The sequence below is a fragment of the Crassostrea angulata genome, chromosome 1 (genome assembly GCF_025612915.1).
Source record: "Crassostrea angulata isolate pt1a10 chromosome 1, ASM2561291v2, whole genome shotgun sequence".
Taxonomy (NCBI): domain Eukaryota; kingdom Metazoa; phylum Mollusca; class Bivalvia; order Ostreida; family Ostreidae; genus Magallana; species Magallana angulata.
This window is the reverse complement of record NC_069111.1, coordinates 18,341,352-18,399,194: the sequence shown is the minus strand read 5'-3', so window position 1 is coordinate 18,399,194 and position 57,843 is coordinate 18,341,352. Positions and strand designations below refer to the sequence as shown.

At 32.8% G+C, this 57,843-nt stretch overlaps 3 protein-coding genes across 7 annotated transcripts; 1 reads left to right on the top strand and 2 right to left on the bottom strand.

Annotated features, from left to right (window-relative positions):
- The first annotated feature begins 7,472 nt into the window (after positions 1-7,472).
- Positions 7,473-22,082, top strand: LOC128166867 (uncharacterized). Of its 4 annotated transcripts, none has more exons than XR_008241183.1 (3): positions 7,473-7,638; positions 21,125-21,182; positions 21,345-22,082. XR_008241183.1 is itself a non-coding variant. In XM_052832305.1 (2 exons), exon 2 carries the CDS (start codon positions 21,345-21,347, stop codon positions 21,843-21,845), a length of 501 nt encoding a protein of 166 aa, XP_052688265.1. In that variant the 5' UTR covers positions 21,125-21,182; the 3' UTR covers positions 21,846-22,082. The 4 variants fall into 4 exon arrangements, 1 of the variants encoding a protein (XP_052688265.1); XR_008241184.1 differs by lacking the exon at positions 7,473-7,638 and adding an exon at positions 14,417-14,464; XR_008241189.1 differs by lacking the exon at positions 7,473-7,638 and adding an exon at positions 18,575-18,643.
- Positions 22,083-24,748: 2,666 nt separating this feature from the next.
- On the bottom strand, positions 24,749-32,594 carry LOC128170008 (uncharacterized). 2 transcript variants are annotated; one of them, XM_052836006.1, is made up of 4 exons: positions 32,452-32,594; positions 29,546-29,721; positions 28,207-28,597; positions 24,749-27,232 (listed from the first exon to the last, which is right to left on the bottom strand). In XM_052836006.1, the coding sequence occupies exons 1-4, from the start codon at positions 32,456-32,458 to the stop codon at positions 25,446-25,448; spliced, it is 2,361 nt and encodes a 786-aa protein (XP_052691966.1). In that variant the 5' UTR covers positions 32,459-32,594; the 3' UTR covers positions 24,749-25,445. The 2 variants fall into 2 exon arrangements, with proteins under 2 accessions (XP_052691966.1, XP_052691971.1); XM_052836011.1 differs by having other exon boundaries at positions 29,546-29,702; positions 32,452-32,567.
- Positions 32,595-38,833: 6,239 nt separating this feature from the next.
- Positions 38,834-54,174, bottom strand: LOC128180082 (uncharacterized). Its single transcript, XM_052847953.1, has 4 exons — positions 54,027-54,174; positions 48,210-48,395; positions 44,132-44,531; positions 38,834-44,005 (listed from the first exon to the last, which is right to left on the bottom strand). The coding sequence occupies exons 1-4, from the start codon at positions 54,069-54,071 to the stop codon at positions 39,474-39,476; spliced, it is 5,163 nt and encodes a 1,720-aa protein (XP_052703913.1). The 5' UTR covers positions 54,072-54,174; the 3' UTR covers positions 38,834-39,473.
- Positions 54,175-57,843: the final 3,669 nt, after the last annotated feature.

The window sequence follows — 57,843 nt, the reverse complement described above, 5'->3', positions numbered from 1 at the left end:
TATTATCGAATTTATATGCATTTGTAAACTGACTTGTGGTCTCCATTATGCAAATCTTATTGATTTGCTTTGTTTTTAGTGATTTGTGCAGTATAAGGGGAAATAAAGACAAAAGCAGAATAGTCGAAATTATATTGCATATATACCTATATATAATTATAATAAACAAGAGGCCCATGGGGCCACATCGCTCACCTGAGCAACAATTGGCGTTCAAAAGATATTGTGCCATATGGTCCCTCGGTAGAATAACAAAAAATAAATATTGTCAAGTATTCGAATTTTACAATTATTTTTGCATACACGTAATCTTTGACATTGTACCTTCATGAAATACTATTTTTTACCAGAATAAGAAAATCCTACGCAAGATATAAAACTAAACATTTGGTAGGGGTACACTGTTAAGTTGTTAACTTCCAATTCCCTATATTTTCGTTCTGCCCCCCCCCCCCACACACACACTTTGTAAAGCGATCAAAATATATGAGAGCATATAGGTACATTTGTTTCATCAACTACTTACTTGTTATTGTATTTAAAAAAAATATATAATAGTTATTGTATTTTATTTAAAAAATCCTTCATGTATAGATGTGAAGAAGAAAATTGTACCTCAATGTGCTCAATTCCTCAAATTAAAACATTCAAAAATTTAATTTGTTTTCCATTATAATTAAATGACTGTTATTTACCTCGCGTACAAACCAGGATAATTTTCCGCTGTGATATTTTCTTAGGAATAGCGATAATTATTTTATCCCCATAACAGAAATGTGTCAAAACTATGGAAACTGTTTTAAAGATGTCGTTTTTATTTACTCGTGTCTGAAAAACTATCAAAATTGATGTAGATTTCACATTATTTATTGTATAATGAGGGGACCCCAGAGAGTAGGTATATACAGAATATCATTCTTTTATTTTTTTTGTACAAGTATTTAACATACTCTAATTCATATAGAATTTCTAATGTTCAACCAAAATTTCAGCGTCAATCGTAGAATTATAAGCAAGATACAGAGCTCACAGTTTCCCTAGGTTTGAGTCATATTTTGTTGACATGACTTTATTACATTCAGCTTAAGATTTTTAACTTGGTATTTCCTATTCAGTATTTAAAATGGAAAAAAAGAATGGCCTAAGATTTTCAATTCTTTTATTCACTCAAGACCAGTTCATTGGTATTTAAGGTTCAAAATCAGTTTATACAAATGTACACAAACACAGTCAAGGATCACATGTACAGTAGGAGTAATAATGACGAAAAAAGGTAAAGTTTACAATACAATAAGTTGTTAAAATTGGTTTCTGGAAGAACAGACTTTGAAAATTTTTCTTAATAAATATTGACAAATTTTTTACTTTTTTAATCTTTAGTTTTTAAGATCTGTGTACAAACATAGAATTGTGAGCAAATCTCTGTATCTTAATTGCTTATAATTCGAAGCTTAACACTCAAATATGGTTAGTAAATAGAAATTGTAAACAATTAAACACAAGAAACATGCATGCACTATAACAAATAAAGAACACAATTTATTTTTTCGAAATGAATCATATATACATGTATATATACCTACATATTTCCTTCAGCGATATCAAACTCTATTTAAACTGAATAAACTCGAGAAAATGCCGAGCATCGATCTCAACAAAACCTATTGCATTAATCTACCATTACGAAAAAGATAATGCCGAATTACCGATAGAATGAATTGTATTTCAGTACTTTTTTGATACATCAGATTTTGCTTAATTTGCGCAGGTAAAGAGTTAACTGTTTGATCTACCGAAGTCTCTGTTTGAATTGATACGTAAAAATCACGAAATACGAGAGTTCCCAGGTTAAATTACAAAGCATAAATAATGAATACGAAACGAAAATCAGTACAAGCTAACACCAACGTCATGTGTGAAATCTGTCAACGCATTGAAATATTTAGCCTCAATTTACTTCACAAAATCGGCACCAATATATTTTGCATGTTTCAAAAATTTCCCTTCATACACGAACTGTTGCATAAACAAGCAAATTCATCATAATCAGATCGACCCTTTTTCGTATAATGGCATGGCTGCTTTAAACAAAGAACCTCGTTTTAGAAGTATGGAATACGAGTCTTGGTAAAATGGGTATGCAAACCCGGGCCGTGGCAAAATAAAAGCCGGGGTAGATCGGCAATCGTCAATTCCAAATACGCATTATTTTGCGGCAATATTTACAGCGAATACAAATATAACTGGTCCATCAAATATCCTGAAATTTTAATGAGATTGGCAGATTAATAACTGCCAATCTTTTGTTTTGACCAGGCCAAGTCTTGCTTACCCATTTTACCGGATGCCGAACCGAACCGAAGCTGAAACACGCCTTTCCTTTATCATTATTATCGTAATAACTCAGATTTGAAACTGAATTAGACCTTAATTTTTGCAATTTATATTTTCCTTCCCATAAGGATAATTTATGGTAAACTACGTTGAATTTGCCTCGGTAGTTCTTGAGAAGAAGATTTTTAAAAATGCACCCCCCTTTTTCTACAGTTTCAAGGTTTTCTCCGCTTTGAATACAGATCGTACTTTTATTTCTGCAATTTATATTCGCCATCCCATAAGGATGCTTTGTGCCAAATTTGGTTGAAATTGGATAAGCGGTTTTAGAGAAGAAGTTCAAAATGTAAAAAGTTTACAGACGGACGGACGGACGGACGGACGGACGGACGGACGGACAGACAGACGGACAGACGGACGACGGACAAAATGTGATCAGAATAGCTCACTTGAGCTTTCAGCTCAGGTGAGCTAAAAAGTATATCCTTGAAATACTTACACTACTCATTTACATGTTTGTAAAGAATGTACAAAGCTACGGCATTCAAAATTTAAGACAGGGGAGTAGGTTAAAGGACAAGTTATAATAGTGGCAACGTACGCTACTCAATTTGTATGCGTGCGCCGTTGCAGTTATGAGAGTACACAACTTTTAAAAAACAATAATTAATTCTTAAATAAATACAGTTGTAGTCATGACACAAAATAAATTATTCATAATTTTCCATACAAAAATTTCCTTGATATATAGCTATTTTTAATGCACTCTATTATATATTGGGATTTCCGTGCGAATGCATTTTTAAATTTTCACTTCCCTGACATGCCGATTTGGTCATAGAACTAAAGATTATCATCTTAAATTTTCAAGGCTTATGATGTTGTCATATCATCTCCCTGAAGCAAAGGACTTCATCTTTTTAAAGAATTATTTAGGCCCTTTGGTTTTTGTAGACGTATTAACATATAACACTAATTTGAATCCCTTTGATCATTTATCATGTTTTTGCTCATATATGTAGTACTTGACATCAGAACTGACGATATTCTGGTGTTCTAATTAAAATGAGTCAAAATATTAATTTCCAGTTATGTTCTATTCATGAGAATAATAGAGTCCAACAACTAGATATTTTGCAAACATTTTCTGTTAAACTTTATTAATTTTAAAATATATATCAATAGTTTCTGAAATTTTTTTTCAATGTGAATCAAGATATTTGTTAACTTTAGAAATATATAGCAAATATTTTCTGTTTACATTTAGTCTTTGATTAGATACACTTTTTAGCTCACATGAGCTGAAAGCCCAAGTGAGCTTTTCTGATTACATTTGCTCTATCGTCCGTCTGTCTGTCTGTAAACTGTTCACATTATCAATATCTTCTCCAAAACCACCTGGCCAATTTCAACCAAACTTGGCACAGAACACCCTTAGGCAAAGGTAATTCAAAGTTGTGAAAATGAAGGACCACACCCTTTTTCGAAACGAGATAATTAGAGGTTAATGAAAATTTACAAAAATCTTCTTCTCCAGAACCATTTGGCATATAAAGCTAAAACTTATGTGGAAGAATCCTCAGGTAGTGTAAATTCAAAGTTGTGAAAATCGTGATCCCTCGGGTAGGGTGAGAATACATTTGGGGGTTGGTCAAATTTATACACAGGAATATAAAGAGTAAATCTTTAAAAATCTTCTCAGAAACCAATGCATACAGCCAGGAAAGTTGAATCTTATGTTGAAGCATTCTCAGGTAGTGTAGATTTGAACACCGAGGGTAGGGTGTGGCCACAATAAGGGTCCAACTTTTTACATAAGATTATATAGATTAAATTTTTTAAAAATCTTCTCCTCAGAAACCAATAGGCCAGGAAAGCTGAAACTTATGTGGAAGCATCCTTGTTTAGACTCTGGTCCCAGGACGATTCTTGGACCTCACAAGGGGTTCAGAGTTTAATAAGTGTTTGTATCCCATATATAAACAATTGTTTCGGATCTTTTTTAGAACTTCAAAGCTCAAAATGAGATATGGCTTTAAAATCACCTGTTAGAAAAGGGACTAGATTATAAACATAAAAATATCCGGGGAGGGGGGGCATTAAGCTGATTTCACCATGCCTATTATTGCTCAAATGAGCGATGTGGCCTATGGGCCTCTTGTTAGGATTTTTTGTTGATTAGCGTTTCTATGACGTTTATGTTTACTGTACGTTGGATAAAAACCTTCAAGACGTATCGGTCTAAAAGATGTCTGTATATTTGCTGGTATACATTATAAGACATGGAATGGAAAAAGAATTAAGAATATAATTCGATCCTTTTTTGGAAACGTCTGTATAACAGATCGCCATTACATAAATTAGCCGATGAAAAAAGATCAATGTACTTTTCAGAAAAAGTTGTGTGTTGATACTACTTTGGTTTTTAAATACTTTGCTATGAAACTCTGATTTCAAACGTATACTTTAATTTTAATGCTCGCTGTTGCAATAGTGAGACTAAACATTTTTCAAAAAAAAATAAATGATTGATTCAATGCTTTAAAAAATACAGTTGTATGAATAAGTAATCAACATACAAAATAAATTATTAATAATTTTCCACAATATATATTTTTAATGCACTCTATTATGTTGCAGGATTTACGTTCAAATGACTTTTTTAGGATGTCACTTCTTTGACACCCATAGAACTGAACTTTATAATGTTAAACTTGAGCAAAAGACTTTATATATTTACATTAAGAATTATTTTAGCTCCATTAATTCAAATACCTTTTCAAAAGTTTTTAAAGAGGTTTATAGAATTTTGTTATTTTGTAGACGTGTTGACATACGTAACACTATCTTTAAAATCCATTTATCAAATATTTGCTTATATATGCAGTATATGTCGTCAGAAATGACAATATTCCTGTTTTCCAATTAAAATGATTCAAATGACAATTTTTACGCACGTTTTTTACTGGGAATTATATAGTTCAACTTTAAAATATGTAGCAAATATTTTTTGTTTGTAGTTAGTCTTTGGTTAGATACATTTAAAATGATTTTTTTTTTCAATTTGTATTTGCATAGAAATCGCGGTCATTTTATGGTGGTTAAACATTTCCCAGATGCGTTGGTCTGAAATATGGCTGTATAATGGTATACAACACTAGCTTTTCCCTTTTTTATTCCAGGGCGTGATCAACTAATTACATATCTTTTTGTGTTTTGTGTGGATGCCTTCTATTATTTCCCTTATATATTAATTACGTAATGGTTGTTAATTGATGACAGGCTATTGGAAAAGTTTTCGTACTTTTGTAATGCATTAGTCAGTTTCTGTAGAAAAAAACCTTCATAAACTAGCCAGTGGGTGTCAGTTAACAAGAAATATAATGTTATAACAAAACGAATTACGTTGATAAATTGGATTGATGAAAACGTATTTGATTGCTACGTATCGTATTGAGCAAACACCAATAGAGGTTCTCGCGGGTATAATAAATAAACGATTTTTGACAAACTACAGCTGTATTTATCAACTTCGGTACGAAGCAATTTTACGTGAATTCTCAGATTTATGCAAATATATACAATATTGATTAACCGTGTTGATGTACACGGGAAGGATTTATTCAATTTATTGCGGAGGGAGTGCGGTTACATACAGAATCCGCATTGGTTTTTGGGGTTTAAACTACCACCCGCAAAAAATTATAACATTTTTGATAGTTAACAAACTTTTTTAAACATGGTCTGCCATTTTTTTTTTAGAAAAGTAAAGAATACTAGCTTTGTCATATGATTTATAAGATTAACATTTCTTTAAGCGTGACAGCGGTGAATGTTAAAGATATTTGTTAAAAGTTACAAAATGATGTATGCCATGGGTTTTTCATACAATGACTTTTTAATTCAACTATTATACATCTACAAGTGTTTATATTGGTGGGTCATGAAGACACAACTGCACCATTGCGGGTTGTGCATTGCTTCTGCAATGGTAGCCACCTTCAAACCTCGTCTGAACCACCAAAGATATTATTTTATTATTTTGTAAAATGCTTATCAGTTTTCTTACATGTGTAATATTCCACAGTTCTTTTATGTACGTCAATTTTCATTTCGGTTTTACTAGAACATATATGCGCATTAGTCGAAACTATAAGATGTATGGGAGTACACCGCCTTTGAGTGTTTTTGTACCAGTATATATCCACTCACAATCTCAAATAACAAAAACGATAGAGATATATTTCTTTGTCGGGTGCGAGCTTATACGGGATCTGCGATCTTTGCTGCAGAGATAGAAGGGCGCTACATTAAAACTGCTGTTAGAGAGAGAAACATGAGCGCTTTAGAGCCTAGGTGCTAATTAATTTGAACGCATGAAACGTTTCAAGACAGGAATCTAACAATGTACAAAATGTGTCCCCTAAAGCGTGAAAAATCTGGTATTCTCTTACAAATTCATTAAAATGAATCCCTGTTCGACAGATACTGTAAAATAAAGTGGCTTTGTTGGCTTCGTGAAAGGTTGATTAACGCGGGATCTCCATATTAAGATACGTAAATACAAAGCAGTCAGGCCAAGACTTATTAATTCGTGTTTTACTAGACTGGATCAATATTAATTTCTATATCCCTAACCTACTCCTTTAAAACAGAAAAAGAAAAAAGAGTATAATGTTTCATCACAAACACTTTTATGGTTATTAACGGGGTTGTTTGATTTGATTTCTTCTCTATTTTATTTTAAAAGTGGGAAGATATTAATATCGGTAATAAAGCAAATTATTTTCTTCCCGAGGGCGAACTTATTAAATTCCGATTGATTGTTTTGTGCACTAGGAAAATGAACATTAAAGTTCCAGTGATAACAAAACTGCTTGTCTCAGGCTTGCGGTAACATAAAAGAAAATTATTTTTTTTTCCTCAAATATACATTTGTCACAAATTTTACCAAATCCGCCAACGTGCAATAGCCCTATAAAGCCGCCGACCCGACTTGATTATCTACAAATTCTGATTATTTTTATAGATGGTCTTTTCCTTTTGTTAACCTTTTATTGGCACCGAGTTGTTAATGTGAGAAAACCAGATAGTTCACTTGCATTGTCCTTCGATGTAACGTCACAATCAATTACCCGATGTCCAGTAGACTCGCCGGGATCTGTCATATTCTTAATGCGTTGGACTTTCTGTGCGTATCAGTGTCCATTCCTCGTGCCATCTCTTAGAATTTCAACACTTTGCCCGGAATTTAACTTTATTTTTTTTTATTTAAACCACAATGAAGACGAAGAACTAAACAAGGTAAATCTTAATTTTAATCGCGAAAAATTAACAAAATTATGAACATATCTATAATTATTTATATCCAGTTTAAAATTTTCTTTACAAATATTTGATACTAGGGATAACAGGGCAACTTTTGCCAAAAATATGTTAAGGGATTCATATTCTTTCTTAACTCTGTTTTGCTTTATATTTTGACATTTTGTTAAAAATTACGAGAGTGAATTTATCAGATTTTATTATTCAGCGTTACAAAGGTACGGTACTTAAATGTACATAATGGTGTTTGAAATCAAATTCAATTCTAAAGCTAAATTTCAAATAATTTGATAAAAATTGTAGGACAAGTATTTTGAAAAAAAAATTCAAAGGCTCATGTAATATTTTAGCTGTAAATATTACAGAAATTCTACATTTGTTTCTGAATACAAAGTCATTTTCGTAAGATATTTGAATTTGCATACAGTTAAAGGTTCATATACCTTATGTATGAAAAGAGGTTTTTTTTCTCTTTGCCACCTTAGCAGTTGATATTGAATAAAAAATAATGCTATCATATTGTAAACAAGTTTCAAATGAACAAAATGTACCATTATATTTAATGCTTACATACTGATAGATGATTTAGTTTAAAAGGAGCATCAATTGCGAAACAAGTCAGTGTAACCATGTGCTAATATTGGTAATCCTCAACACGTACATGTAACTCATGCCATGGAATAAATCAAATTATTTAAGATAACACATGTGTATAAGTATATTCACAGAGTATATTTTCCTTTATTTCTCAATAAGAAAAAAAACCAATTAAACTTTGATGTTTCTTGCTGACATCAAAATAGCAAATATTGTGGGTTATGTAGATTTTATTTATTGCATTGATTGCTAAATTCATAGCTTGCAAGAATCATCAACAGCGCATGCTATTCTTTGCATGTACATGTCTACTTTAATATCATAAAAAATATAAATTATTAACATAAAGGGTGTAAAGTTTGTATTTTCTCAAAATTGTCAGCCAGGAGGTTGCATACAAGGAGGTATTAACCAAATTTTCTATATATGGAAGCTATGCTAGTAAAGACTTTTAATGTACATGTCATGTTGTACATTTTGAATTTACTGGGTGGGTGTAAATGCAAAATTTACAAATCAAATTATCATGTAAATTTTGCATTTACACCCATTTAGAAATTTCAAAATTTACAACATGACATGCCGACAACTTTATAGAAAGAATAACTTAGACGCGCTGATCTTCATTATTCCAACAAAATACCATGAAACCAACGCATTTTTGTTTTAATATACGAGACCAAGCGATGATAGTCACGTAGTTTGTTGTTTTTTATTGCAAAAGAGGATTGTCAGTGAAACAACACTCACAGTCAAAGAAGAAGAAATCTTTTTCTTCGAAATTAACTAATGTATACGTTGTGGTAGAATTGCACTGTGAACTAATAATCATTGAAATCGACGTGTGTTCCCACATCTTCTTCCGAAAATTCAATTTTCTGCAGACAAATATAAACCTATTTAATTTCATTCTATCACTCAAACTTGCACTCTTGAGTTCTTTAAAAAAACACAATTCTACTCAAAATCTCGAGTTAATCATTCCTTTGAGTGATATAAAATTTCTATGGAACAAATATTTCATAGATGAAATGTTTATTTATATATATTGTATAAGTTTACTTGTAATAACTTGATCTTGGTACCAAAGGTTCCTTTAGTAATCTGCTTATTAATTAGTTGACTAATTTCTTTAGGTAGACATTAAACAACTTTCCGCACTCTTTCTGGATTCTTACCATATAATTTAACAATATTAGGATGACAATGAATTAACTCCTTTTTTCTTCAAAACAGGAAGGTTACATAAAGATAAGGGTTTTGTTTACATTTTTGTGTCACAACAGGATATGGTACATGTATGGTACCTACTGGTTAATTGGTTTACAAAGGAGCCATCCAATGTTACCTGTATTTGTTGTTTTCAATTAGGTATAAGGAATCATTCTTTTAGCATTGTATTGTATTGTTATATTGTTGTAATGTACAAGACAATTAATATGCACATGTCAATACAATGTATACATATAAACGGATCACTTGAAAAAAGTTTATACATGGAGTTTTCTTATACCAAAAGCATTTTTTATATATTTACCTAAGTTGTACAAATTTTTTTTATGTTGAAAATAGTTGAATTGTTTTAATGACAGAGGGTTTAATGTAGTAAACACTCGTAAAGAATTGTTTCTCTCAAATTACAATTACGTCTTTCTAATGGAATATTGTTGGATCTACCAGTTTAGACGATAAATCAATGAGATGATAATCTTAAGTTACATATATGTTTCTTTTTTTGTTAAGAAATTCTTTTTGTCAGACATGACTGCAAAGTAGAATGATCAATTAAATATTTATAAACTGTACATTTGGAAAAGGCATTTATATCAGCTAGTAAAAACTGTTTATAGTTAATAAAAATACGTTGCTTGGCAACTGTTAAAAAATCTGGCTTTTCAAAAAATTGATTTACCCATAAGTTCATTAGTCCAATGCTTCATAACATGTTCTTAATCTCCACAGCCCAGTTTTTACATTTATTTTTGTTTTTACATAAAGTTTCATTTTACATATTAACATAACATGAATTCAAGCTAAAATGTTTTGATGATAAAAGTTTCATCCAGTTTCTTAAAATACGTAATTTTCTAACACATTGTAGAGGCATTCTGCTCAATTCACAATAAATAGCTGCATTAGAGGTGGACCATTTAACATTCAGTATGTATTTACAATAATTAAGATGATTTTTTTTCTATATCTGGGACAGAACGGAGGCCCAGACTTCACAACCGTAGTAAGCATTGCTTCCTATATACCGGTAAGTGTCAAAATTGAACAAGAGCGTAGTAAAGTTAATACTTACAACATTTACTTTTCAGCGCAAAAAGCGCCTTGATACATTGTTCAACACAATTCTTTTGCATAATATGAAATTTGCCATTGTAATTCCACAAACCTCCGAGATAATAAAAACTGTTCACATATAAGGTGATAATTTTGGTCGGGGCATGATCAAATCCAATAGCCCGGAGGGTTTTATGATATATTTGATCACGCCCCCACCGAAATTATCACCTCATAATATTCAAAGAATGATTCCTTATTACTTATATTTATATAATTTTCAGTAATTTTACAATTAAATATTTGAATATAAATAAGCAAGTCCTAATCATAGGTCATTTATTAGACTGTATAGTACAAAATCGATACGTAGTGTTATCACAGGCGATAAAAAGTTGATACGTTACTAGTACATGATAGCCAATGAAAATTATAATTCTCTTGATGTGAATCAACAAGAAAATGGAAAAATAGCTTGTAGATTATTACTATAAATCGGGGCATACTACAATTTGTTGTTCGTATCGTATTATCTTGCCATCGCAAGTCGTTACTTATTAGATGAGAAATCAATTTCTACCTGGAGAAATTAGTTAACGAATTGATAAACAGGTAATTATTGGTACATTAACCTGGGTTTCAGAATTCTATTACACATATACACATAAGCAAGTTGAGTTTATCACTTCTGGTGTCGTTGCTTAATCAATAGTAGATGTCCTTGATACATGTACAAGTACACCTTCGTCTCAGGATCAAAAGAATTTGCCAGTTGCAAACGCTAGGTCAATGGTGGAAATATACATGCCTCCTTCAAAAAAATATATCAACCTTGGTTCTTGTCTCTATAAAAGATATTTATCTTATTTTACCCTTTGAATGATAATTTTGATACAATGTTACTGCGTAATGCATACAATGGACTGTTTCGGTATAATGGATAGATCATCATAAAACAATTAAAGCATATATCAGGCATGTAAGCGGCACTTTTGAGGGAACATTGGAGATGATGGATGCAGGCAATTTTTAATAGAGAAAGGGGGTACGGTGGTCCCTCACTTTCTTAAAGAGTGGTATTTATGAGTTTAATATGGAGAGGTCAACTCTCACTGACTAATCAAATCTTTATACACAACCTATTCAGATTAAGATATTATTAAGAGACACCATTTAAGATAGCAAAACTAAGCAAAGAGTTTCGTCTTTTTAAACCCGTTGAACCATTATGTCCTTACTGAGAATAATAATTTCAATAAAATAATATACATGTATCTACTTCATAGAGGATCAGAAAATCTGAAGAAGTTTATGAGACTTTGACAAGTACTTTTGATGAAAGCATAATATACCGCTTGGGACTTCTTTGATAATAAAAAAAGTGAAGTCTTGTCTCTAAATTGAAAATTAAAAAAAATAAACTGTATTTTTGCTCAAAGTAGTTATGGAGAATCACATCAATTTTCATGTTTCAAAAAATGCTAATAAAAAAAATCTGCATTTATTTTATAATATGTGAATTAAACTGTATTTTAGACAAATCTATTTATCATTAGCAAATAATAATTTTCTAGACAGTCTCTTTTTTTCGAAAAGGCGAAAAGAGTTTCGTCCTTTTATAAACATGTAAAATATTTATTTGGCGTAACTTGAATTAGATATGCATTTCAAATACTTTTATATAAGCGCATTTTTAAATAAGTGTATTTGTTCCTTACTCTAACAAAGAAATAGTTTACACTTAAATTCGTTTATTTTATCAAGTCTTAAATTACTAATTTATATTCCACATGGAACACAAAGGTATGTTTCTACAAATATATAGAGAAACTCAGATCCAAATATTGATTTTTTTCTCTTCTTCAATTATGCTGTTGTCGTTCATCTGAACATTAAGGATTATTAAATGTTTTTATGGTTTCATATTCAAACTGAAACTCATATAAAAAAATATTAATACTTTCTGTGCATTTTTATACAACTGTGTTACTGTTAATTATAGTTTTTATGGTGAAAATGCATTTTTTTAAACATGTATTCAACGTATTCCAAAAAAATCAAGTTTTATTAGTAGTATCTCATATCATTATACATTGATGATTTTCACACGTTTTTTACGCGTCTGTTGGGATCTTATTTTGCGCTATATTATGTATACATTTTTCAATACGATGATTTTTTTTTTATTTTCTTTTGTTAATTCAATTTCTATAAGTTTTTTATTAAGTTCGCTGATTTTATCTACCACATTTATTCTCATATAACGAGTCAAACTACATGTATCACACCTCTTCAGTATGGCGCTTTTGTGGAACTTTTTCTCAAACAAACAAAAAAGCGTCAAAGAAAAGTGCTGAATAGACCCTATTATTTTCTATTGATGGACAGGATTTTTTATGCATTATTATCTGTTAAAACTTACATCAAACTTTGTTGGAGATAACACTAAAGAAAATATAGATTGAGGGTAAAATGTTTTCCTGGCATATTTGTTATTGTGTATTTGAGAAAATCGCGCTTCAATTTGCTGATAAATAATTAGTAGTTACAAAGTATGCATATAGAACGGTTATTTTTTCGGTTATATTTCCTACAAGAAGATAAAGGTGACAATGATTTTCCCTGTACTTTCGGGGGGTTTTTTTGTAAGGTATTCTTGGTATGTTGAGAAACTTGACAAACTAATCTAATGCCCCAGTCACACATTCACGGATCAACTCCACGGTTCTACTACGAAATATTTTCCACGGTTGACACCGGAAAATCAAATAATCGTTAATGCCCCAGTCACACATTCACGGATCAACTCCTAGGTTCTACTACGGAATATTTTCCACGGTTGACACAGGAAAACTAATGAATCGGAGTTAGTACGGATGCACTACGGAATGGTTACAAATTGATACATACGAATTACTACGGATTCATACGGAGTTAAAACGGACTTCTACGTTCTAAAACGGTTTAGTAAGTTTTTCTAAGGAAGTACTACGGTGGTTTCATCCGTAGTGGAATTTTGAACATGTTCAAAAATTTTCGCAGCTATACAAGTATTGCTACGTTTGGATACGATAACAGTCGGAAAAGCCACGGGTCAATACATATCGCAACGAATGATTCCGGATCGCTTCCGTAGCTAATCCGGCATTTGATCCGTGAATGTGTGACTGGGGCATTAATATACACCTTGTGTTCCATTAAATTTTATACATCAGTTGGAAGAACGATATGAAGCCAACGTAGATGAGTTTAATATGATACTTATTAATGGCATACGAACCTGTAAGATGATATTCATTTGCTTTGGTTATAGCTAACATATATGTATTATTTACCATTGCTTGCAGCTTTTATGTCAGAAACTTCTTGATACCTTGCATTTATCTATTTATTATACGCTATTCTATTATATTCCACATATTATGACAATTAATTTACATTTTTATCATGTTTTAGCCACCCGATATCATACGTTCTGGTATATAAAACGGCTGTTTGCTATTGATATATCGACAGTAGACTTTCTCAAGTGTATAGATTGTTTTCCCGCTGAAAAAAGTCATTCAAAAAAAATAAACTACAGTTTTTATGATGATAGAGTCATTTCAGAAAAATCTGATCTTACAAAGTGGCGTCCATCTTAGTCGCCTTACATTTATATTATGTTAAATGCACATAAAGCACTTGGTGTCTTTTCCCAGGGAATATGAAATACATTTAAAGATCAAAATGATATCGTGCAAAAGTCTAGAGTACTCACATAAACTATACTAGGATAATGCAACATTCACTTTTAGGTGTGGAAACGGTTTTGAAATGAGGACTTGTAGACATTATGGGGTAATGAAATTCTCTATATAAAAGTGGCGTCATTTCTTGTGTTCTGATTAAGGCTTTGCAAAAGAAAGGTCTTTTAACTGAGGTAAGACGGTACAATATTATTTTGCTAAAACTTATGTAAACTATTCAGGATTTGTTTTATGAAGTACGAACTATATCAAACATGCATGTAAGTTATAATACAAAATACAATAATTTGAATCAATAGTGGGACATTTATAAATACATGTGTATTTATCGGATGAATTACAAGGGGTAATACTTTTAGAAATTCAAATATAAATTTTAACATGATTATCAATATTATGTTAACTTAAAGTATATTAATTCGAAGCAATTGGTTAACGTTAAAAACATGCATGTAAGAGTTGTACTTGATGTAAGATCAGAAATCTGTGGTATACATGAATCAGGCAACCTTAGTTGTCAAAGAAGAAAACCTTTAGCTTCATAATGTGTATATGTTGTCCATGTTTATATCTTAATTACGTGTTCGTGTTCATAACTGGGGCCCAAATATCCAGGAATCGATTTCATCGATCGTGTAAACATGTAGATGGCACTAGCCCGGAAGCAGAAACTCTCTAGTTTGTGTCGCAAAGGAATGCATAAGACCTTAAGTATAAGTTAAACTGAACTAGAAAATGAGTTGAATGGCCGGTCTGCTATATATAATTCTTCAGAATAGGTAACTTGTATGTGAACGCATTTAGCCCTGGAATTTTTACGATTTATTCTTACATTTTTTAATAAGAAAAAATCATGTATTGATTTTTACGAATAATGATGAGCTTGAATAACACTTTTTAATGTAAGAAAAGGAAGTCTGATACCTTTACTGTATCTTTGAATTTCCTAGAAAATATATATAAAAAATCAATTAAGTTAGATATTAAGTCTTATTGCGAAGAAAACGATTACAAATTTTAAAGCATGAATATTTACTAATGCATAGTTACTGTATTTCTCTACACGTATATATTTTTACCTTGGATTTTAGAAAAAATTGATAAAAAAAAATTGCCGAAAGGTAAAAATTAAATATGTAGTGTTGATGTTTGCTTTGTATGATTGAAAAATGATCAATAATTTAGATGATAAACACAGCATTTCCTGACGTAGAGAAGCTTTTTGTTTGCTTTCACACAAGTTCTATGATATTAATCACATTTAATGATGAATGACAATTACAATGAAACGTTTTAGTCATATTTTAAATTTCTGATAGAGATAACGGTTAGAAATCAAATGTAGCACTTTTATATGTGCACAATACTGTATTTCTACCGGTCAGCCAACATAATTTTTTCTTTGCAGAGAGAGAGAGAGAGAGAGAGAGAGAGAGAGAGAGAGAGAGAGAAGTGGCACATCACTCAATGAGAAACAGTAAAAAAATATTAAAATGTAATTACAGCTATAATAGACAGTTTGAATGGTATATTTACTGTAAGTTATGAAAAAGGAAGGTAATATTTAAGAATGTACTGAAAATATGGGAAAATTAAACTTCTTATAATGAGGGGTTGGTCAAAAGGTGTATATGGAATGGACTACTCCTTTTAACCAAAGTAGTAGGATGATGTCAAGCGTCCGTATTACTATACAAACATTATCTCAAATTGATAACAAGTCACGTTGACTACTTAATTTAAAAGAAAGGTTCTGAGTTGTTGGCGTAAACATGATTAATTATTTTGGTTGATCTTTACAGGGTGAAAATTTTATTCTTATGAAGTCTTTACAAAATTTTTGTTGTTTTCCATAGATGGTCATTGACCTATACTTATTATGGAAAATAATGGATTCGTTGTTCCAAATATCACAGACAATTTGTTTTTATGCATAAGTGTTAAAAAGATCATTACATGTCTGGTTTTGAACGTTCAAATTAATGCCCACACAAAGTTAAGATTTTTAAACTACTTGTGTGTATTTTGAAGACACGCTATTTGTTTCAATGGTAAGAAAGGTGGAATAAGATACTTTGTCCACGATGTTATGTAGTGAGTTTTTTAATTGAAAAGTTATAACATCGTGCATCTTTCATAATTGAGCTTTTTACTTTATATATTAGTGCCTGTTTGGGAGGGTAACAGTTGAAATTCACACTCCGAGAAAACCATTGCCAACCAACGCGAAGCGTTATTTAATGTTCAGCATGTCCCTTGACTGGAATAAAAGTTCCATGTCATAAAAATTATAAAATCTTGCAGTACAAGATAAATCAATGGAATACATTTAGACAAATTTTATTGCTGACCAGTAATCCTCCGACTATTGGTTTTCACGATTGATAGTCAATCAGTTACATCCTTTTCGCCAATGTAGATAATAAATTTGCATGTAATGGGTTTTACTCCGAACGAAATTTCTAAACATTTTACTAATTTTGGACCTTTAAGCATTGCTGATGTAAGACATTTGAATGAAATAAAAAATTTAAAAATTGTGTATTGTGATTAAGGACGTTACGCATCTTTCTCAAATGACCAGCTTTGTTTTATTATCTTGTTCATTTGTTTCTTTTTTAAAATGTTACGTACAGTGGTAATGGAACCTATACCTTTACAACCAATGCGATTTAGTAACATTTTTTTCTCAAAATCAGGTTCCCTTTTTAACCAAGTTTTGATGGACAAAACTTGACGAGAGTGTAAAATATAAAGGATATAGGAAAGGTAGTTGAGAAAACCAGTTACTAACCAATTTAAATTAAGTTTAATTTAAATTGAAAAGACGTAGGAGTGATAACAGTTCATTATGACGTTAAATTGTAATCTGCAGTTTATCTAAAACTTTACTGAATTGTTATACAAAAAATGATTTTATTTGAATTATGGAATGGATATATTGTATAAACCTCTTGAATTTGTGATATTGAATTAGACATTAAATGTATTAATATTGCATGTATCTTATTTTTTGAAATCGAATCATAAAAATAGACATAACTCAATTACTGTTTGTTCAAATCCCTTAGCTATTGAACTGGGTCGTTGCAGCAATACACGCCGTATCTCTATTGGGTAAATGAATGCAATGCTATTTTCTTTATATAAGAAAAATAGTAAAATGACTTGAGAAGATGAGACAATAATATTGAAATAAATCTTCTCTGTAGTATTTTTAATGATGAGATAAAAGCATGTACCTTCCAAGAAGTACCACGATAAATATCACCCTGTTCCTCTAAAGATGTCGTAGAAATAAGTTTTATTGATCCTAAGATAATTTAGTATGGTACAATATACAATCAAATCTGCATTGCATTACTCAATCATGTTCATTATTATTTCAAAACTGAAAATTCAAATTTAATTCATTTTCATGAACAAATTGTCCTCACCTGAATAGTTGTAAAAAAACCAAAAATAAAACTTGTTTTTCTCCTCTCCATGTAATCAAATTTTGATGGCGAGGTCAATCATTCCTAAGACAAATAAATATATTATATCAATTAAGCCTTCGCATTGACAACTTAATTTGAAAGAAAGGTTCTGAGTGATAGGTGTAAACATTAGTTATCTCAATTATTTTGGTTGATCTTTTCAGGGTAAAATTAATTCTTTTGCAGTCTTTACTAGGTATAATAGTATGTTTTTCATCAACGGTTATGGACCTGTGCTAGATATTGAATTGGGTTCAATGTTCAGAATGTCACAAACAATTCACTTTAATGCACTAATGTGAAAAAAAAATGTATTGGTCTGGATTTTCAACGTTCCAATCTGCACACAAAGTCTAAGTGTTTAAAAAAAAATTCATGTGAGGCATTAATAATGAATATAAAATGTACAAAACTCGACATTTGCAATTGTATGATACAAAATCGATCAAAAGGCATTGAAAAGACATACGTTAATATTTAAATGATTTTCAAAAATAAGACTAGAAAAATGCCTTATTTTCTTGCGGTTTTTTTTCCGATGCAAAAATTAATGTTTCATTAAGCTTTACATGATACCCTAATGGGCGCAAACACGCTCCTCTAAATTAGCTTTTAGAAAGTAGGAGTGAAATAATTAGAGAAAACTATTGTCCTATACTTACTCTCATGGCTGTTTAAAAAACTAGGTGTTAGTCATCTTTGAACATTTACAGCAAAATTTTAGTTTTTCATTAGAGAGAATTGAAGCAGACGACAAAACGATTTCTGATACATGTAAATATTTATTTTATGATCACGTGGTATATGCATCATCATCGTTTGATTATCAGAGAGAGAGTAGAACTGAGGTGCGGATTACTAAAGCATTTGATAGTAAGTAATATAATAGCTACTTATCAGTTTATATATGAGTTTTAAAATTATATAAAAATGTATCAATTTTATAGGTACAATGTATAAAGCAAATTATAACGCAAAGACAAGAAAAATACTAAAAGTAAAATGTGAAGTAAAACATAAGCAATTACTAGTTGAATATTTTTTTAAATGAACAACTTGAAACTGAAAGATATTAAAAGTTTGGAAAAATTGGTTTTGCAAGAAATCCCACACGACGCATTTGATGTAATTAAAAAACTAATTTTCTATAGTTTTTCTATTCATAAACTAATTAATCAAGTAGTAAAAACGAGATTCTTGGTCAAAGAGCTAGAGCCACGAAGGGTCAAAATCGGCCTAGTCTCCGAATTTTACGATATTACCAGGAAACAATCTCAGGTCAATATACTTCACAAAAATAAAAGTCTTGGTTTGGTTTGGCCCCTATCCATGCTGATCGACGCATGGAAAGAGCGGTTGTTTCATGCTTAATTACAAACGTTGAATGACGTGACTGACGTCACAGTTATTACAACATGTCAGAGTTGTTTACGAATACATATCAATGGTACTACAATTAACATCAATATAACAATAACACTTTTGCACCAAATACTTTGTTTTAGAAATAAGCAATTTTTGGAATTGTATAATTTTTTGCTTAAATATAATGTCTTCTTTTTATTGTTTGTCTTTTAATCATTTTAAAGATGTCAAAGTAACTCTCGGCGTATTTTGCTTACATCGTTCTTAAAATTACTGAATATTTTTTCCTGCAAATGGACCGTAAAAAAAGATGTGGAGGAAATAATACAATTTTAATCAATCCTTGCTAATTAACAACTTCAGTAATCGATAGTGATTATTATTTTGTATATGACGTAATGTGAATACTCCAATAAAATATTATTGAATCCATAGAATATTTCCTAATTGGTCTAATTAATATTACTATGACCAGTTTAATTTAATTTCGTACAAAGTACATGTACGTTCATATCTGACATACTTCACAGTTTGAAAAATATATTGAAATAAAAATCAATAAATTGTTATAAAAATATAATCTTTTTTTAAGCAGAAAAGCATTACCAATGAATGGTTAACATACATTTAGTTCGATGAAATTTCTTAAAAATCTCTTTGACGTCATTACGTAGACCTCACAAGTGGTTCATACGTATATGTGGTTTCTAAAATTCAAAATGGTAGAATGAAATATAAGAAATAAAGTAAAGTCCATAAAATAAATTACATGTAAATTCCCAAACTTAGAGAAATGTTAATAGGCCAAAATGATTTCTTAGACTATTTCAGTGAGCAATTAGCATTATGTTTTAGTAAAATTGTCGTTATAAACCACCATTGTTCTGCATCCTGCCAGATTCCACATTTTATTTGTTTGATTTATTAGTTGCAAGTCGCAATGAGATGTTAACTGTTTTAAAAAAAAAAAATTTTTGTACATTTTTCTTTAAAAAGTATTATTTTCAAAAAGTTGTTTTCACTGAAATAGAAGAAACTTAATTAAAAACTAATAGAAATAAGGATGCAATAGTAAGATAGAAGATACATATAGAGAAAGCAAATGGTGTGTATCTAATCTTTCTATTTTATTGATTGAAAAATCCCCCCCCCCCCCCTTCTGAATTTATAAATAAAAGTTCATTATACATGCACGCTTAAATCCTACCGGAGGCTTGTCATTTTAATCTATAGAAATTGGTGGGTTTTTTTGTCGATTGTAACTAAACTAATAATTAGATCATATTAAGTAAAATATACGCGATTAAGAAGGGGGCGGAGGGAGTGAAGCGATTGTTAACGTTCTAAAATTGAGTAAGATTGTGAAATTTCAATTAAAAATTAAGTTCATTTGAAAAGTAAATTAAAATAATAACCCTAGCTGTTCGAACATAGCATAGTTTGTATTTTTCTTCTTAAAAAAGTATATTTTTGGTAATTTGTTTTAATTTCTACTCATATGTTGATTTCATGACAAGATATGTTTTTAATGTTCTTTTCATACTCAAATGAGAAAATATTAAAAATTTGTAAAAGTCCATTTATAGACTAAACAAATATAAAAGATAAATTCCAGCCGCTAATACATTCTTTATCATTTACTTTGGGTCAAATTAAAACATTTTGAATATTTAGTATTAACGGTGTATCGATTATAGTCCTGGCGACATATCAGAACTTCATTGATGATATATTTTTTTATCATGATATTCAGTGAGAAGTTCTTCAGAACACCAACTTTAACCCAAGTCTGATAATTTTTTGCGACAACGCATTAAACAATAGTCATTAATTTTGACATTAGTCATTTTGTACAGCTTTGAAAGATCAATAGCATTAATTGTGTTTACACTTGGAGTATCGATACTGGGTGGATGACGTAATCATGAACGATGTGCACAGTGAACCAATCAGAGGTTTCTGGTAATTATCGCCTCTATTTCTTTACAGAAAACCTCGAAACCAGAGCCGCTCTTCTCAGTGAGTTGATTATACCCACGGCAAAAAGGTATGCATTGTTTGAAATATTATTCAAATTACTTTAAAGTGTCATTGTTTTTTATTTGTCCCATCACTTTTTTTAAATTTTTACTTATTAATTTTCTTTATTGTAATTGTATTTTTGTGTACATGTATTATATTATTATATCATATTCTTTTTTTTTATCAGATGAAAATGAAACTAAATGTGATGGCGGTTATTGTAACAGCTCTTTTTGTGAGTGTGGACGCTTTCATTTTGCAAGATCAGGACAACCAGCCAGATCTTTCTGAAGCAGATTCGATTCCTGTAGAAAAACGAGGTAGACTCTCATTAACTGCTGATTTACGGAGCCTGGCGCGCATGCTTGAAGCCCACCGAAAACGTTTCATAGCAAGTAGATTCCCATACGATTCCATCCGTAAAAAGTTGTTCCGATACGGCAAAAGAAGCCCTATAACAGAAACACTGGAATACAACGAAGGAGAAGACAGATCAAACGCCCTTGATTCTGAATTTCCGAGTTTAAAAGTCGAAGAAGAAACACCCATCTATAACATAAAACGCCAACGTCTGTCTGTGAACGGGGCCCTATCATCTCTTGCCGACATGTTGGCGGCCAATGGGAGACAGAGGATGATGTCAGAAATGGCCATGAATCGGCAAAGACTTTTTGGACTAGGGAAATAGTTAATTAAAAATTTGTGTAGATATTTCATACAGTTACTCTTATTCCAACTAACTTGGACAAGCAGTGTACAGTGTGCAAAATTTCGCCATTTTTATAAATATATTGTTTCGATTTTCATTTCATTTTCATATAAGCAGGTAAATGTTCATTATTTAGTCTGAAACTTTGGAATCTATCATGGTTTTAGAATAGAATCACGATAGTGATTATTTTCATTAAATTAAATTAAACCCCAAGTATTTGATTTGTTTTTAATAAAATCAATATGTAAGACATTTGACATTTGGATTTTCTTAAATAACAATACTCACGCTGAGAATATGTTCGATAGACAGAACTATTTTGATTATTAAAGAAAAACAATTAGATATAGACACGAATTAACCTTTGGAATACAAATGTAAAAGACATGCAAAGTTAAATACACAGAGCTTTATTACTCAAAGAAAGTCGTTGCGTCGGACTGGTTAAGAGAGTAATAGAAATCAATTGCGGGCGATCAACATGTATAAGAAAGGTCGGGAATTAATCACAGTTAACAATTTTATAGTCAATTAGCCTCTTGCAACAACAGGACCATCATCAAAGATTGGCGACGGTCATTGTATGTCACATTAGTCGATCGTCAGAGCAGCTAGGGTCAACTTCAAATGATGGGAAATCTATTATCGTATGACAATACGCCAATATACGCCAAATTACATTTGAAGCATGTACGTATATGATTATATACAATAAATGATTTTAAAGTGACCGAATACTGTTCAGTTTTCATTGGGACAATTAGTTTTACGAAAATAAATAATGTTTAGACCGGTCATATAATGGTTTGTTCCCGTTTTGCACACATTTGAAAATTAGGTATCGAAAAAATGTGTGCGAAACGGGAATTTGACCAGGTGAGATAATTGCTTAATTGCTATAGTCTGTATCACATTTCCTGCAAGGGCAATTGACAATAAAATAAATGAAACATATATACTCGCAATTGAAATTTACATGTATTTTATGTTACAATATAACTTGCATTAAACCAGCACATTTACATAATAATTGACATCCATATTCATGAGTTTGATTTCAAACATTAATTTGGTCATGAACAATTTTATTATTTTTTTTTTAAACAAGAAAGATTATTGCAAAAATGTTGAATGTGTAGTGCCTTTGTTTAAGTTACTGCCTATAGGAAGTACATGTACATGCTAAAAGTTTGAAGAGAAAATATCATATGTTAATATTTAATTATTGCTTTTGCTGACATAAATGGAAGAAATGTGTCTAGTGAAAACGCTGCTAAACATTTATGTTGTGTTATATCTTGATTGATCGAAGAAAATAGACAAACTGTATGATGATAAATAGGCAATTGTATATGCATGCTTCAAAAACTGTAAAGATTATTTCACAAAACCTATCAAAAGTGGACCTAATTCATGCATTTTCAACCTTTTTCGGTTTGAGGTATATCGCATGAATATTACAATAATATTTTTGTCTGATTTTTTTACGTATTTAACCTCTGATTTGTAAAACTAGTAAGTGACCCGCCATATACTAATTAAAGCGGTGATATGTCATAAGAACTACTGTCAAGGTCGCTACTTCAAAGATTGAAATATTTTGTGATAAAGATCTGTTTTCTTTCATTATATTCTTTCTGTTGATACCAAACAATTAATTATAATCATGCGCTTTACAAAATTTGCAACTCAATTGTAAAAAGAGACACGGAGTACCCCATATGACTGGCTATGTAGTTTTCCCCTTCATCATATAATTATCCATTGAATCAGCTTCCAATTGGCTTTGGACCAGCAATTTTTCCTAATTCATCTGGTTTTATATTTAAGGTAAATGGACAAAAATGTAAAAGTCAATTCATCTAATCTAATCATTATTTTTTTTATCAGACTTTTTAAATATATCTATCTTTATTTTATCATATTTTATTTAGACATAAAACACAACAAAATATCTGTATTCTTGTTTTATCGTTAAGGCACTGATAAAACACAGGTAAAAATCCAGGTAAAAGCTTTGACCGAAAGCAGACTATAATTGCTATCACAACACACATCACACCTATTGTTCTATACCCAATTATCAAATGTGTGCAAAACGGGAACACACCATTTTAACAGTACGCCAAATCCGTTCAAATTGTTTGAAATGTTTTGTATATATCATTCAAACGGATTTAGCTTTTAAGTCAAACTATCAAATTTGACATATGTGACCCACCTTAAAATCACACACTCACCAAAACAATTGATTAATCTCAGATTTTTTTTAGTTTGTAGATTTAGTTAACCATTAGATGCTTTTGTGGAAACATCTTTTTTGCTAATCCCCTTTCATTCTTTATAATGTTTATAATATTGTATAAGCAAAACGAATGTAAATTGGTATACATATCAAATGTATATTAATTTTGGGATGAACGAGTATACTACTTTTTTCAAAGTCAAACTCGAGTTCAATAACATTTTGTTCAATATTTTTACTTATTTGTCATAAATTGAATTATGGCAAAACGGATATATTTTTAATGAGGTTTTTTTTATCTATCCAATGTAAGTGCAGTAAGTGTTTTTCCAAACACTATTAAATCATCATAAAATTACACTTGTGCGAGATTAAAAACCTATTAGAGTATGAGTAAAAACTCTCCAAAACTTCTTCAAAGTTCAAGTTTCTGAGAATACTGTGAAACAATCAACATGCAATATAAAATAAAATTTGGTATTCAAACAATCACATCGGAGTTTTCTCATAGATATTAATTAATGTTAATGATTATTTAAACACAGACCCATTTCAAATTTTCCAATGCTATTCATAATTGGTGCTAATTTTCCCTACTTTCATCGACACAACCCAAAATAAAGACAAACGCCAATATGTGTAATAATTTAATTTTTTTGTCTTTGCAAATAGGACGGAACATTCTCTTTGGTGCTGTTATTTAATTCGTTATTACAGTTACAATGAAGCGCATTGAAGTGGTAAAAATGTTCGTTTGAATGGATTATTCTAAACTTTGTATCGAACATCAATTGTTACATAAGACACGCCCATTTCTTTTATAACAAGGAAAACAGTATTCGTAACAATGCTTTCGGAACCGCTCATCTTCTAAACAACACAAGCAGGGCTGCGGACCGAAATGTGGACACAAACTGAATCCCGATATTTTCTCCGTATATGTTTTCCATGCCCCGCGCATATCCCAGTCCCCTCAACGAGCTGCGAACACAGCAACAAATGCAGAAGATCGAAGAAGACGAAGAATTTTTCTGCATTTGTTGCTGTGTTCGCAGCTTGTTGAGGGGACTGGGGTATGCGCAGGGCCTGCTTGTGTTGTTTAGAAGATGAGCTGTTCCGAAAGCATTGTTACGAATACTGTTTTCCTCGTTATAGAAGAAATTGGCGCGTCTTATGTAGCAATTGACGTTCGATACAAAGTTTAGGACATTCCATTCTAACGAAAATTGTTACCACTTCAATGCGCTTCATTGTATTCAAAAATCCATTTTCCACATAAAGATTTAGCTCGTTTACATTTCTCTCGTTGCTAAAATAATCTCGTACATCCATCACGAAATTCTATTGCTAAAAAACACGTTGCGGTTCTGGGGAAACGCTGTCCTTCTCAAAGAGTTTAGCACACCCCGCTGGCGAGGTAAAAGTCTCGAGTTAGCGTCATTCTGAACACCTCGGAATTGACTGTTCATAGATACCGTTCTGGACCGTGATACGGGTAACGATTGTCGGGCACCTGTTCTCTGGTTAACAAATGTCCTTCTTACAGGGGATGTATTAACAGAACGTTGTTGTTGAAATGCTCTTTGAAAGGGTTGTCTTTGTATTGTATTGAAGTTCTGAAAACGTCCATTTTGAACATTCTGACGGTTGGCACTTAAGTTAGCGACTCGTCTTTGAGAATTTACGGGCGTCACTGGTCTTGATTGTGGTAACCAAGCTTGCCTTCTTGATGTTAAGAAATTATTTCTATTTCTTCTTAAACTCATAAGATTGTTTCTATTATTGGCCTGGGCTTGATGGTTTGCCCCGAATGAGTTTCCGCCCCGATTTTGTAAGTCGGATGTTGAGATGGTTCTCATACTTAAACCTCCATTAGAATCACCGTTTCTGTTATTTCTCAGTATTCTGTCTCGTGTCCGAAGGAGACTATTCACCTGTTGTGCTCGGTTGCGAAGTGAGGTTCTCGTTCCTTGTTCATTTTGTCCTCTGTTTCTGGAACTTCTATTCAAACTATTTGGTAATGTTCTTTGAGAGGATAAATTAGAAGGTTGTGCACGAGATCTAGAGGGTGGTGTTATAAGTAACACATTATTTGCAGGCCTTCTGTTATTTATTTCCCGAGGGCGTATATTTTGAGCTTCCACCATTTTCGGTCTTTCTGTCGGTGAAACAACAGTTAATGGCGCCATGCGTGCTCTTGGTGAAAACAAGAACATGTTTCGATTGATTGGATTAATCGCTTCTAAATGTTTGTTTCCGTTTCTTGATTGTTGTTGTTTACCTACACCTAATTGCTTTGTGATGTCATTATTAACCAATCCAGCACGCATATTTTTAATGGTTTGAAGCCTCATGAATATTTCTCTTGCCTTTGCTTTAGAAATATTGTACGGATTTTTGCTGCTTTGAGTATTTTTAACAGATCGCTGTTTTGCTATGTTTCTTGGCACATTTGGCGAACCACTTTTGTCAATAGCACGGTTAAACAGTGATTGCCTTTTGGTTTCAGGTGCAATTTCTTTTAAACTTGGTAAAAAACCATTTCCGGTGTTAAGCGGACTTCTCTCCATATTGTGGAAGTTTTTATTATTGGGTTTGTTTAAAGGCGTTTTCTGATCGAAGTGGTGAATAATTCTTGGTGTAGGTTTCGCATTCTGTATCAAAACAGGCTCATAGTTATGTTTTATGGGAACACGAAATTTGCGTTCCTGGTTTATTTGTCGATTAGGAATGTACTCCTCTATAACACCCTTTGTTTGAACAATTTCGTTGTTTATAAAATGCTTTTCTCCTTTAACAAAGTTATCAATATGATCTTTTATAAAAATCTCCTCACTAAATTGTGTTGGCTCTGCGCTTCCATATATTTCCGGGGAATTCTCTATTATGATATCACTTGTTCCGCCGCTGGAAGACGCAACGATTCTATTCTCTTCAAGACTGTTATAAAGGAAAACTTCTTCACTTCCATGTGAGTTTGAATCACTGTACAAAACTATTTCTCTGGAAGCGCTTGACGAGTCTCCTTCGATCCGAATATCGGCACAATTTCGGAACTCCTCTTGCAGACCACAACCAAGACAACTTCGCCCGTCTGGATCGGTACCCCAGCTGTTTCCTGAAGGAGAAAAAAACCCTGATTTTTTCTGAAAAACATGAGTATTTTCCGACGCTAACTAAGTTTCTTGGGGGAAAATCTAGGAATTTAATTTGTTGAGTGCTTTAATTAACTGACCCTATCACACTGACAGAGAAATTTTGCTTTAACAATTATGAAAGCCAAGTCTAGTATAGTTCATGCTACATGTATATATCAACGGTATAGTTGCCGACAGCCAGAAAGTTTTGTTTTCAAAGCGACACATGTCCACCTATTGGTGTGTATTTATCTTTTGTATAGAGAACACGGCTTTTAAGATTTGAATGATTTCACTGAGCAAGAATTCATACAAAATATTCTTTTTAATTTTAACTTGAAGGAAATGAGCCATGTTACTGAAACAAATTTCCAGTGATACGTTATTTAACTGTGGCTCATTTAAAACAAATGCTCTTGTGTTTAAGGAGGCTTGATGGTGAACAAATTAACCCTCAGATCTACCTAATATTTAAGATATGATTTTTTAGCTACATGTATAAACTATTATTAAGAAAAGAAAAAATCCGCATATTTTACCTTTTACTTTTGGGGTATTTTTCTATATTTTTCTATAGAGCTCTCCTTCTGAAGGAGATCAATAAACTCAAAAATGGCCAAGACCATCGAAACCCTTTTAATTAAAACAATATCTACCTAAAAATTGACATGTAGGTGTTTTGACAATGTGTTGAGCTATTTTCAGAGTAAATCATTCGTACATGTATGTTGATTAAAAAAATCTTTTCATTTCGAAATAGCAGAGAAAAATTCAATTAACGCTTACTTAATACATATTATGATATCCGAGAGTTTGACTTTATGTACCTTGATAAGATTAAAAAAGATTTATAAAAAAAACCCAAAAAACAAATCCCAGTTCCACTTTTAAACTCACAAGGTTATCAAGTATACGTGCTGCTGCAAATGAATAACAAACAAAATTTCATATATACCTGTTTTGTATCGCCAATTTAGAACACATTGAGAACATCTCATTCCCGCGGGTATTTCTAAATGTAGATTATAGATATCTATTCCCTGGTGTTTTTCTGGGTAATATCTTGTGTAACCGCTCTTTTCATCTCCTTCTTTGATGTGAAGCAGATTTCGATCCAAACACTCCTGGGTTACCGGAACGTTTGGTCTGTTATGGGGACAGATTCGAAACTCGAAAAAACCCTTGTGATGGGTGGTCAGCTTCACTGTGACTGGTATGTATTCTGTCCCTGCCGGGTATGTTTCTGCAAAGACTCCCTGGGCGTACAGACCCCCTGCCTCGTTTTCCTTTCTTCCCAAGTAGGGATCCCCACAGACTCCGCATTTCCCGCCAGATTTAACCAGCCCCTTTGAAATAGACGAATCTTAAACTTATGCTAAGTGCGCTAGCAAAGTACGATCATTTATTTTAAAGATGCATTTTCATAGTAAATATTATTTCATTTGCAAGAAAACATGTGTTTTCAAAAAGTTTAAATTGGGGGATCAAGAAATAGAACATTTTTGAAGGAGAATTTGACGTTGAAATTTCTTGTGTCTATATAATAACTAACTTACAAAATCTACAATAACATAGATAGTCTATAGTGTCATCAATTTATGAACACTGATATTTAAAAGTTAAACACATTGCTAAATATGTTTTCTTTTACCCATAAAACCTTTCATACCACATGTTTAATAAGGTACATGTATAGCAAGTTATGGAAAGCATGTCACAAATTGTAATCTAGAATAGCATCTGAGAGTAAATTGTAGATATTGAAATTAAAGTATAAAGTTGATCAAAACATTTTGTTTACTTCACAACAATTGGAGTATAAAATATCAGCAATACAAATCAAGACTGCCCACTTCTCATGCTAAGTTTCAATGTTCATACCCATGCAGAGGAAATAGAAATCAGAGAACAAGAGAATCATTTAATAAATCAATTAATACATTGTCAATATTAATCAAAATTAATTTCTACAGTCGGGACCAAAAATAATAAATAATTATTTCTTCTAATTTATTTAAAATTATATTCTTTAGTGGTTCCCCCGCCCCTTCCCCTCATTTCTATTTATTTTTAGAAAATATATAACGATAATTTAAAAAAAAAAAAACCTCTAAGATTTAAATTTTAAATAAAACATTTATTCATTGACCATGCAGAAGTCACCATAATATCCATTAGCAGTATATGATGAATGGAAAATTTAAACTAATATTTTTACAACCATAATTAAGATTTAGCACCTTTTGTTCGCAATACTGGTCTACACATGGGCCCACGTATAGCTTGTAAATTACCTGTCTTCCTCCACAGTAAAGTGAATTGTCATTGTAATTCTTAGGTGTGTTGAAACCATGCCTCCATAGGGATGAGCGCTGAGGCGGCCAGTCCAAGTAACCGTGTGACACCACGTGACCGAAAAGGATGACAAAGAGGCCAATTGTGAGAATCATCCTGTGAACAATATGACTCTCTGTTAATAGAAAGGAAACAATATTAAGTCCAGTTTGTAATAACTGTTAATTAAAAGGAAATAATCATAAGTCCGGTTTTGAGCCACTGTTAAATAAAGGAAATGTTACTCCAGTTAAATTCGAACACGTATAATATAATATATATATATATATATATATATATATATATATATATATATATATATATATATATATATATATATATATATATATATATATATATATATATATTGACGAATACGCATTGTCTTACAAAATTTATTTTACTTTGCTGTAAAAAAACGCATTTCTCCGAAACATTACCTACTTTAGCGGTGTTTTCTTGCAATATGACTTATACTAATACATGTATTATTTACTTGGTTTGTAAACAGATTTGAAAGGTACTAGTATGTTTATTACATTGGATATGTCTGCGTCTTTTAGGTGCTGATTTCTCGCCTGGACGTCACTTCCCTTCTAAAAAAGGAAACTAAACCGAGGCGTTGACAGGGTCCACGAACCGTGTCTCCCAGTGTTAGGGTTTACCCACGCCCGTAAGCGCGGACCAAATCATGATCGGTAATAAAAACGATATTAATCCAATAATGCATGACGAAACAGTTACTCTTAGAAGGACGGGATTGGTCGAACGATATGAAAAAAAGTGTTAGAAACATTTCAATACACCCACATTATTAACACTCTTACAAACAGAAATCTTTGAATGGATTAACGTCATCTTCAATCCACTCTACAATTCATTTTCATTCTAGTTTACATGTACATTCATGAACAAATATCTTTTTCTTTTCATTTTCTTTTTTCTGCTTTGATTATTCTCGAGAGAAATGAGTCACAGTTTGTCTTATAAGGAAAATAAATGTGTGTCAAAAAACGTGTCCACTTAAAAAAAAACACGAAACGCGGGGTGATTCGAAATACCCCAAATGACTGCTCCAGGAGTACTTGATTACAATGAATTTAAAATAAAACAACCCAGTGGGAAATTTTATGATACTTTTTGGGGGCAAAATTTCAGGCTTTTTTCCTTTACACAATAGGTTTGTCTGTTCCTCAGCTACTTTAGTTTAATATTTAAGATACTATGACGAAACAGTTGTTGTCAAACATGCGATTTTCAAGGTAAAAAACAAGCTTATTAGCTATGACATCAATGGTTTATCTTTTGAAAGATTATTTTGGATACAGATCAGAATCAAGGGATGTCACAACTGTTGTCGTGTTGATATGAAAAAATTTCAAAGGAGTAACTTTTTAATGATGGCGAAACGCACTTTAATTTTCTGAAGAATTCATTAACAGGAAGTAAATATCAATATCCTGAGCCAAGCGTTTGAACAGATCTTGGAGATGTTTGCTATCATGCATGTGTTTTGTTTTTTATTAATCAAGAATAGAGACTAAAAAGAATTCAACTGATCCTGTGCCCTTTCGAATTCCCCTTTCATTTTTAAGTTATGGTTTGAATACGCTTTTCAGTGCTCTACTTGAACGTCATTTCTTTACTTTGCCCTGCATGAATATTTTTTATTGGCCAACTTGAATGTCTTTTATTTAATTTTAAAATTACTTAAGTGTCTCTTTTCACATTGCCCTACTCGAATGCGTCTTTTAGTTGTCCCACTTCAATGTCTCTTTCTGCAATGCCCTACTTGATTGAATGTCTCTTTTTACATTGCCCTACGTCACTAGAAATAGACTTCTATGTTTAGAAAAATAGCTCACAAAAACAGCAATTAGATAAACAAACGAAAGACTTATCAAAAAGGCCTAAATAACTTTTGAATAATTATACCATCACTTCAGTTATATAATATCGTAAGAATTACAATGTATTCGTAGACAACTGTTGATCAAAGGTTAAGAGATCATTTTTCATATAAAAAAAAATGGCGTAATAATATTTTGGAATGTTTTTACCAAGGGAGTTAAATATACAGAATTTAAAAAACAAGTTTTGAATGTAAACGCTACGAGTAAAAATTAGAAATACGGATCATCATCTTCCTGTTGCCGTAGGAAGGAGGAGTAGTGTTCAAAGGAGGTAACGTCATTGTAACTTGTGTACATGTAACAAAATTGGCGATAAAGTTCATTTTATTTTAGAATATAAAGCATTTTGTAATTTAATCAGTTTTTCGCTTAAGGTTACTGTTTTCCCACCCAATGCTAAATGTTTTTGTAAAATTATGACTACCAATAACTACGAGATATTAAAAAACGTGTACGTTTATTACAAATATTTATCAAATTGTTTGTTCACCCCAATTACGTTCTATTTGACCTTAACAATGATATTTAATTTCGTTATTTTTATGCCTCACGTATACCATTCTATGCTTTCGAGTATATATAAACTAAAATTAAACCGAACTAGACAATGCCATTATGTTTTAATGCTCTCTACGAGTACAACATTACCAATGGATGGCCTTTATGATCGACTTTTTTAAATGTTTGTTTAATCCTAACGAATCAATGACGTACGATTTTTATATGATTTTCCAACAGTTCCAAAGTAGACAAAACGCTTCTGAAATTGGTTAATATTGCAGACATTGAAATTTTAAATAATAAAATATATTTCTTTATCAATTTGCCTTATTTCAACATTTAAATATGTTCACTTTTCCGCAATAAAATTTTAAAAAAAAACAAACTATAATGACCTAAAAAAAGGTACGACTATTCATATTTCACTAGCTCGGCTGTTGAGCATTACTTACTTTCCATTATCTTTGTATAACCTCCATTTCCTCCATATTTAGCCCTTCCTCTCTCACCATTACAATACGGAGGTAAAAAGAAGAATTTCCAACCTCGCCGCTTATCCTTCACGCATGGATGACGATTCAATACTTACTGCGCTAACTTAATGACCAACTGCATTGTCCGTCATTGATAAAAACATAAACTTGACACATTTATAGATCGTATATGTGTCAAATATCGGAACGTCTAGATTAATAAGCTGTCCGTGGCCTGGCCATGTTCTGCATATTGCGTTACCTTTTAGAGGGATAGCTGCTCTCTCTCTCTCTCTCTCTCTCTCTCTCTCTCTCTCTCTCTCTCTCTCTCTCTCTCTCTCTCAGTTGTTCATTGTTCATTGCAATGGAAAAGAACAATATTATTTCTGTCCAATCCTTTGAATCTTAAATTATTGACATATGTTCCCGAAAAGAAAAAAAACAACACAAGTATTTATGAAGGTTTATATTTCATATTCCTTGATAAATCTTGACAAAATTTTATTATAGGCAGAATAATAATCTGCTAGCAGTTAAAAAAAAACACAACAGAAAAACCCATGTTCTAGTAACGTGATCTCTGGTCAGGATCATGTTAAATAAAAACTTTTTATATGGTAAGAAGAATTTTTGGTATTTTTAGAAGATCGTTATAATTGATGATACTATGTTCATCAAGCTGTTATCATTTTTGTTTATAGGTTTTATAGATGAATAATCAATTTATAAGATTTTGTTTGGTCATAATGCAAATTTGTTAGAATTAACATGAATGTGTCGGAAGGACAAAATAAAAGTTCATGACTGATGTTACATATATGTGTTTTTATGGAGAGAGAGAGAGAGAGAGAGAGAGAGAGAGAGAGAGAGAGAGAGAGCAGCTATCCCTCTAAAAGGTAACGCAATATGCAGATTGCTGATTGGTTGACAACTATGACACGTAATATACTTAAATGAATCACAACTGCCATATATATTGATAAGGAGATACGTAACATTTTATTATCATTCTTTAAATGGTAAAAATTTTAAAATCGGTTTGTCTCAAATAGTTATTTTTTAAAAAAAACTCTAAATTCAAAATATTTTATATAATTATATATTCAAAATCATATCATTGTTTCAAAGATTCAAGCTATATAAAATATTTCACGCATTATAAAAGTATTAAAAAGGTAAAATGTGTGAAAGTTCTTGGGGTTTTTTAATCTGTATCTTACACTTTCATCCATTACTCTACACTGTTACCTATGAAGATGATGAAAGTAAAACGTATCAAGTTTCAAATAGTTAAATAGTTCTTTTAAGTACTTTATACATGTATTACAATACTGAAGTGTCCTGTGGCTCATTATGACACATCCTACATATTGTTTTACAAGTTTTACGATATTACTAAAACCGATTTGGTTGGACTTTTCCGATCGCGTCGCGTTCAACTTTTTCAGCTAAGTCATACATAAACAATACCCGCACCTTAACCACAATTTTTTTTATTGGTGGATTCAGCTAACCGCTGATTGGCTGCTGGTTAACTAAGACTAAATTATGCACGTACAGAACAACAACATATCAGAGAATGGATCAGCTACTTGCAGCTGCAGCCAATCATAAAACGGAGCTTGTCACCGAGTTTTCGTAATGAAATCCGCCAAGGGTTTATGGGGAGCAAAGTGGACCGAAAACCCTTGGCTAGCGAAGATGAAAGCTACAGTGCATACAATACTTACATGTACAAAAAAACTTTACGGCAATTTGCCGCGTATAAAAATAACGCTATTTTGGAAAAAGATTTACATCATACCATACCACATTTTGTGCAAATAATCCATTTAAATAATTCTTCATTTAGTTTACTACTGTTAATAATTGTATTTTACTTGCCCCTAAACTTTCTCCTATTAAACAACCTTTAACCGTACTCGGAAAGCGGATCAAGAACTATATTTTTTATGTATGTAATATGGAGCTGGTGATCGGGGGTTCAGAGACAGGTAAAATAAAGAAAACTGCAATAAATGATTTGTGGATATTTTAGTTTATATATATTTACACCGAAAGTGATAGGGCAACAGAAGAGAAACAAATCGGACACTTGCCTAATGAAGACGCACATGTACAAACCCCCTTGCACTCTCCACTTCCGTCTCGTTCTTTCACACCATCGTTCAATTCTTTTATTGACTGTTGATTGGCGATCGAAAGGTGTAGAGATAGAGGAATTCATATCTATCACTTCGACTGGCAAGGTAGTAGGTAATACTTGTGCATTATATATTTACGGTATTTACATGAAATGAACGCTTACCACATGCAACTTTTAAATATTATATTTTTATATAACGCCATTAATTCTGTGGACCGTAGCTTGTGGCTATGGTTTAACGCCCGTTTACACAGAGAGAGAGAGAGAGAGAGAGAGAGAGAGAGAGAGAGAGTTTTGCACAGAATTTAAACATAGGGGATAGTCGATTTCGAATGAATAATATTGGGGGATATGAACTGTTCTGAGAAATCCTTCAGCTCTGGCATTGCATAAGCGTGTACTGATAACTCCGCCTTAGAAAAGGAGTTAACCAATCATAAAGTTTTCACAACGGCGGCGTGTAAAATTTATGCATGACGTAGCTGACAGAAATGATCATGACGCTATAGGAAAAGTCTAACCAAATCGGTTTTGATAATAATCAGGAAATTCACTATTCCGTTTCGTTTTCAGTGAATTAAGGGGAATGATACATCCCTCGTAAATTGTCAAATAAGTTCAAAGAGTTTATAACCTTTTAACTTATTTCACGTTTAACTCAACTATTGAAAATTAAACTTCATGCGCGGATCCAAATAAATTTTCCAAAAGGGGGGGGGGGGGGGGCGACAGCTATTAGAGTTTGTCGGGGGGGGGGGAGGGGGGTGAGGCATGAGGCAAATTTTTAATTTGGTAATTTTATGATGTGAATTTAAAGAAATTTAATTTTGCAGGTGGGGGATCCGGACACTCTGACCCACCCCTCTAGGTCCGCGCATGAATTTAACATTTATTTCTGCATGATTATTATTACTAAAACTGAGGGTAATTTTAGGGTGCACCTTTACCTTTAAAAATAGCATGTTCATTAAAAAATATGATGCACATTAAATGATATAATATTTATTATAGTACAACAACCATTTTTTAATTAGTTAATCTTACTTTAACTTTGCATGATCTACATCAAATCAAATAGAACCAACTTAAAGCCCTAAATTTTCAGCCTGGTTCTCCAAAAACAGCGTTGCCATTTCCTAGTGTTTTAGTACATGTCAAAAATTTATTATCATATTTTTTTAGCTCTATCATTTTTAAAAATTCAAAATCTATATAAAAATCAAAATATTAAGAGGGCTATAATTAAAGGAAGGACAAGCTTAATATACGTATACCAAACAGCATATGTAGATCATACTTGTATGCGTAAGAAAGTTCAACAAATACTTCAGTAATTTCCCGTTTCATAGTTGGAAGAATTTTACAACCCTCCCAACTGGTGGCCTATTCCCCCATCTTCTGCTTTCAGTTTGTATTATAAATAATTTACTTATAATGTGTTTGAATGCAAAGTTTACCTTGCATAATATTCTGCTCTACAAATTATATATATGTTGCAGTTGGTTTTAACATATGTTTCTTACAGTTACAGTATTTTGATTTTTGTTCTACTTGAATTATTGGTATACTAGATATAATGTACATCAAGGTTTATATGTTTTGATCAGGATATAATCATATTCTGATCAATAAAATTTTCAACACATTTGTGAGTTTGTTTGATGTGTAGGTAGGAGAATGAGGAGGCATAACATATTTTAAAAATGTTTAGCATTCTTTAGCTTTAAAAAATGTACTACACTATAGTCGCATAACCTTATTAAAAAGTTGTGACTTGTTGATTTATAAAATACACAAATTCCGGTTGCTAAGTAAACGCACCCGTCATCGGAAGTATTAATTTCAAGATTAATTTTTGAGAGGAAATCTACATTTAAAAAATCTTTAATATTTCACACATCCATGGAAGTAATTAATTAGGTTTGAGCCCACACTTACCTTAACTTTCTCGTAGGAGATCTTTCGATCAGAAATGATTTTTTTAAAAGTTTAATCAAACATAAACTTGGCTATCATCATGGCATTATAAAACGGTCTTTAGAATCAAATGCAACTTGAATATTTATGTATATCTTCAAAATTCTCTTTTATGAACTCAGCCGAAAGCAAGCAATGCTGAAGTTCCCATTATCTGAATGAGAATAATAGTTATACATGCATAACAATTTCAACGCTTGGGAACGCATGGTTTATTGGCAAGTCGTAAATTGAATGTGCGCAACAGATATGTGTAGGTAATGCATAAATTCATGCACAATACACGAGCGTTTGTCATATCAAGTCGTATGTCGACAACCTACTGAGAAAATGTTTGGCATCGACGGCGCAACTTTTGTCTAATCTGTTGGTAACCTAGATCTAACTTATTTAGATCGGCAAAGGATGTTGACGGAGTGAACATGTTAATGGACGTTAAGTTCATTAGCTTGATAATCTACGGATGGACTTATTAACGCATTTAAACAATAAAGAACGGATTAAAGGTGTTAATATTTTACACGTAGTTATTTACAAGCTACATTTTGTAGCTGGGGTTTAATTATCATGTACCAATATATACATGTCATATGGTCAATACTTACAATGTCCGCTACATTTGATAAACAAGTAAATATAAAGCAATACATGTACGAGATATATATTTGAGAATAGTTTTATTTTGCTGCCAAGCTTGGTATTACGATGATTCTATTTGCAACTTAAAGTAAGTAAGACGAAGTCAAGTCGTTAAATTTTATCCAAATAAAATATGTACAATGGACTATTCATCTTCCCAAGTCAATGGTTTCTGATCTGATCGCTACTTACAAAGATCAGAAATTCTTGACTTTGGAAGATGTGAAGTATATTATAAAACAAACCAATTTTTGTACAGTACGATACTGTATGTAATTTTTCTTTAATCACAGCTTCTAAATAGCCTTTTACAAAAAAAAAGACTAACAGAAGTTTGTAGTCCATATTTTTGTTGGTCTTTTAAGTAGTTAATTACAATTCTGCACTGAAAATTTCCGATAATTATGAAAATCGCAGCCCATATTGCTTTAACAACTTCTGAGAAATATTTTCTTTTTTTTAAAGTACCCAATTGGGTATGGCTTATGTATGGTACGAATGTTCAACTTAAGGGTGTCCAATATATTAACCATCGAATCTACCTTAAATGTTTATCTTCTTTGTAATAATTATCATTCAGTAAAGACATTTTTTTTTATTATTTTCCGATAAATTTATACAGAGATCTTCTTCACAAGTAAATTAATATTGTCCAGAAAAACAGACACGACCATCAATTCATCTTGAGTGACTAAAGGTCACAAAGAGTTCTTTCGTAATGTATCTAAAATATGGAAGAACATGATTTCTTGATTTCTTTTGTGTTTCTCTACATTGAAGAATGTCAACGGGACTCCCTATTTTACGACATATATATATATATATATATATATATATATATATATATATATATATATATATATATATATATATATATATATAGAGAGAGAGAGAGAGAGAATTTTAAAAATGAAAGACAACACAGAGTAAAACGTTTTACTCTGTGTTGTCTTTCATTTTAAAATCTTTCATTTTTAAAATCTTTCATTTTTAAAATTTTCTTTATATAAAACCGGACACTGTGATATTTTTTGGATTTAACTATATATATATATATATATATATATATATATATATATATATATATATATATGTCACTGAAGAAGATTGCGATTTTCTTCGTCAAACTAACTTCCTGCACAAGAAATGAGCTTTCTTAACACACAATGACTAGTCATCAAAATGAACTGTGGCTACCATTGCCGAACAAATTAAATGTACTTAAGTTGGTTTTAGACATAAAGACTTATTTTCACTTCCTTGTTATTTCCCTTGGCCGCCATCTTGTGGGTTAAGTCAGTGTATTTTCCTCTTTTAGCAACAAAGTTCAAACGGGTATTGTAGAAATCCAAACAATGATGAGGCTCTAATGAATATATACGTCAGCGCTTGTGCTAATACCCAGTACTAGTATGCCTAGAAAATATTTTGTTGAATAATGAAGCATTTTTAGAATTTGATTTATAATATGACCGCCATCGGGATGTAACTCCTGCAAGAAATGCTCTACTGAAAACTGTTTAATGAACTCACTGAAAATGTTTCATAACAAAATTGGATTATGACAGCACAATATACCGTATACAGACTAATTACCTATTTACCTAGTAAGTTTGCATTTTATTGAATAGTGCATATTAGGCTATTTATCAACATTTGACATTCATTTCGTTTAACAATTGTCCACAGCGAAGTAATTAATGAGAACGATAGCATATACATGAATAGTGTATTTACATATGTCATAAAAATGGATGACTGAAAGAGTACTGAGTTTTGTCTTGGGAGAATTAATAGACTATGTATATAATCGAATGCCATTTTATGTTACGTTCTTTTACACTCAAATACCAATTTACTTACAAATATACAGTTTGCATATGTATGAGGATATGGACAGGACCAATGAGAGATGAGTCGTTAGAATAAATAAATAGAATACGATAACACAAATGATGAAGAACACAACCACATTCTTATGGCAGTATTGCACAAGTTCCTGAGTTCTATACAACGTCGAGTTTTTTTTCATAATGGCCACTAAGGTATGTACGAAACACGAAATGCTAACGTCGATGTACAGGGACATTAGTCTCTTTCAATAGTTCCGAACTGTCCATTTGATAGCTTTGTGAAAAGGCAGTCTATCCTAATGGATCACGAAACGTTGGCACATCATTACATACACGCCTTCATCTTCGGAATTCCTTTGATATTTCTATCCATGATATGGATAACATCAACCAAACATACGTGCATTATTCATGGGAAATGCTGGCCTATTTTGGCTTCTGTTGATCCCTTGGAATGGATTTTGTCGAGCATTCCTCAGCAAGTTCCGGAGACGTGCTTCTCTGTTGTTAGTTGGTGCCGGTTGTGGCGAAAGACTGCCAGCGGGCGTCGGTATTCTGTTCAGAGAGGTTCGCTGCATGTTTGCCATAAATCGTTGAAGTTGGTTGTTGTTAAGAGTCGGTATTTGTTGTCTTTGCGCTTGCACAGATTGTTGTCGATGGTTTACTTGTGGTTGCATCTGTTGAGATATAGTTTGTGATGGCAGGGATGAAGATGACGATGATGATGATTGTTGCCTCTGTGTTGGGGATATTTGGGATCTACTTGGAGACACAGTGTTTGTTGCTCGTAAAGCAGACCTTTGCAGAGGCGCTTCTGTTATTTCCGCTTGTAATCTATTGCCCGATGCCTGAATTTCTCGACGAAGCTCTTGGATCTGCTGCATCAAACCTGATTTTCTCTCCTGAAGCAGCTGCAATGTATTCAAAACAGTTCTTGCAAGTGTAAACTGTCCACTTCTTGTGTATTCTTGTAGATGTTGTTGAAGCAATTCCTCTGCCTGTTGTTCACGCTGAAGTTGACGAACCAAATTAACTGCTGAGCTAAACTGTTGTCGAACATTTACGACGGGTTGTTCTTGCTGTAAAAATGTAGCTAAAGTCGGAGTAGCACCTTGATTAGCTGTGTCTGTGGAGGTAGTTTCTGATACATTTTCGCGTCGAGGAGTAGCTGTAGCCTGAACTATTGTTGGAGGTGCGACTGTTTCTGCTCTTTGGGGCTGTAGGAATTCATTCCTCATTCTTTGTCTCCATTGTTGCAATAGACGGCGCCCGTTTGGTGTTGTAGATAGTCTCTGCATGAAGTGAGTTATCTGGGCTTGTGTTGGACGAATCGGAGTAGGAACTCTTTGTACTTGAATGTTTGCAAGATGAGCGAGAAATTGAGGATTAGTAAATTGTAGGTTAGTGACACGATTTTGTCTGAGTAATTCCAGTATTCTGCGTCGCTGTGCTGGAGGGAAATTGTTAATCGTCGAAAAGAATTTTACTGAATCTTCATGATTTCTAACAACAACTTCCACTCGCGCTGTATTTTCTGGAATTTGTTGTCGATTTACTTGCAAGTTTGTTGTTCTCCTCTGATTTGAGTTATTCTGAGAAGATTGAGAAGTTGGTTGTCTTTCACCAGCTCTTGAGTCGCGAAGTAGGCTGCCAATATTTGGAAGTTGCACAGAAGCAGTGGACGACTGACGTTGAACTGACGGATTTTGGACTATTGACTTTTGAATGGTTAAACCATTTCTTTTAAATGAAACCGAAGCTTGTTTGGTCTTCAAATTGTTGTTTTGAATGGGTTTAGAATTGGTTAATTGTCTCGGCACTTGTGCATTTACATTAGTTGGACGTTGTTGTCTTTGGTCAAATTTTGGGACAGCTCCGATGCCGAAAAGAAACGGGTCTAGACCGTGCTGTACTCTCTTCATACTGTTGTTGTTGTTATTTTTATTGTTTTCCTTTATTAAACCTCCAAGTGGTGGTAAATCCTTAACAGTTGTTTCGGTCGTAGTCTGTACCAGCAAGTTTGGATCAAACGATGGGTTGAGTCTTTCAACTTTTGGAAAAGATATATTTTTAATGGGCGAGGCCTGACCGGAAGGGTCATTAGGTGATACCCAAACACTCTCCCTTCCTTGTTGGTCAATAAGTTTTTCTCTGGTTCCCCATGTTGTGTTACCAGAATTTGGAAGAGAGGAGGCCATTAAAACCGAGGAACTTTTAGAAGAATCAACGGCAGGAAATGCCGGTGAGTTATTGATAGATTCAAGGGGTACTTGGCGGAAAGAAGGTGACACGGTATACCGGTATGTTGTTGTGGGGGGCAACATTGTTGTTGGTGCCTTTGTATATTCAACTGCCGCTGGAGCTGTTGTCATGATAAGTTTTTGCAGTGTTATTGGGGGTGTTGTTATCTGAATTGGCATTAGCATATCAAGTGAAGGGACCTCTATTGTTAAAGTTTTCTTCACAGGTGTCGGTGTTGTTGTAGTTGGTTTGGGCGTTGAAGTTACATCATAGATCAAAACTGGATCGACAGGTTTCTCAGGCTCAAACACAGGTTGGTTTTGCGGCACAGGTGACGCTTTGCTACCAGTAAGTTCCTCTATACCTGGGATAATATCAATCAAATCACTGTGTTCTTTTATCAACTGTGCATTTTTATCCACAGTATTGTGCGCGTTTGTAACATCCAAAGCAGAATCAATAATTGTTTTCGTAAATTGTCCTTGTTTTACGTCAGAATTTAGATTTAAAGGAACATTAAGACTCACTTCTTCAGTTGGGTTTGCATGTTTCGTTTTCTTAAAAGCATCCACAATACTGCTAGAAGCTTTATTTTTGACAGTGGCTTCTTGAAAATGAATAGCACTGTCATTCAAATTTGTTTTAGCGTTTTTTAATACATTTTCCTTTACATTTTTAGCAGCAATTTTCGTAAAAACTGAACTTACGGCATTAATATCACCATCTACTGCATTGTTACTCTTAATGTCCACATTTGATACAATTTTTTCTGTTCCTTTTGCAGAGTTAGACACAGACTGTGTATTACCTTGTACAATTCCATTTACACCAACCTTGGTCAAAGTATTTGCTGCTTCCTTTTTATGTTCTGTGGCTTTTTCTGATGTTATTGTTGATTTACTTTCCTTGTTTCCAAAGGGCCCTGTCTCTGTCGATGATTTGATGGAATTAGAATTCTTATTGATGACAGACGATGTTTCTTTTCTGGATTCAATGACTTGGTTTACCGGTTTTTTATCGATAGCGATGTTTTGATTACTGCCAGAACTATCCACAGTTGACTGTGATGAACTACTAGAACTTAATGATCCTGCTGGGCTAGAAAGACCCTGGTCAAAACTAGAAAGTGTTTGCAACCCGTGTTGTCTTTTATCTGATCCTTGAACAACATCACCTAGAAAAGCTCCACCAGGGGACAACAATTGTTGGTTGTTTCCACTCAGTCCAAAACCTCCTTCTGAATTTCTGCTTTGAAAATTCTGAGATAACGAATTTTGATTTTGCTGCTGTGGCCAACGTTGTGGAGATAGGTTGTTAAATTGACTTTTAGGAGAAATCGATTGAAATTTACTAAAATTATTTCTTGTTCTCATCGTGTTTTGTTCACTTTTCGTCCTTTGTTGTTGTTGTTGTTGTTGTTGGTCAGTGTTTAGCTGTATTCTATTGGGCGAACTTCCGAAATTTCCAAACTGAGAATTAGCTCCAGGTGGTTCTACACTGTCGATTTGAGTATTACTGCTCGAAAATGCTGATCCACTGCTGCTAAATGAAGATGACGATGACGAAAACATTGCACTGGATGATTCCATAAAAGTTTGTGGAGACACAACAAATCCATCCTGTGACGAAGAAAAACTAGAACTGCTTTTGCGTGCCTGTTGCGAACTTGTCTTTTGATTATGGCTTGCAGTATTTGTATTAAAGATGTCACCAAGTTGAGATTTTCGTCGTTGGGTCTGCGTATTTTGAGATGATTGTGACGATTGAAAATTATTCGATTGAAAAGTATTCGAATGAGTCGACTGAGAGGGAAAAGTATTGGTAGGTCGTATATTAGGTGATCTTGGGACATTGAATGGATCATGAGATGTTGGAACGTCTTTCGTTGCAGGATTATTTGGAGATTGAACAATGTGCCCCACGGGTACAATTACACCCAAACCTTCAAGTTGCTTTGCAAGTTCGTTTTCACGATTATTTTGAATTTTAGTTTCCTGTGCTTTAAACACATTTTTGTTCGATTGTTCTCCAGATTTGAGGACTTGATCAACAGGAACTAATACGCCAATATCTTGTAGGGGCTGAAGAAGCTGTTGCTGGTTCTGAGGCATCATGTGTGCACCTGGTGACTGGTTTATATTAGGGGCTATAGATTCCATCATATTAGAAGTTGAGCTTTGTGAAGAAGTTGGTTGCTGTGCTGCAGTGTTTGTAGACGTAGGAGTTGGGTCAACAGGTACTAAGACACCAAGATTTTGTAACTGCTCAAGAAAATAGTCCGGGTTTGAATGGGCGTCTGGCGACGTGAACAAGGATTCTACTGTGTTAGGACCTGCTTGATTTGGCGTGTCTACGGGTACCAGTACACCTAAACTCTGTAATTGATGAATCAGCTCTTCGTGTTTTGCTACGTTTCCCTCGGGTTGTGTACCGGAACTGATAGGGTTGGACAGAGGTGTAACTTTGTCGGGTACAGGATTCACGTCCGCCAAAACGAGCAAAGCCTCCAGAAGTTCAGAATTCGTCATGTCTGCAGTGGAAGCATTATCTAAGTTACTAGCACCCGAGGCCACTGGACCCGGGGGTAAGTTTCCTGCTCCTGCCACAGGTGTGATTTGTCCTATGCTCACATCAGCACAATTTATATATTCTTCTCTATATCCATTTCTATCAGGTACTACAAAGGTGAAAAGAAGAATTGTAAAACACAGCGAAAAATGTTTGAATAGGTAAAAACTGCACATAGAATGAACTTACGTATAGGAGTAGATAAAAGTACAGGTTGATTTTTGTTATTTCTTACCTGATATAAATTTCCATTGTAATACACAATGCTTGCAGGTCAATCCATTTGGGATTTTAGCTGTGATTTTATGATTCGGCATATTTCTTATTGATGGAGTAACATAATATCTCGGTCTAAAAACAGAATTAACAGCAGTATTGTCTTTCACCATTAGTACATTCTGGTCAAGGCACTCCTGCGTAACGCCACCATGAATATTGTCTTTTGAGCAAATTCGGAATTCATAACTCCCTAACTGCTGACTCATCGTCCTGACTGTTATTTGAATTTGGTCCGTTCCTGGAGGGAACGATTTGGAGATGAGTCCTGTAGCATATCGTCCCCCGTACTCATGGGCACGTGGTCCGTCATAAGCGTCCCCGCAAACCCCGCACTGCAAGCGGTTTCTTGTATGAACCTGGGGAAAAATACGTGCTGAACAAGTAAGATATTTAGTTGCTTAGATATGTTTTGGTAACAAACACAAAGTTATGTATTAACCATACATGTTTGTATTCGTGAGCAATAGAAAGGTTTTTTTCTTTACACCTGAACGTTTGTGCAAAGGAAAGCCCAATCCCTCTTGGAAGGTTGCGTTCTGAGTTTTCTAGTCAACTGCTTTGGAAATACTGTACATGAATACATGTATCACTTTTCGTCAAACTTGTGTCTATCTTCTATAACAATGCTATGACTGTGCAAAATGTCGACGTCCCGTAGCATAATTAAGGTGGCTCTATACACCACGTTTTGATGACGCAGTACGCAAAAAAGTAAATCTGGAAGAATGCAATTCCGGTACTGGCTGATTTAAACTGAGGCATATTATATGGGGACCACTCTTTTGAAAATTTGTTAATTGAATAGATTTAATTTAATTTGAAAATTCATTATTTAACAAGTAATGTGGTATGTGACACCTTCACGTTGTGTCGTATTATTTATCGAAATAAACAATAAAATCAAGTATAGTCTTTAAAATAGTAGTTTTTTCCCCATCACCGACATCTTACAGCATAGCGCAGTGGGGTAGTGGGTTCACTACAAATCTGGAGGTAATGAGTTCGAATTCTGTTGAGGACATTGAAATTTTTTACTTTCCAAAATTTTATAAAACGTATTTTTTGGTTGAATACTGTGAAAGAAATTTTAAACCGGTGAAAGTATTTCAATTATGATATACTTTAACCCACATTAATATCGACAGATGCTCCTTACCACCTTAAGGGGATGCGAGGGTGGCTTTGAATTTCTCTCAGGTTGGGATACATAAATCCTGTTAGTTAATTTTCCCCTTTATTTATTTGACTTATTTTTGCATTAAAGCGAATATATTCACTTATATAGGTCTATAATGAAATATGTATGTATTTATTATTCCAACATGATATTAAGGAAATTTTCTTCAACTCAGAAATGAAAAGTCCCCTAAATGTTTGGGCCTTGGGACTTAGGAAGGATAACTCTTAATTGAGGAACTTTCACACCAAATAAAATTGAAAATATTTTTTGTGTCTATTTGCAATTATTTCATTTAATTTTTTATGTCACATTTATTGAAAAACATTTTCTTATAACATCAAGCAGCTTTTTCAGATGATTTGTCAACAGAGTAAGATAATATGAAAAATTTTGTTTTGGGGAAATACTAAAAAAAAATTGCAATAATAACATTTTTGAATGTTAAGAAGTGTTATTTTTTTTATGTGTCCGAAGGAAATATCCACCATCTAACAAAAAAATTTCTCTTAATTTGTTAATAGTTAAGTTTTTAAAAATTATCTTACAAAAACTCGAAAAAAAACATTCTTTAAAAATACCTATAGTATCCCTATCGTCATTTTAATATTTGATAAGTATATGTTTTGTTGTCTTCTATTGAAAATTGGAATAAACTGTGGGTGTATAGAGCCACCTTAACCTTCCTGTTTACTCTCTAGAAATGTTAACAATTTTGCATGCATAGCAGTTTAATTCTAATAGTTAATCACAAAATTAATTTGCATACACATGTATTCAAATTACAGTGCATGTGCTGAAGTTGTTGTGATGGGAACGTTTACACCCACGCTGAGTTTGCGTGTGCAGGTACACGTGTAGTCAGGTAATACGGGATAAAGGGTAGTATCCTCTCTAATTTGCCTTACATAGTAAACATGTTCGCTTAAATGAAAAATAATATATAGAAGTGAAAAAACATTTATATTAAATTTGTTATTCAGGTATTTATGTCAAAGGGGTCGCTAATTCAGTCACCTTTGAACGAACGGAAATAGAATCATTGTAACTTGTAACGTTCAGATGATTGTCCCCTTTTTCTTGAACGACATGCCAGCAAGTGATCTAATAATATGCATTGTAATATAATTTTTTCGTAGATCAGTCAAGAGAACCGTTAAGTATACGATATGTCAATGTCAAAATACACAATTACTGGATAGTTTCTATAAGGGTAATTTTCGCTGTTTTTTTTTTCACTGGTGACATACACAGGTCGTCCGTTGAGGGGCGTTAAGTGAGATTTTGTCACTATTATAGGTGACCTCCTGTCATCCCTCATACTGAAATTAAACTTCACAAGTGAAGGAGTTTTAATTGAGCAGTGTTTAAGTTTTTATTCTTTACTTTAATATGGCATCTCATTCATCAACTGAGGTACATATATTTAATAATTATGTATTCATGTGCTCGGAATAACCTAGCGACCAAACACACAACTCTTAATTGTCTATACATTGTCTATACATATAATGAACTCTTGTTTTGGGTTTTTGGGGGGGGGGGTTGTTGGGGGGGGGTGTTTTTTTGTTGTTGTTCTTTTTTGGGTTTTTTTCTTTGAAAGACCGTTGTGGAACTTTGTATATGTACCAATTCAAGTTTCACAGTGTAAAATAACGGAGCGTTGTATGAATGATGGAGATTTTGACTGAAGGCATTAATCTTTTATATGCCTGAGGCCCAAGGACCAGGAAGCAGTCCTAGACTCTTAAAAAATTACATTAACCATACACTATTGTTTTATTATAATTATAATTTTCTTACAAATTTGAATTGCATTTTAAAATTGATTTCATGCTTTCTTGCTTTTCACATATTTCGATCATCATTCTATGATTAATAAGTATTTGATGAATGACTGAAAAATTTGCTTTTGAAAGTTAAGATCTTTCATATGCCCCAGATTTTGAAGGTACTGTCAATTTGGATTAAATCATACGCAATGATTAAATCCTAAAAATATAAAAATAGGATGGTGAATTGCTTCACATATTCCAGCCTTTTAGTTTTTTTTTGATTAAAATAACCTTAAAGTGTATTCAAATTTTGATTTTATGAACATATCTGTCTTCGCATTTTTCATAAGATCAAGCGTAAATGCAATGGAATATGACCTTTGTTAATGCTATGAATTAATTTTCTGACATCAGAGTAATACATGCCGATTTTAATCATAATGGAACAGTTAGCAAACATCTAAATTATACAAGAGGCGATTTTAAATTGTGTTACTTTCTACTTACTATGCTGGATAAAAGATTCAAAATATGTGGCTTAATTAATGCTAATGTACGTAAGAGTCAGCCTAACGAAGGTTGTTTCTAGATCGTCTAAAAATATCCCTTTGTTTATATATAGATAGCATTTGATCTCTGTGCTGTAGTAAATCATCGAATGAAAGTTTTAATACTCTCTCTCTCTCTCTCTCTCTCTCTCTCTCTCTCTCTCTCTCTCCTCTCTCTCTCTCTCTCTCTCTCTCTCTCTCTCTCTCTCTCTCTCTCTCTCTGTGTTACCTCTTTCAAACCACCTTCCTGTGTACTCTTTCTCATCCTCTGTCATTCTTTCTCTAAAATATCTCTCTATCTTTAATAACCTACATCATCTCTCTATTGCTCTATACCACCTCGTTATCTTGAAAAAACCCACCTTCTCTGTGTCGCTAAGGTCCTTTACATACATCAGCACTCTCTCTCTCTCTCTCTCTCTCTCATTTTTATCCTAAAATTACCCCTTTCTCTGCTTTTACATCTCTCTCTCTCTCTCTTTCTTTCTTGAATTCTTTCTTACTGTCTTTCTTAAACTTCTAGAAATGACCCACCTGTTTTCCCCCACAATTCATGGAGTTATCCTGATTGTTGACAGGGGTGTTGAACCCGTAACGCCACATTGATCCTCGCGCGGGGGGATCCTCCAGATGCCCGTACTGCTGCAGGCTCCCCTGAACCAGGATGGACAGAATCAACACTACGAAGAGGGACCGTCTGCTCATGGCGCCCGTGGAGGTCTGTGTTCAAATCATAACCAAAAAAAAAAATCATAACCAAGAAAAAAAACCTCTCGTGTTAATAAGCGTGTCAAGAGAAAATGAAGAAATTTATGTATCTTTGCGGTTTTTGTCCACATATGTTGAACAAGTCTTATTCATTGTCATATAACAAAAATAAACGATAATTTTCGTCATTTATTAATTAAAAAGCCTCATGTTACATATATAATCTGTCACTCCAGGGTTCTGTGGAGCTCCTCAGTCCTGTTTCATGTTGGTAATTTGATTTAATTTTATCCTACATGAATAATATTAAGATAATATGTCAGTCACTTTGATTCTTATTTTGATACAGAACGTTGATTTGAAAAACGAATTAAAGAAACCACGCATTTATGAATCTAATACATGCTTCTTTATTTAAAGAAATAACATTTTAAACACAATTCCGTCGTAAAAAAAAAAAAAAAGAAAAGAATGAAAGCTGCGATGTGTAAAACTGATTCTTATTATTCTATTGTTTATCCCTGAAACAATTTTTGTGTGATAGGCAATTCAGGCACTTTAACATATTTAAAACACGTTCAAATTATCATGGTTATCACGAATCTGTCCAGGTTATTAGTACAACCTTCCAGAAACGGTATGCAACGAGACCTGCACTTAGCGGTAAGCGATGCGTAAGCGCTCAAATGTTTACTAAGTTTTGCTGTCAGGTCAGAAATAGCTATGAAATCGTAAATTTTAGGTACTTTTTTCGTAAGGATTTTTGTGTTGTCACAGTTTAATCAGTCAAATATTTACACTGAGCATTTTTCATTTATTTTAAAATGATTATGGAAAAACTTGAATTCCGAAAACCGATACTAATTTAAAGCAATTCAACGCAATTAAATATTTCCTGTCTTTCATTATCACTATGCGAATGACTGAAATATGCACGATAAATATTTTATGGCTTATTCAAATCTTTATATTCGGAGGTTTAATATCTACTAGTACTGTATCTAAATAATCACCTCTTTTTTAGTACATATACCACAATGCTTCAGTCTTGAGCAACCAGTTCATTTATTACAATTAATTCATAACAACGAGATACCACATGTCCAAAATTTTTAATATCTCGAAAAATCTCAAAGGGCCCGAATGATCAAATAAAAGTTATAGTTGTATGTAGCATTGTAAGAAATAGTAATTTGGCACACTATTTATAAAATAATTTATTTAAAAAGAATCTCGGGGTTTTTTTTTTTTGGTTTTTTTTTTAAGAAACAAATCCAATAGTTCATCTGAGACATACATCGTAAATAAAAAAAAAGATTAAGGTCAAAGGGGGTGGGGAAGGTAGGGGTTATAGTTAAATAAAATAACGACTTAGATAAATTCCTTTACCAAGTTCTATCGTTGTATGAAGTTTCCAAAAAAATTTTAAACAGTTCTTAGAAACCAAGTTAAACGAAAGATTAATTAAAATAGAGTCAGGTCCATGGAAAATGTCATGGTAGAAAAAAATGTTATATTAAATAGGACTGTATAGAAGCTAAGCGAAATGCAATATTAAACGAGTAGCTAGTGAAGTCATGGACATATTGAAAGCCATTGGTAGATTATTTCGGACAATGTGTTTGATACTAATGTTAATGAAAAATTAGGAATTGCGAACTCAAGGTCACAGAAAAGTGAAAGGTCAAGACAGACAAAAAAGACATCTTTATTTTTTTTTTACACATATAATTATGTAACTCTGATTGAAAACAGAGAAAGTTTTTTTCTTTAGAAATATATTTCAATAATTTTAAGATACTTGTATAAACACTTGGTGCCTATAACGGAAAATACGTATCATAAATACCAAATGCTCGGGCTCTCTATTTGACGGGGCATAAAAAGTCATTCTGGTATTTTGATATTCAAATAGCAGAGTCTTTCCATTTTTTAAATTTAACACCATAATGACGACTCATCAGTTCATTGTCGTTGTGGTTTATTTTTAAGCCATGTTACACCACAATGCCACGAGGGGAGGGTCAATTTTGGTTTTCATTTATTTCAGTGCATGGTATATTTTGCTTTGTATTTTGTTGTTTGATACATGTGAGTGCCATGAAAAAAAGTTTGTGGGATTCTAGTATTCACATGTATATCATTAACAACACACCTGTCATAAGTTTTTATCCATTAATCTCCAAAACATGACGCACTATAGTGAGAGTTTATTTCTCCGTTAGCAGTTGCTTCCGGTTTATGAGTTTAAAAAAAAAAACAAGAGGCACAGGAGCCACATCGCTCACCTACGCGACAATAGCCACATTAAAGCAATATGAGCTGCCATTTTCATGAAGAATTTTTTTTTTTAGCGAAAATGTTATTTTCTTCTAAAATGACAAAAATATCATGGTTTTTAAATTTCTGTTCATCAAATTTTTGTGAAAAGGGCCGTTCAGGAACCTTAATTGGAGCGAAATTGAATTATTGTCGTCCTGTACAAAATTGATTTGCTATATGTTCCTTAGAAGAGATATCTTTCCTCTGACAAAAATTAATGATTTTTTCCAACCTTATTTATCATAAGAGTTTAAGTTTCACGCAGACTTATCGTACTAGCAGGTTTTTGCACCAAAATAAAATTCTAAAAAATACAGCTCATATTGCTTTAATTGAATCAGCATTACAGTATCAAATTAAAGATATCACGACAATTTAGAACAGTAGGCCTTGCTTAAAAAGTAAAAAAAACTTCCCACTTTATCCACATATTTTTATGTTTAATATCACGACCCTAATTATATTATTGTCTCAGTATTTGTGTGAAGATTTTTCTCTATTCCTAAGTGGCCCCACCCTACTTCCTGAATTATGATTTGAACAAACTTTAATCTGCACAACCTGTATTTTCACACGAGTTCCAGTTTTTTTGTCTGTTTTCCATTTTAAGGATTTTTTCTATATATTCCTATGACAAATTTCTACCACCACAACCACCCTCCACGTGACTGTGGCCCAACGCTACCCTCAGGATCATGATTTGGTCAAACTTCGATATACACTATTTGAAGATGCTTTACAAAAGTTACAACTGTTCTTGCTTATTGGTTTTTGAGAAGAAGATTTTGTGGGGGTTTTTTCATTTTTTTTTCTATGAAAAAATTCAACCCCCATTGTGGTTCTACCCTAACCCAGGGGATTAATAGAATCATTCATTATTACGAGTGTTGGATAGTGAAATTCCACCTCGGGGACAATATTCACGGTCTAGGACGAGGCTGTGCCGAGTCCTAGACCGTGAATCTTGGCCCCGAGGTGGAATTTCACTATCCCACACAAGTATATAATGAATGATTATTTTTCTCGCATTATATTAGTTTAAAAATGATGTTTGACAACTTTCTGTTATGACGTTCAAAAGATTACTTTCAGTTTATCCCTCCGCGTGCTTCAAATAGTGCAAGTTAAATGAAAAAATACGACAGTTTTTTTCAATTAAAATATGAAAAATTGTAATTAATTAAGCAACACAATTACTTATTAGATAATCTCAATGCACTATTTTGCATTTCCCTACAGCAGACAACGTTTGTTTACGTTTTAAAACGGCGTAGTAATACACAGTGTAAGACAGAAAAATCTCACACTGCTGTCTCACACCGGACAAACCGATCTCACACCGGTGATAATGCGAGAATATGATTTGAACTATTTTTAATCTACAATATCTGAGGATGCTTAAATGCTTAAAAGTTAAAGCTCATCTGTTCAATTGGTTTTTGAGAAGAAGATTTTAAAAGATTTTTATCTATATATCCCTATGTGAAAATCGTCTCCATTGTGGCCTGAGTCAGGTTGTCAAGTTTCAATATACTGGGAGGGTGTAAATACAAATTTGCAACATAAAAACTACCCAGTAAATTCAAAATTAATAACATGACACCTTATCATACTCCCGGGGATCATGATTTGAACAAACCTAAATAAACACTACCTGAAGATGCTTTCACACTAGTGTCAGCTTTTCTGGTCAAACGGTTTTTAAGACGAAGATTTTTGAAAAATGCCAACAAATTGAATAATTCTAAATCATCTTCCTTTTAAAAAGGGCGTGTGCGTGGCCCTTTATTTGAACAAACTTAAATCATATTCACCCAATACTGCTTTGTGCCGAGTTTGGTTGAAATTAGCACAGTGGTTCTGGAGAAAAAAAAGGTGAAAACTTTACGACGATGACAACATGAGGTTAAACAACGGACATATCAGTCCACTTGAGCCTTTGGCTCAGGTGAGCTAAAAAGATGCTAAAAAATGACCTAAAGATTGAATAAGTTAAAAAAGCAAAGGTGCAAAAACACATAGACATGATTCATTATGGTATAGGCGGAAACTATTGCTGGACATGCAATTTACTACACGAACATTTCTACGGGAGTTGTAACGAGAATAACTAAACTGTACATGTAACATGTAACGCATAAGTGCCTAACCATATCAGCGTGCGTGATTTAAATGTAATCTTCGAGAAACGTGTCGTCTGCAGAACGTGAGTGACCGTTGACGTTTGATATTATAATAGCTATAAGGAACTATAGGACGTAGTTATTTCAATTTCAATGCATTATAATAACAAAACAGTCGCTATTAAATTAATAAATTTCAATTCACGTCCGTGAACTACAGTAGGCATGTTTAATGATCAGAATAGATCCAAGTAATAAATCAAATGAAAGCGTTCTCTCTCTCTCTCTCTCTCTCTCTCTCTCTCTCTCTCTCTCTCTCTCTCTCTCTCTCTCTCTCTCACCTAATTTAAATTTTCAAAATGAGAAAAAAAATTAATATCATTGAAATCAATTTCTGATACCTGTCTAGACTCCAAAACTTAAAAGGCGTAACTGCTAAATATTGAATACTAATTAATCTAATTGCTTTGCATTGGGTGAATTATGCGCATAATAGAAAATGGCATCTCACTATGGTCGTTAAGAATGACAGGAGCTATGGCCTGATGATAAAATACAAATTGACAGTTGAGTCGAGAGAACCTGTAGATATATAGTGAACTACTCGAAGGGATTTCGTAATGATGTATCGACTTTTGACAGAAATTTGAACCAACGGGAATGTTTTACAGATCCCTTTAGGTTAATCATAGCTAGGCAGTGACAGGTAATTTGCAACTTTTTTGGTATAAAAAGTATTTAACAGCTAAAAGATATATCTTTATAAAACCACGCAATCAGACGGGAAAAAAATACGATCGCAATTTTCCTCTTGAAAATGAATATTTATTGTGTTTTCAAATCAAATTAACGTACAATTTTTATCCTTTGCTTAATATGAAACAAAAAGGGGGAATATATTGGGTTTGTTCAATTTTTATTTTGAGGTTTTCTTAATCGTCTAAACGCATTTTTTTTATTCAATAACACCAAAGTTAATGGGTTCCTTCATAAGATTACTTGGTTAACCTTCCTTTTTACATCACAACCACACAATTAAATGTAACCAGAATTATCATGAAAAATGATAAGATATTTAAGGGATATCTCCAATACGATTGTTTTATCAATATTATTCACCTTTTTGGACTCTTGTTTATAAGAGTTACATCTTTCTGTAAAATTTCCTTGAACAATTTTAGCAGGAGAAAAAACTTACCATGGAATTGGCAACTGAAGAAATTTCACAAACGATAAAATCCATTTAAATCACAAATCTCCCTTAGAATGCGCTGCTCAGTGGAATTAAACCTAGTACCTCAAATACCAAGTTTCTACCATTGCACCAGCTCAAAACTCCAATAGCAACCTCGCACTGCTAACTCCAAGAGCAGACTGAGACCGAATTAATAATTCACCAATTCAATCGTGACATCGAGAATTTAATGCTTGATTAGACACAAATTCTCCCCAATAATCCTTTTAAAAAAAATCTTTAACTACATGTTCAGTCAGTGGACACATATTTGTACCATATTTTGATATTTTGTGTAAAATAAGAATAATACTTGTCCTTTTGGAGGACCTGGCAGAGAGGAGGAAAGGAAATTCGACGGTGTTGAATGCTTCTAAAAATAGACATTTAGCTAAATGCATGACCAATCTGGTACGTGGTTTGAAAATTAATCCCTTTTTAATGGCGAATTTCTGAATATTAAATTGTTATGTGCGGGTTTTGGAGATGAAGAGAGGTAAACGACAATTAGATTCATGAGTGATAGGTATACTATTGTATCTGTTCGTCAACTGTTTCCGTAAAACCAACTGGCAAAGCCTCCTATTTCAAATCTATTCGCATATTCTATCAATAAGATGACTGCGTGTTACTGAGTTGACTCGACCTGGTGACTTTATTTTCAAATTTTATAATTTTGTTATCACTATGTGATGAATGGCAAGAAACTCTTCTAACAAAATTGAAACATTTCAATACGTCATAGGAGAGGATATGACGTGATTCAAGGTTATAATCCCATTTTTATTATTTGTAGAATACGGTCCAATTCTATTTCTGTAAAAAAATATGTCTGCTTTATATTTAATTAAAAGTGTCTTCCCGTATTATCTAAAGTTCATTTATTAGAGATGGTGCTGTTAACGAATTCAAAGGACATTTGTCATTTTCAGTACCACTCTAAACAAAATACACTTAAAAAAGAACAATTTTAACAAGGCCTTGGACTTTCGATAGGACATTTTCGTCAAAACAAGTTGAAAATGACGCTGGTTTCAAGTGAAATATGCACCGATTACGTAGGTTAACTTAAAAGCCAGACAAATCATGTTGATTTCAATGAAGTATGGTTGAGTTGCCAGCAATGAAATAGACATTCCTACGTACGTCATAATGCTGTTTGATACAACTGCTCAAAATCCAAGCTCTTGTTAAAATGGTTCATGGACATCTATTAAAAAACTAACAAGGAGAAGAAGGGTAAGAAAATGGCTAAAAAAAAACTACTATGCATGTGTTAATAACCATATTTCATAACGGGCAATTTAGTGAAGATAGGCATACATACATGTATATCATATCGAATAAACTTGTAAGTCAGAAGATGGAAACAAATATATGAAATAAAGAGATGAAGTAAGCAGTGGTTAACCGAAGAGCGCTGGTTGAGGATTTATACAGCCGTCAACAAGAAGAGAAACCTAAGGTAGGCTAATATATTACATGTAGAATAAAAAAAGTAAGTAACTATTGAGAAAAAGTAGGAATTGTAGTCGTTGCAAAGTACGTGGTAGGTCACCTTAATAACATATGAAGTACTTAAATGTATGTGAATGAAAGTAAGTAGTGCCGTTTTAACAATAGCTTGGACTTAATTTGGCTAGTTGTGTCAAACAGCAATGTGACGTATGCCTTTAGTATATCATTGGTGGCCTCTCGGCCATGGCTCTTTGAAATCAACTATTTGTCAGGCTTTTGAGCTAAGACTGGGGAATCTGTGTATATTTCACTTCAAACCATCGTCATTTTTATCGTGTTTTGACGCAAAAAAATAAGATAGTTACATCCTAACGAAGATTCAAGGTCTTGTTGAAATGGTTCTAAGACTGTTAAAAATAAGATGCAGTGATGTGTCAGAAAAAATCTCAGTAAAAATACTGAGATTTGAGATGGTTTTTTATGCAATAACTAATCACTTCCCGTCACAAACTCATTATATTGATTTTTCTTTAAAATAATTTCTTTTCTTTTTTTCAGGTTTGTTAAATTGTTTAACACAACTCTTGTATATGATGGGGGGTTTTTTAGGAGTGAATTAACTACATGTATTTTCCTTGGTGTTAATTACCTACATATATTTCCTTTGTTGCTAATTACCTACACGTATTTCCTTTGGTGTTAAAAACCTACACGTATTTCCTTTGGTGTTAAAACCCTACACGTATTTCCTTTGGTGTTAAATACCTTCTCTCATTATTTTCGCACTGAGAGACTATTCCATTGTGCGTTGTGTTGATGAATCATAACGTAACGAACGGAGAACCACCCGATCAGTGAGAACCATTTTAACTACATGTAGAGCTTGGACTTTGGGTAGTCGGTGTCAAACAGCAATGTGATGCAGGCCTGTCTAATTCACTGTTGGCCACTCAGTCATGGCTCCGCAAGAAAAAGATATATACGTCCCACCGAAAGTCCACGGTCTTGTTTAAATGGTTTATCTATAAACAGTATTCAGTAAAAGCAACGTGCACTTGATGAATCAAAGTGCAGGTTGAACTCATTGGAGTTCTTTTAGAAATAATAATTGAAGAGGAAGAAAAATTGATTTCGCTACACGATTCATACGAAGTACTGTCCATTTTATTTTTTAGTTGTTAATAAATGTCACTACATTAATTTCATTTTGGATATACTAGTAATTATCTATATAACCTTCATTTTTATTGCAAGCCGAGTTCTAAATTTTTACATTACCAAAAAAATTAAAACGTAATTTTTGGTTAATTAATTATTGTAAATCTTGAAACTTCTAAATCGGTGGAAGTATTTGGTTACAATGTACATTAATCCGCATTGATATTGACGGATGCCCAATGCCACCTTAAAAAAGAATTATAATATGCTGAATATTAAGAGGACCCATTTGGTCTATGCCAGAAATCTTTTCTTATACAAATACATGTATAAGTACATTCAAAGGAAGGAAAAGCAAGAACAATCGAAAAGTATCTGTGAATATGAATACCAATGTATGGATTCACAAGTACATATCCTACTCTTAGCAAATCAAGATTAATAAAAACTCTCAGAAGACAAAAGCTCTTTTTCCAAACGTACACGTACTTCATATATGAGCCTGATATTATTGTAATAAAGTGATTGAGAAATAGAACTGGAAATATTTCAATATCAGAAAAGTGATTTGTCATTATTTGAAGAAAAATATATATATATTTTTTTTTCCCTGAAACACCGCGGATATTGATAAGACAAGCAGGTTTGACAAATTGTGAAAGATCAAGACAATCACCAAATCGAACCTTCGGAATACAAATTCAAGTTTGACGAAATGCTCATTCAAGCGGAACGATCCGTTTGCTTTGGGGTTAAAAGGTCGACAGGAGAATGCAAGGGTTACCACCTTTATGGTGCAAGAAAATATTCGATCGCCGTGATTTTACTTACTGCGATTCTGAACAAAACCATGAAGCAGACGATAGAAGGGCAAGGTAAAACTCCGTCCATGTTCTCCAAAAAAAAACTTCCGCTCAACCAAAAAATCCGTCCGACATACGTGGATTTTTCACAATTTGAAGACCAGTGACAACTCTTAGCAAATAATGTATTACTATTTTACACACTCGGCGTGCTTCATTAATATCGTTTCCAATATCTTTTGAACTAGGGTCAGAATATTAATTTTCAAATATGTTTATAAAGCTCTGTTGCATTAATTATGAAGAAGAAGTGAAAAAAATGTCGGAATTTGTTGATTCTGTCCGTGCATTTACATCTGCAT

Bases quoted from the DNA above. Each gene is read 5' to 3' on its own strand.
- LOC128166867 (XM_052832305.1), top strand. From the start codon at position 21,345: ATGAAAATGAAACTAAATGTGATGGCGGTTATTGTAACAGCTCTTTTT.
- LOC128170008 (XM_052836006.1), bottom strand. The intron at 28,598-29,545 runs GTAATTTACAAG...TCTATTTCAAAG, and splicing joins TTTACTGTGGAGGAAGACAG to GGGCTGGTTAAATCTGGCGG. The intron at 27,233-28,206 runs GTATATATGAAA...TTTCTCCTTCAG, and splicing joins AAATTGGCGATACAAAACAG to GAAACAGCTGGGGTACCGAT.
- LOC128180082 (XM_052847953.1), bottom strand. From the start codon at position 54,071: ATGGATTTTATCGTTTGTGAAATTTCTTCAGTTGCCAATTCCATG. The intron at 48,396-54,026 runs GTAAGTTTTTTC...ATTTGAACACAG, and splicing joins CTTCAGTTGCCAATTCCATG to ACCTCCACGGGCGCCATGAG. The intron at 44,006-44,131 runs GTAAGAAATAAC...TCACCTTTGTAG, and splicing joins ACAATGGAAATTTATATCAG to TACCTGATAGAAATGGATAT.